Source organism: Oreochromis aureus, linkage group 17 (genome assembly GCF_013358895.1).
Source record: "Oreochromis aureus strain Israel breed Guangdong linkage group 17, ZZ_aureus, whole genome shotgun sequence".
In the NCBI taxonomy this organism is placed as follows: domain Eukaryota; kingdom Metazoa; phylum Chordata; class Actinopteri; order Cichliformes; family Cichlidae; genus Oreochromis; species Oreochromis aureus.
In genome coordinates this window covers 35,734,017-35,806,105 of record NC_052958.1, presented here as the reverse complement: position 1 = coordinate 35,806,105, position 72,089 = coordinate 35,734,017, and the positions used below count along the sequence as shown (strand labels likewise).

The 72,089-nt window shown below is 40.0% G+C and overlaps 1 protein-coding gene across 1 annotated transcript; it reads left to right on the top strand.

Annotated features, from left to right (window-relative positions):
* Positions 1-31,307: 31,307 nt before the first annotated feature.
* Positions 31,308-71,446, top strand: ntf3 (neurotrophin 3). The gene is made up of 2 exons (XM_031753414.2): positions 31,308-31,434; positions 68,270-71,446. The coding sequence occupies exons 1-2, from the start codon at positions 31,417-31,419 to the stop codon at positions 69,131-69,133; spliced, it is 882 nt and encodes a 293-aa protein (XP_031609274.1). The 5' UTR covers positions 31,308-31,416; the 3' UTR covers positions 69,134-71,446.
* Positions 71,447-72,089: the final 643 nt, after the last annotated feature.

Sequence of the window (72,089 nt, the reverse complement as noted above, 5' to 3'; positions counted from 1 at the left end):
AACGTTTTGTCACTCATCCAAGTGACTTCTTCAGTCTCAGCTGACTGCAGGTTTCCCCAATCTTATAAACAGTACATTTGCATAATGACTGAAACCACCCCACTTAAGGAGCAATGGGCTGGGAGGTCAGTTCCTTAATCTTAATTATGCAAATTCTCATGACCATTGATCAACAACCACTGACCAAGAACCCACTGATCAATGGCCATGAGTACCATTCACAGAGTTGGGGAATGGCTGCAATTACATGACGAAAGATGTACCCTTAGGCCCCCTCCTCGATTCAGAGATGGTCTTTCCCTAAAATTCATTATCCTCCTCTCTTTCCTTTTCTCACCTGTTTTTTGTTCTTTTCCTGTTTTAATGATACTCTTTTCTTCTTACGTTACATTACATTTTGACCCCCTCCCCCCATCTCTTATTGTGTTTTTCCTACTTGCATCATCCAAGGTTCTCTAACCAGCTTCTTCCTGTTATCTTCTTTATTCTCTCCTGCACCTCAACTCCTCCTGTCCCATTCAGCTCCAGGCTAAGGATCACTGTCACATACATACACACAGAAGAATGCAGTAACAGGAGAAGAGGGCTGGGGGCAAATAATCTGTAGCGATTTCTACCCTCTGTGGAAATCGTGGCTGCTTCTTGCTACTATTTCTGTGCTTATTGTTTGGAAAGACACACAATACAGCATGTGAGGTAAGTCACAGAACTGGTTGTTCAAAGCGCACCCAGACAGCATGCTACTGAAACCAGCTGATAAGTTTAGCTTTGAATGTTGGGAGCCCACTAAATGGCTTTCAGTAGTTGTTCTAAGTAATACTACTATTACATATTGCTAGCAGACTGTCTCTAACACTTAAGTTTAGACTAAGTAGGCTTTTATTACCTTGTTAAGTGGTGTTGATCATGTGTTTGTCCCATGAGGCATGAGTGTGAACTCAAACGACATTTTAATTAACACATTATGCGGAGTGGCTTCGTCTTCATCTCCCCATCCACCACCGTCAAATTCCACAACAATCCAACAGGCTCAGTCTATCCATCAAATATGGTCTGTTTTAGCTTGTTAACTGGCTACAGATGCTGACTGACACGGAACATCTACCATATCTCTGTAAGTGCAAGATGTTTTCCACAGCACAGGAAGCAAAACACCTACACAAACGTGAAAAATCAGGTTGTGCAGAGCACAAAACTCTGTTCTTGGCTGTTACAGTACAAACACACAAATAGAAACCCATCTGGGCACATGTGACCCAAACATCCAGCCCATAATTACATACAGAAGAAATGTTTGACAAGAGTTAATCTGGATGAAATTCACAACAACTGGGCAATTCCATCACTAAACAAGTAGAATTTATTAGAATGTTATTCACCCTCGCACCATCTTTGCGAATGCTTACTGAATGTTTATTGGACTATACAATTTGTATTTTTTCCCTTTCTCTTATATCAACTGTCAGAGGTATGATCTTTACATTTTCTGCAATGCAGCATGATTCATTAAATATGTTAACATCAACAACCACTGATGACGTCCAGTTCTACAAAAAAGGAAAAGGTAAATGAAGATTTAAATGTTGTCCAGCTACTTCCTCTCAGATGAAATTGAGTTACTTTTAATATCATTATGAAATTTGGTTTATTTTCTCATTGTAGTCAGACAACTTGGTAGCATTCTATAATAATGCCACACTATTGAGCATTGTTAAGGTATTAATAAGGTATTAGCAAGTACTTAATTCATCATTTATATAGCGTTACTCCTCCTTTGTATGCCATTAATAAATACACATATGCTATTATGACTATGATTATTACTGTAATTATGATTATGATTGTTACTTGCCAGTAGCAGTAGTAGCAGTGATAGCTCTACATGGTATAACAGTAACGGATGGATAAACATATCAGTAGTTATAAATGACATATTATATAAAGTGCTACCAAAATATTTATCCAAGGAAAAAATTCCAGTGCACAGACAGCTTGAAACCCAGGAAGAACCATTAACCAAAAACTATTTCGAGGTTGATAAACAGATGTTACTAAGAAGCAAAGTTTGTTTTTTTCCTTTGCAAAGAGTGTCTTAAACGAACTTGTCTGACTGGACAAAAAGAGAGGCAGAGCAAGGAGAAAGATCTTCCCTTTATGTTCATCTTTTGTTGCTTCTGAATTGCAGATTAGCTTCAGCATTCAACATGTCATTTCCTATTGTACAAGGGAAAAAACACTCCTCTCACACTGGTCTGGATCATCTTGTTTATTTGCGTAATTGCAAAGTAACATGAGGGTTTGAAAAAATGACTTTGAACTCAGCTTTTTCCACATCACATAGTCAAAATTTATGAATTTGTGTTTGAGGGTATGTTGATTGTTTATTTTTTATTCACAGTTACAGGCATTCTTCAGGATATGAGGTGTTTCAGTGGGATATAATAAAACATATGTATTTGAACTTCGCAGCCTATATAGATGTTAATTTTTTCAAGATGTTTTTTTTTTTTATTTCACTAACCTGTTAAATTGATCATTTAATTTTTATTTTTAATGGCTGTGGAGATAATATGTTCTCATATAACTGCGAGAAAATTCATTTTAAAACTTTTGATCAGATTGATAGAGTTACTGGCAAAAATTCAAATTCAAGCTAAATACATTGGAGCTGCTTGCTCACTCATTTAGTCTCTGGTTATTCCTGTTGGAGCCTCTCCCAGTATGAACTATAGGTGAAAGGCAGGGGAACACCTTTGGCAAGATTTCAGTTTCCAGAAGGCCATGTTTAATAAGAATCAAGTATGTCAAATGCTTGTATTCAGTTTCACCTGATTCAGCCCACCACAATATATATACAGTTGCATTTTGTCCTTTATAGAGGTTTTCAGGACAAAAGTAGCCTTTCTTTAGATTTCTGGTTCACTCTGTGTGTACTCTATATGTTACATTGCGTGTGTATTTGCATATCTATATTGCATTAAATTAACCTGTATTTACTCAGGGAAAGTTTGTTCAGCACCGATGCCTTTTAGCAACGCCCTATTTTACATTTGTACATACAGGATGACTAGTGTGACCTAACCTAACTCTATATAACTGGAGAAACTTCTATGAAGCATTTATAGTGCCTTGTTCATTTGCAGAGATGTTTTTTTGTATTCATACAATCACAGTGTATTTCACACATTAATAAATATTATAAGTTGTTCATTTTCCAGTTATGAAAGGCCTGATTAAACCAGCTAATAGCACAGTCAGATTCTTACACATTTCTACAAAAGCTTGATGAATCTGTGGCGATGGTGGGGCTGTAGTCAATGAGCAGTTGTAGATAAAAGGTTAACAGCTAACCTCGCATAACTGGGCTTCTTTGTAGAGTGTTTCAACAAACAAACCAATACCCTTTTTTAGCCCACTTGTTGTGCAAAAGTGGGATATGCCAACAAAGTTTATTCAAAAGCAATTTACATACCACATACTCATTGCATTATAGCATTATAACTTTACCAAAGAGTGGTTTAAGTTTTGCATTACATCTGCATTGCATTGAAGTTATGTTTGTTTTAGGTATTTTAGCATGGCTGCTTAAGCAGCTATTTCTACAACAACATCTGTTACTACATAAAACTAAACTTTGGACAATACAATTATTTATTGTTGATGAAGATTTTAATAACAGCATTGCACAACAGAGGATCTGTCCTAATGTTTAATGGTATAACTGTTTAAAATAAAATATGTTAGGAGAAATATAATATACACAGATGAGGACAGAATTATTAGCTCGCTGATAAAATATAACGTTTCGGTCAAAATGATCCTAGGTGCTTTTTTAATGGAGCCAGGGATTTTCAACATTTCTAAACATACTAATTTTTTATTTCTCTTTGCACACAATGACATTTATGACCCCAGGACGAATAGCTGCTGCATTACTGCAGCTAATGGGGATCTTACTAAACTCCAGTGAAAAAATCTGACTTCATAGAAGTAACTATATACATAGTTCTATGTATTGATTACGTATTGATCACTTAAAATATGTAAAAGACCCTGCTGATTTTGTGTAATATTTATTGGCTCCACTGTATATGGCATTGTTTCCTCACATCACTCCTCTACCTTTAACATTCCTTCCTTATGACATTCTTTAAATTTCATTTCAACTGTCATTACAGTCTAACAGCTGTTAGTGACTCAAGCGGAACAAACCAGCTGTCCTTATATGCAAATCTAAGGTAGGGCCTAGGAATGCAAAATAAACCAATGGGATTATTTAAGTATTTTCACAATCATCTATCATTTAGAAGCTGGCATGCGCTGAAAACTAGAAACATTTTAAATACTCCTTAACTTGAATGTAGCTGAGGAAATTTGAAGAGTATCTGGAAAAAAAACATAAAGGAACATATTAGTCAACTTTTTTCTTTTAAATTTAATTTATTAAAGTTAATTTAATAATTTAATTTAAACACATTCAAGCAATACCAATTACATCCAAGTAAGATAAATGAGAATAAAACAACATTAGCTGACTTATCTTAAATCTTAACTCAATAAAAGTTACTTACAAAAATCAATCATCCAGCACGAGGTTGTGGGATAACATATAATGGTTATCTACCATAATCTGAACAAGCTTATAGCCCTCACACAGCAGCGTTCAGGGCTGAAAAGCCAGTATAGAAGGCACCAAGCCCACAGTTGCTCCAGTAGCCATTTGAGGTCAGTGGCCAAAACTAAATAAAGTTAGATTCTCATAGACTCCCATGTTAAAATGTCCAACTGTACCACTATATAGCTGTATGACACGCAGCTCTATCTATCCATGAAGCCAGGTAACACACACCAATTAGTTAAACTGCAGGAATGTCTTAAAGACATAAAGATCTGGATGGCAGCTAACTTTCTGCTTCTTAATTCAGATAAAACTGAGGTTATTGTACTCGGCCCTGAAAATCTTAGAAATATGGTATCTAACCAGATTCTTACTCTGGATGGCATTACCTTGGCGTCCAGTAACACTGTGAGGAACCTTGGAGTCATTTTTGACCAGGACATGTCCTTTAACGCACATATTAAACAAATATGTAAGACTGCTTTCTTCCATTTGCGCAACATCTCTAAAATTAGAAATATCCTGTCTCAGAGTGATGCTGAAAAACTAGTTCATGCCTTCATTACTTCCAGGCTGGACTACTGTAATTCTTTATTATCAGGATGTCCTAAAAACTCCCTGAAAAGTCTTCAGCTAATCCAAAATGCTGCAGCAAGAGTACTGACAGGGACTAGGAAGAGAGAACATATTTCTCCTGTTTTGGCTTCCTTCATTGGCTTCCTGTTAAATCCAGAATTGAATTCAAAATCCTGCTTCTCACATACAAGGTCTTAAATAATCAGGCCCCATCTTATCTTAATGACCTTGTAGTACCATATCACCCTATTAGAGCACTTCGCTCTCGCTCTGCAGGCCTACTTGTTGTTCCTAGAGTATTTAAAAGTAGAATGGGAGGCAGAGCCTTCAGTTTTCAGGCCCCTCTTCTGTGGAACCAGCTTCCAGTTTGGATTCAGGAGACAGACACTATCTCTACTTTCAAGATTAGGCTTAAAACTTTCCTTTTGCCAAGCATATAGTTAGGGCTGGACCAGGTGACCCTGAATCCTCCCTTAGTTATGCTGCAATAGACGTAGGCTGCGGGGATTCCCATGATGCATTGAGTTTTTCCTTTCCAGCCACTCACTATGTGTTAATAGACCTCTCTGCATCGAATCATATCTGTTATTAATTTCTGTCTCTCTTCCACAGCATGTCTTTCATCCTGTTTTCCTTCTTCACCCCAACCGGTCGCAGCAGATGGCCCCGCCCTCCCTGAGCCTGGTTCTGCCGGAGGTTTCTTCCTGTTAAAGGGAGTTTTTCCTTCCCACTGTCGCCAAAGTGCTTGCTCATAGGGGGTCATATGATATGATTGTTGGGGTTTTCTCTGTATTTATTATTGTGCGATCTATTGTACAATATAAAGCGCCTTGAGGCGACTTTTGTTGTGATTTGGCGCTATATAAATAAAATTGAATTGAATTGAATTGAATATATAGTTGTTAACAAAGAAACAAAAATGGTTTGACCTCAATGCACAGATTCCACTTACCTCTGTGGTATCTGAAAGTTCTTTGAAATGTATCCATATACCGTATTTTTTGGGCCATAAGGCGCATTAAGCGAAACAAAACAGTCATATATGTCAAACTTTACTCAACTCATTCTTCTTGCTTCCTCCACTTACGTATTATTGATTCATTAATGTTGAATTCTCTCGCAGCTGCTCGATTCCTGTGTTGTTGCAGTGTATTAATGACCTCGTATTGTAGATGGATTATCTCAGTTGTTCTCCTGACTGAAGTTTGGTCTGTTTACAAGCATTGGGAATCCTCACGTTAACTTTTATCGAGTAGAAACAAGTTAGCATTCATCCTCCAGCTCCACTGTGTTTGTTATGCTAACATAGCTGTGCCGCTAGCGATGATGTAGCACATCATTATTTACCAGCTAACTTCACTAACCCTACAAATGTCACTGCTGTTTAGTTTTTTGTCTTCCTTTATGTTGGAAGTGATGGCAGACCTTTTAATTTTTTTCAGAAATCTCTCTGTCAGAACATGCTATATCATGTTTAGGTGGAAACTAGCGAGCTAACTTCCTGCTAACTTCTAACTCGGTTAAATTTAATAAATTCTGTTTTCATGGATGCCTGGATGTTAAACTTAATTGTTGCACCTGGTAAAGCAGCAACGCTGATAATTTTATTAAAGATGAAATAATTTAGACAGTTTTTAACTCTCAGTGATGCTGCAGTGTTCGTTTGACTTTGGGACCTGAAGCGGATGGAGTTTAGGACCCAGATTACTCTGTGAGGCTCCTGACTAAGGTAGCCGCAATGCTCCGACAAATGCTGATTTGTCCCTGCTGCTTAGCCTTAATCCCCATAGCCAGCTTTTCACTAACAGTTATTATGGTTATAAATTAAGGAGTGGAGTGACAAGATCACAAAGGAAAGATGCAAAGGTGCCCTGGATACAGACATAACAGCAAGATGTAAGATCCAAGCTGGGGCTACATACATTGAAAGGCACATCTAAGTAGCTTTAATGGTGTACAGGAACATATGTGCCACATATGAGCTGTGTCCCAAAACGTCAGCTGCATCCTCCGGAGGCCGCATTTGAAGGCCGATTACGTCACAGCCAGGCGACGAAGGCTGTCCCAATTCGTCGACTCCTTCAAATGCGGCCGACAAATGTGTCCTTCATTTCCCCGAATTTGAAGGATGGGTTGGGTTCGTGGCCCACCATATCCCAGAATTCATAGCGCGGCCCAGCCAAATTTCAGCTGCCAACAATGGCGGCCGCTACTAAGTTTTAAAATTAGTCTTATTAATCTTTCTGGGTCACAAAATAAACTTTTAACATATTTTCAGGTGAGAAAGTAGCTGTGTAAACTTCAAATATCTGCTTGGTTTATCAAGACATCGCATAGTGTGCCGACGTTTTCAGAGATGTCTGTTACCCACCTGCTTGATAGCAAGCCGGGGGGGGTTCAATGGTCACTCCAGCCGGCGAGAGCAGCGGACTCCCGGCTTCATCGTTTTCAGACCCCTGCTCTTTCGCTACTCAGGTTAAACATGATATATAAGTCACTCGGATAACTTAAAAATGTAATTGTTTGCCTATTTTCAGTGTTTTATTTGTTCCGGAGTAAATCGGTTTGGCTGAGATCAAAGTTATTAGATTATTAGATTAAATAAAACTTTATTAATCTATCGGGTGGGTTCCTCTGGGATTTTCACACAGCTGAATAAACGTCAAACAGAAAACTGATTAAACCGAAGTGTGAGATGGTCGATAATTTACGCCAGTGAAACCACCGCCAGTGGTGGTTGAGAAGACAGGGGTAAGGTCCTGTGGGACTCCAAGTTCCAGACAGACAAGCAGGTGCAGGCGAACCAGTGAGACACTGTGGTGGCTGACAAGGAGCAGAACACCACAGTTCTGACAGATGTGGCAATCCCAGTGGACAGAAACATCTGGAAAAAGGAGCAAGAGAAAACTGAGAAGTACCAGGAGCTGAAGGAACAATTGAAGCTGATGTGGGAGGTAAAGTCCAAGGTAGTCCCAGTGGTAACAGGAGCATTAGGAGCTATACCCCAAAAGTAGAAGAGTGACTCCAGCAGATTCCAGGCAGAACATTAGAGGTCTCTTTCCAGAAGAGTGTAGTCTTAAGAACAGCTAAACAGTTCCATTAAGTCTCCAGTCATAAGTCACAAGTGTTTTTCAATCTCCAGCCCATGTTCTTCCTAATGTACAATATGTCAGCCTATTTAAATAGATGTGCCTCCCATATCTCATTTCAGGAAAGCTAGGCTATGTAAGATAGTAGGAATAAATGACCTACATTTAAAGCAGAACAAAGCTTTTATATGGCAACTTTTAGCATTAAAATATATTATCACTGTTGTCTTCTCCTCAGCTTTATTTGCTTTAGTTTTTGTCTGACCTTCTGTCTCTGACCATCCCTTCTTCTTCCTCGGTGTTCACATTCCTCATTCACTTCACTTTGCCTGCTTCTGTCTCTCTCAGAGGAAGATGTTGTGTTCTGCTCTTATTATCATCATCATGGTATTTCTTTAAGAACTAAAAAACTAAAGCTTGCTTTATGAGTTTGGATTTTCAAGTTAAGTCTACAATTACTAAAGATGGATAAAAATGATGGCAGACCATGATGATGTAAAGGTGAATTAATATGAAAGGTAAATTTGTGGTACATATATTTAGATACTTATATATTTTTATGTGTGCTTTTATGGTGCAAGTGTATTTCCCAAGATTTTCTTTTTATATTTCTGTAAAAACAAATGAATATCTTTAAATGCTGTGAGCATTGCAAACTAAATTCCAGTGCCTCTGTCTTGTATTTGGATTAAGGTGGAAATGGCATGAGTGAACAAAAGGCAGGTCTTAGCTCCATGCCCTGCTTTCTGTTCTATTGGCTAACTCCATCAGGTGGTAATCAGTGCCATACAATCACTTCTACCTCCCAGTGCTCTTGATTCCCAAAGGTTTAGTAATCTTCCCAGAAGAATTTAAGAAGTGGTTCATTTGCTGATATCTTTGGGTAGCACAGCAGGACAAACAGAGTTAGCATGTGCTTTCCATGTGTAGAACCTTCTGGCTAAGCTGCATCCTGAGCATGCTGCCAATTATGCTTGTTGTGCTTATTCTACTCATTGGGGAACCTTGTACAGCCTTACTGAATTTCCCATTTGGCTTGCAGCTGTGTGTCATTTGGTGATTGTACAAGTCAATAAATGCAACAGATCTCTTTCAATCTTTCAATGTTAACGCAGCAAACCAAAATCCACATTTCAATACTCTGACAACAAAAAAACACAACTTAACTATATACCCTGAATTCCTCAGCTAACCCCTGCAGGCATGACAAATTGGAATCTCACTAATAACTTTTAATTGCAATTTGCTTGTGAGCAAAGTGCACTACACGCCAACTGCAAGTCGCTTACCCCATCTTCTCTGCCTGTAGCTTTAAACCCCTCCAAAAACTGTGTAATTCTACAGAGGTAATGAGCTTGGACTTGAAATCAACACTATCCCAAAGAACAGTGCTACTGGTCCTCACCTTTAGCTTGATGGAGTAGCAGTTCCTTGTTGTACAAACTGTCTGTAAAGGGACTGAAACCTTTAGCATCTTATCTGCTCTAAACCTTTAAATAAATTCCTTATCAAGGAAACCTTCACTTCCACTCATCTCGGTTTGGCTAAGCAAACATGCCTTGCTCAGTTATTTTGCTGCTTGCTCTTTAAGCTCCAGCGTACCTACTGTCTTTATTTTAAAACCTTAGGCTTCCCAGTCTTTGACTTTTTCCTTTTGGAGCACATCATTCATGTGCTACGAACGCTACGCTTCACACCTAAGAGGTTTTCACCCATCTTGACTCATTTGGTGACGTGTGGGGCCACACTCCAGTGATAGCCTGCCCTTCCCATAATTGTTAATTTAAAAAATGGAAATGATTGTATTTAGAATGGTGTGAAAAAATAAAACTAGTTAAATAAATATTTTCTTGTCCATATTTTCTTTACTACACCAAAGACTTCTGATGTATTGACATAAAGGGTGGCAAATTCAAACCGCTTACTCACTGACATTACAGTCAGTAAACAGCACCATAGTAACTTTAAAAATGAAACTAAAACATGAAGCTGTACCAAGAATGAGGGTGCAGCAAGCCTTAAAGGAAAAGCTTTCTTCTATCTCTGCACAGTTGTGCAACAATCTGAGAAGAGAGGACAGGAGTGCATTTTACAGTAACCTTCATAAAGAAGTCCTGCCATCTGCCATAATAAGTAATGAAGAGTAGTAATGAAGAGGATTCAAATACAGGGAATATACTGGCACTCATAGTCATGTGATCAGTACATTGATATTGATTGTGACACTTTACAATAACTCGTAATTTATGCTATCTAAAGCTCCAACAGTATAAAATTTACCTAAAGCACTTAATTCCATAATCTATGTCAAGTATTAACAAGAGGTTTGTTTAATTTACTTTGTTTTTAAAATTAAAAATTACCCTCATTTGATGTTAGACCAATTAGGTCTGGTTTACCTTTGATGGCAGAAAGCCTAGTTGTGGGTGGCTTCACATGTTTGCCTTAAACACAACCAGCCTCTACTTTGGAAAAGTGTAGAAGAAGGGTATGAGCAATCAAAACTGCTGTTTGCATATCCCCTGCAGGTGAAACTACTGCAGATCGGGTACTGAGGACCGTGCAAAGTCATTTTGATGTGTGCCATCTGACATTTCTGACCCAGATCTAGTCATCTGTACTCTCTTTTTCAACAGCTGGACTTGTCCTTATAGCCATAATGAGACACGGAACCTCCAAACCAAATGACACCACAGTGAGTGTAGTGTATACTGAATAGTACTAATCGCTGTTCTGTCACACAAAAAATGCATTGAAATTGATTCACTGACACCCCCAACCTTGCGATGTTCAAGATCTTTATGGTATGCTCATATAAATTACAGAAAAACTGTTTAATCAGAGGATAGCATTAAATCATTTATCCTTTTAGCATATTGATCTGGTCAGTTATGTATCAGAGGAGGGTTTTAATCAGTTTCTGCTGCTGTGGTGTAAATGAAATTAACAACAGGTGCAGTAGGGGAAGCAGCAATGAGACAACCCCCAAAACAGGAATGGTTTTACAGGTGGAGGATGCTGACTTTTTCCCCTCATCATCTTTTCTGAGTGTTTTCTCACAAGTGTTGCATTCTGCTAGCGTCAGTGTCAATACTGGTAGAGGGTTTGCTGTGTCTCCCAGCACAGTCTCAAGAGCATGGAGTAGACTCCAGGAGACATGCAGTTACTCTAGCAGAGCTGGACAGGGCTGTAGAAGGTCCTTAACTCATCAGCAGGACTGGTACCTGCTGTTTTGTGCGAGGAGGATGGTAAATGGCCTGTATTTGTATAGCGCTTTACTTAGTCCCTATGGACCCCAATCACATCCACCCATTCACACACTGGAGATGGCAAGCTACATTGTAGCAACAGCTGCCCTGGGGTGCACTGACAGAGGCGAGGCTGCCGGACACTGGCGCCACCGAGGCCCTCTGACCACCACCAGTAGGCAACGGGTGAAGTGTCCCAAGGACACAACGACCGAGTCTGTCGGAGCCGGGGCTCGAACCGGCTAACCTTTCGATTACAAAACGAACTGCCAACTCTTGAGCCACGATCAACCCACGATCGAGGAAACAGGATGAGCACTGCCAGAGGTACAAAATTACCTCCAGCAGGTCACTGGTGTGAATGTCTCTGACCAAAAACGAAATAGACTTCATGAGGGTGGCCTGAGGGCTCCAACATCCTCTGGTGGGTCTTGTGCTCACTGCCTTGCACCATGGAGCCTGATTGGCATTTGCTATAGAATATCAGAATTGCCAGGTTCCCTCTGAGCACATGTGACAGACGTGAAAGGGTCTGGAGAAGCAGTGGAGAACGTTGTGCTGCCTTGTTTAGCATGACAGGTTTAATTGTTGGCTCAGGTATGGTTTGAGGAGGCATATCCATTGAGGTACGCGCAGACCTGTACAGTCTAAAAGGCACTCAATCAAAAAACAACAACAACAACAACAAAAAAACAAAAGCAAAACAAGCACAGGTTGTTGTGTACCTTCACTATCTAGCAATCTATTACCTGTCTTCATAAAGACAAACATTAAAGCCACAGCTGGGTCAAATTTGATTCTCTGCTGTTATTTTCCATGAGCGCATACACATATTACCTTTTATAGTCCTTAATAGCATGTATTTTACAGGGAAGAATGGAGGCATGTTCTTTGTAATCTGCACAACCTTACACACTAAACATGCATTATTTTCACTTGTCCCTCAAGACCACAATCAGCAGAGACCTTATGTCAACACAAATACACTCTCTCAGTGTGCAGTCTGTGTTCAAAGTGTTCCACTTTGTCAAAGCCACAGGTTTTATGAAGATTAGTATACACACACATTTAGTGTCGGTAACCTAAAGCCATCACTGTCTTCTTCTGCTGTTTATTTGTCTACATGTCTGGGAAGCTGTAGAACTCAGTATTACAGTAACTCTCTTCACCTTCTCTTCAGTGCTTCTCGCTCCCTTTCCACCTTAGCTCTTCTCTCCATTCTGCGCTCAATTTCCTTGCTGCCTCCTTTCTGTCATTCAGCTTTCTTCCTCCATCCTATCCCAAACTTGTTCCTTACAGTACTTTCAACTCTCCATCCTCATGCGTTTTCATGTTGTGTTTGCCTTGTCCGCCTGCAGACATCTGTCTGTGTTAATTATGTGCATGTTTGTCATCCTATTTTGTTTAAATAGCTTGGATGTGCTGAATTCATCCCTTTCCATAAATGCATTCATCAGCACTGCTGTTTAATTTTCCATGAAACAAAGGGTGGCATGTTACCCAGAAGGCTGCGATGAAACCACTGTCCCATCAATTACCTGCTGTTGATATTTTCAACAGGAGAAGTGTTTGCTTTTGGTGATCAGGACTGTTCGCTGATGCCCTTGCACACTCCAAACAAAAAGAAACGCACTGTGCTTAAGAACAGGCTTTCTTTGAGAAATAACTGTGCAAAAAAACTAATCAAGATCATGTAATTTAGGATATTGCTCGTGATTGTGTCTGGATTTAGCCTGTCAGGAAAGACAGGAAAGGGGCATCCCAAAATGGGATTGTGTTTCACCCTCCAGCTTCACAACTAATATCTGGATTCCAGTCAGGTCAATACAAGTCATATTTATGTATGGGGAGTTTCAAACAATCCTAAGGACAGACAAAACAAAAGCAAAGCAGGGACAGCAAGAAAAGCACCCAGACTCTAATTCCCACCGGAAGTACTGTAAATGTATGCTCCCTAAAGGAATTTCACTGTAAAACAAAACATACATGAGTATGGATTATGTTCTTAGTTTTGTGGATGGAGATAATTTTATGAATTTTAGGAAACAGACCACACCCCAAACAGTCTGCTTTCACACACCCATTTGTTGTCATATGAATGTCCTAGCCTTCCTCCTCCATTTTCTCTGGTTTTCAGCAAGTGTGTTCCATTTCAGGAAGATTCCTGACTGAGAGACATGACCCGGAAGTATCTGTGTGGCAGCCATACTAACAGCTGCTCCAGGGAAAGGAGCTTCAGTGCTTCCTTTAGTATAGGATACACTGGATCATCCTTTTCCTTGACTTTGATGACATTTTTTTTATTGTGGTCAAGGAAAAGAGGTTAGGATTGGGACATAGGAGGTCCTTTTGGACCGCATCCAACCTCTCTCAAAGGCTTCAGGGGATCTGCCAGGCCCAGGAGCTATTGCCAATCCTCAGTGAGGCCTTCCCCAAACCGCAGCCTCTGGCCTAGCTTGTTGCTCCATTATAAACAAGAAGCACTCCAAGAGTGCAAACCTTACACAAGGCCGCTCACTCTGGGGTAGTGTTTACTTTTAAGGGAACAGTATTGTATTTTATATACATTAATTTTGTTTTCTTTTGTAAGGCTGTAAAACAAATTGAAACTGCAAGCTTTTGTTATGTGCTCTGTTCAATCCATTTTAATGTATTTAACATAATTTTTTTCTTTGTATTATTATAGGGTTTTTACCTCACAATAAAAAGCACTTTGAGGCAACCAGTGTTGGCGATTTGGAGCCATATAAATAAAACTGAATTAAACTGAATTGGCAGATGTGAATTGTAAAAGTAAAGTCAGTGGTCCAAAGTAACATGATATTTAGAATCCCCAAATATCATTCCCATATATGCCTATATGTTATCAATACAAACACTGACAGTAACCCACAGCAATGTATAGCCACTAGTTGTAGGTTTGCTCATTGGGAAGAGGTAATTTCTCAGTCACTTATCACTACGGTTCACCTCTCTCTAAAGGGATTTGGTAATGTTAATGTAGCTTTCTCATTGACAAGAAATCGGGAAAACGTTGCTAACCTTCACTTCACTTGCTCTGTTTGCGCATTCCCTAGTCAGGGAGGCATTAGGTAGCATGGACATTGTTTTTCTACTGAAAACATAGCTAGGGAGTGACTTGTAACAGCTGTTCTCCCAAAAAACCAACAAAAATGACCTTTATATAAAAGAAAATGTATTGCATTCCACCCTTTCCTGGCTGAGATGCTGATTCTCATTCCCACTGCTTGACATTTGGCTATGAAATACTCCAGTGCAGGCTATCACCTGGTGAAGCCAACAGAACCACATCATCTGCGAAAAACAGAGACGAAATTCTGAGACCACCCAAGTGGAAGCCTTCTGCCAATTGGATATGCCCAGAAATTCTGTCCATAAAAATTATGGTCAGAATCAGTGAGAAAGGGCAGCCCTGGCCGAATCCAAAACCCACTGGAACAAGTCCGACTTATTGTTGGCAATGCGAAGCAAGCTCTTGCATAAGTTGCAATGGTTGTATAAGAACTAGGCACCCGTTCGGGGTGGCTGTGGCTCAGGTGGTAGAGCAGATCAGCTACTGATTGGAAGGTTGGTGGTTCGATCCTTAGCTTCCCCAGTCTGCATGCCAAATATCCTTGGGCAAGATACTAACACACATTCATACTCTGATGCGTTCATCGGAGTGTGAATGTAGTTTAGTTTGCATTTGTTGCAAACTTGCACGTGTTTAGAAGTGCTTGTATGAATGGGTGAATGAGGCATGTTGTATACAGCGCTTTGAGTACTCCGGGAGAGTAGAAAAGCGCTATATAAGAATCAGTCCATTTACCATTTACCATTTACACCTCGAAGTACCTCTCATAGATACTCCAAGGGACTATGGGCGTTTATCAATATGCGTACTTGTGCGTACTTGCGTTCTCTTGTACTCGTGATACGTCATCAGTCGGAGACCAAGTACTGTTCCAATTGGCACGCATCAAGCGAGAACGCGAAAAAGTCCCGGATGTGTTCTCGATCCGCCCGTTTTATCGAGCATGCATCGGTGTGGACTTGGTACAGCTATATATCCCAGAATGCATTTCGTCCAAAACTTAACAGCGGACTCCCGGCACATCATCTTTCAACCTCCCCGCTCATGGTCTTCTCACTACTCAGGTTAAAGAAACCCCAGCAGCTGTCTATAGTATTGAGTGTCCACTAGAATAGAAATAAAAGCGTTCTAACATCTCACCTGCTTGTTTTTATTAAGGTATGTACACGTATGTACATGTACACTACTTTTATTAATAGAGGTTTCACTACTGAGGTTAAAAATGATATATGAGCCACTTAGATCACTTCTAAATGTTAATGTTTGGTTTATTTCAGTGTTTTATTTCTTCCTGAGTAAACCGGTTTGGCTGTGATTACAGTTAAGCTTCATAACATGTTACTCACAGTTAAATTAGGAGGGGACGGCAGTAAAAACTCCAGACCTGTGACATCATCACGCACGCTGGTGTTCCAATTGTACATATCGCGAGTCCGTGCTCGCGTTCTCGGCGATACGTGCTCCCGTGCGTTCTCGGCGAGTACGTACTCACCGAGAACGCGAGTACGTACTCGCGTACTTGGGCATTGATAAACGGCCAAGGTCTAATGCAGTGGTTCTTAACCCGGGTTCGATCGAACCCTAGGGGCTCGGTGAGCCAGTCTCAGGGGTTTGGCAGAGCCTCCGCCGTGACATGCACGGCTCATTTTGTGCACCAGTAAAAAACATATCTATGTCTTGAATTTGAAAAAAAAATCATATTTTATTTTTCACTAAAGAGGGGTTCAGTGAATGTGCATATGAAACTGGTGGGGTTCGGTACCTCCAACAAGGTTAAGAACCACTGGTCTAATGCCTTCTCCAAGTCCACAAAACACATGCAGACTGGCTGGGCAAACTCCCATGCATGTCCTTGAGTGGGTAAAGAGCTGGTCCGTGTTCCATGACCTGGATGAAACCTATTGTTTCTCCTCCTTGGAACTTGAAACTGATACTGCTACTTAATTGACCCCCAAGTTTAATTGATGCTAAACTTTGATTAAAGAGCGCTCCCTTCATAAAGTGTCTACCTTACAATATGAAGTCCCTTGAAGCAACTGTTGTTGTGATTTGGTGCTGTAAAAATAAAATTGAATTGAAATAAATAAATCAAACTTTTTTGGGAGCAATAATGAAATAATATTACAACATTAATAATAATAATAATAATGATGATGAGCAAATGTGAACTAACATTAACACAGTAGAGAGGATGGAAACATTTCTCTCCTGCTGCAAAAGTGGATAATTTGTGCAGGTCAGATGAAGATCTTTTACGACATCACAGAAAAATGTCCGACAGACATTTCTGAAAATATCTCAAGGTTACTTTTCAGTCTGTGTCTCTTTCATCTGCTTCTCCTCCACTTTCACATAATTCCTCTTCGATAGATTCTTCTTTCACTCAACCCTTTCTTCCTCTCACCTCCTGTCCTCATTCGTGCTTTTCCTCAGCCTCTCTTTTCTCTACTGACTCCTTTTCTACTTCTCTGCCTCTCCATCCACGCCACTCTTCCAAATCACCCAACTTTGTGCATATTTGATGATTTCACTGCCGTCCAGGATAATTATTACACAGTTTTCATGTCACGTGGGGGGCCTGTGGGACCTGCAGGAGATGTGTGTTGCCACCGTTCTGATTAAAAATTTACAGACTTCTTTACAGTGATGATGCTGAACAAAAGGGACTTCTTGTGATGTATGACTAGTGCTTAGTCATACAAAGGAAAAACACATGCACAGTATAGTCATAATTTTGCTACAGCTCTCAGTTGTGTTATAAAATCTTTAATTTTGCTGACATGTAATTGTTTTAACTTAAAATAAGTAGAAATCTCTTGGAAACAATAATGAACAGTGGACAATGCATACATGATATTTCAGTTTTCTTTGACTGGTCAGCTGAAGATTGTGCTGCTGTCATTGACCGCAGTCAGTCCAGAGAACCTAAGTTCATCACTAATGATCCTTGATGACACTGCACAGGTTCCTATACAAATATCTGTCCACTTTATTCATTTTAGACTAAAGATAAGGTGAGCAACGGAAGTGAGGATTTTGCTGCTCTGTTGTCCTGTCATTCATTTCTTCATTTGTTTTTCTCTCTCTTGCTCAGGTTCATTGTTTTCTTGTCTTCCATTTTTCAGATATGTAAAGAACTTCATCTTGCTTTCCTCAGACATCAATTTAAAAAATCAGTTTCCACTAGTGGGCAGTTGGTCCCGAGAAATCAAATATGCCAATTCATTTTTTTCCCTAATATCGTCAATAAAAATGTTGTTGCGTGATTACAAGTGATTTAAAGACGTTATTACATCACCTGTCATAAAAACAAGAGGGCACAAAAATATTAGAAATCTGTCAAAAACGTGCTTAAAACTGACATAGCTATGCATCAGACAAATAACAAAGTGAAGTCATGTTTTATGCACCAGTTTGAGCCGACACACTGGACTAATTTTTCTCTTCAGGAATACAAGTAAATGTGTTTTTACTATTTCTTCTGCTTTCTTTGTGAAGCAGAAAAAAAACATAAAAAATGTTTTTGGTAATCATCAATCCTGTTACAGTAAGTAGAACAGCTGTGACGCAAGCTGAGAATGCATTGTCATCATTTACAAGGTTATCAAATCACAGGTTTTATTAATTATTTTCTGCTTTAATATTAAGTAAAACGATCATCGGTTTTAAAACATATATATGTTGACATCATTATGAAAGTGGTGTGGATATCTAATGCCTATTTAAAAGAAAGATTATACAAATTTAAACTTTAACATATTACAAATTTGCCTGTGTACAAATCAAGGGTCAAACTCCAGGGCTAAAAAATGAAGACACGGTGTAAGTCTGAACATTTGCATTTCCTTAGGTGGACACTAGAGGCTAACTCCACAAATGACTTAATTCCCCAAAAATCTTATGTTAAAACATCCCAATTTATAGCAAAATACACAGGTTTATGAAGCAGTACAAAAATGGTTTTGCTTTTCATCATTTGTGTTTTTTCTCAGCAAAACAACTGTACACATTTTGATGTAACTCAGTCATTCTTAAGCAGCGGTCCCCAACCTTTTTTGCGCCACGGACCGGTTTATGCCCGACAATATTTTCACGGACCGGCAATAAGGTGTCGCGGATGAATACAACAAAATAAAACTAGTGCCGGTACCGAAAAAAAGAAGATTTATTCATAACACACGTGAAAAGACCCAGGAAAACCGAGTTAACGATAAAAACGATAACAAAATAACGTTGAAAACCGATAAAAACCCTGAAAACCATACATTTCACACCTGAGTCTCAACTCTCGCGGCCCGGTACCAAACGACTCACGGACCGGTACCGGTCCGAGGCCCGGGGGTTGGGGACCGCTGTTCTTAAGTCTTAACAAAAGGCCTACTGCTGCTTTGAGTGACAGGTGGATAGACTAGCTGTTTCCTGGAACTGGACCTCTCAATCAGTGGTGCCTTTTGAGCATTTTGATGTAAATATCTAAAAAATTCTAACTAATTCCAACTCTAGAGTTTACACATGGTCTGAAAAAGAGAAAATATTCAATGAGTGGAAGTTGGAAGTGTTTTGTTGATGACAGATCAGGGTCACAGGCAGTGTTGGGTAAGTTACTTTAAATTAGTAACTTAGTTGCATTATTAGTTACTTCCATCAAAAGTAACTCAGTTACTTCAAGTTACTCGTTACTTTAAAAGTAACTAGTTACTAGGGAAAGTAACTTTGGTTTTACTCAGACTTCTCTTGTTAATGTGTTGCTTCCCTAAGTGGATACCCAGCAGGATTGCCAGCCTTCTAGCTTGCTTACTTGCCACAAGTGCACTGTGTCACCTACCAATAGAAAGGAAAAAATAATGTGCATACTTCCACGAGAGAAATCCCACGCCTGGACCATCGTCGACTGCCGCCATGATTCTAGCCTACGTCACAGCGTCATATGTGCTTTTTACTTCCAACACAAAAACTGCAGTCGTGGTGCTTTTGATTGTACTCAGAACTCAGAAATTCTGCCTTCTGAATAGGAAGATGTAGGTAACACCAGACTGCAGATGAGCTGCATACAGGGCTGGACTGGGACAAAAAAATCGACCCGGGCATTTTGACTAGAGACCGGCCCGCCACTATAGGAAAAATCATAAAGCCTTTGAATGAAAACAAACACTGTTGTGACAGTGATGTACACTGTCTTGATGGTATATATGTATCAATCTATCAATCGTTTGTTGTAAGACTCAGATAATTATTTATTAAAAGCTAGACATTTTAAATGAGAATAAGAATGAAAAGTATTTCTTTGTGCCCCCCTTTCCCTGTTAATGCCCTACCTGGCCCCCTGGCATCACTTTGCTAGACCCGCCCCTGCACAGTTACCAGCTGTCAGCTACTTAGAAAAGGATCCTGGTGTTATTTGTCTCTCAGAAACAGTTCATAACTTCCCTTCAACTCATTCATGTCACCTAAAAGGTAAACCTGTTTCTCCATCACCTGTTCAGCTCTGATGATTCAGTAAGGACATCTCCTGGTTTCATCTTCATGTTTCCCTCTCACCACATATCCAAACCATATCATGACCAGCAGCTTTTACAGCTGTGGCTCCAGCAAACAACAGCTGATACTAGAAATTAATATTAAATAAATTCTAACAACAGCTGATCAAGCTTAAACGTGCTGCTGTTGTTTAACGCAACATCCGCTGGTTTCCTCTTTCTGGCGTGAAGTGGGCGATAAACAAACAAGAGAGAAAAGCCGATCAGCTGATCATTGATCAGTTTCATGATTGAAGTAGAAACAGGAGAGGGAGGGGGGAGAATGAGAGAAGAAGAAACAGCTGTGCAGCGTAACGACAGAATAACTCCAGCTTTGTGTCTTTTTCATTGTAGCTGAAGTCCGGGACAAACTGTGTTCCGGACTTCAGCTCAATACGAAAGGCATAATGTTTTCTCTGTATACGAGACGATTCCGTTTTTTAGGGTACGGTTGGCAACTCTAATAATTAATCTTATGAACAAAATAAAGTTCAACATCAGTAACATAGCACCCACCCAGCTGTATAGAAACTCCGTCATGCTAGCTAGTACCCAGTACGAAAAAGTCAGCATAACGAAAATAAACTCCACCTAAACTTGGTTTATATCTGACCCAGATAGACTGCAGGTCATAACTTCCTACCTGAAATTCCATTCACCTGACACTCGGACGGGCGGCCGCTTTGGGTCTCTCCTCTTGCCTCCACTTTCTCTCATCCACCCGCTGGCCTCCACCACTTGCTAATGTTACTGAATCTGTGGAAGCTCCGCGATAGCCACCACACGAAGTAACGAATAATGAGCCTATCTAAATCCCAGTAACGCGTTCCTGATTTTGGCATAACAGACGGCCAGCCGTCTGTGGACTCCGCTTTTTGAGTACTGCTTACTCCTTGCTCTCCTAATTTTACTATGCTCTCCAGACACTACTGCATTAATTACCTACGACCGACAAACTCTTTTAAATCTTCGACCTTTTTACCACCAAAAATTGGACTCACACCGGAATTTAGGATACTTTTCCCATACTCGAACGGACTCCTCCGCCTGTACGTACTATTTGCCGTTCTTTCCATTACACAAAAAACGGCATAGAAAGCGGGGCAGACGGAGTGGTGTTCGCGTTCGAATCAAAGCCCATTTAAAAGCACTTGGAGTGGTTAATTGCCGCTCCATTTCAGAAGCTTCTTGGCTTTCTCAGTATACCCTCAGACAGTGTCGCTATCGATGGATTCACTATGCCGGCCAGATAGCCCCAATGGTACAACCAGCAGAGTTTCCACTCGGTTGGAGTTTGAAGCGGGATACTGGAAGAGGAGTGGATTACACCAATCTCCGCCAGCTGGGACGTGCATCTAGGAGTGACACAATCGACGTTCTTCGGATGGCACTGCTGAATACTAGGTCACTGGCGAACAAGTCCTTTATTGTTAATGACTTTTTCCTAGCCTCAAGGCTGGACGTTTTGTTTTTAACGGAGACCTGGATCCGCCCCGGTGAGTCCTCTCCCTTTTCGGAACTTCTCCCTCTAGACTGCGCCTTCTTTAACACTCCTAGGACTGTGGGCAGGGGTGGAGGAGTAGCCTCGGTTTTTCGAACTAAACTCAGAGTGCGACTATTGCCCTCTGCCTCATATTCCACCTTCGAGGTACAACTTCTGGAGCTGCTTGGTTCCTCTCGGATTCTCTGTGTGGTAGTGTACCGCCCTCCAAAATGTATTAAGGATTTTATCAGTGAATTCGCTGACCTTCTAGGATCTATCCTCATGCTTAATGATCGTGTTCTTATTTGTGGTGATTTTAATATTCATTTATGTTGTGAGGCTGACCACCTCGCCAAGGATTTTTTATCCCTCATTGACTCATTTAATATTACTCAGTGGGTTAAACAACCAACTCACACTAAAGGGCATATGCTGGATTTGGTTCTGTCGTACGGCCTGGATATTTCCATCACTGACATTAAAGATGCTGGGATTTCGGACCATTTCCCAGTTATGTTTAACGTCCAGTCATGTAACCTGGATCTGAACTTTGAGGGCCCACAGTGCCTAACACGCCTGATTAATTCGGAGTCTGTTGCCCTCTTTTCCGAGGCTTTTACTAACACAGTTTGCTATGATGACTTTAGTAATGCTTCCCTCTCGGTTGATGGTTTAGTTAACTTTATTACCTCTACATGCTCCTCCATCTTGGACACTGTAGCTCCAGTAAAGACCAAATGCCGTAAAATCTCGTGTCAACCCTGGTTAAATGAATCTACCATTGCCCTCAGAGGTGATTGTCGCCGAGCCGAGAGGAAATGGAAGAAAGATCAACTCCAGGTGTCTTTAGACATCCTGTACATGAGCCGGTCCAAATATCAGAAGGCCGCTAAAATGGCTAAAACGTCTTTCTTGTCACACATTATTGCAACTAACAGTCATAACCCTCGAGTTCTATTTAAAATCTTCAACTCAGTGGTTAATCCCTGCCCTGACGTCTTGATGGATGCCTCCCCGGCCCTTTGTGAGAAATTCTTGAACTATTTTGTAGATAAAATTTCACTGCTAAGGGCTTCACACCCCCTGATTGTAAATCATGCCCCAATCTCAGTATGTTCAGCTGCCTTCCATCAGTTTGAACTGGCATCACTCACGACGTTAAAAGAATTAATTAACACCCAGAAAAACTCTAACTCTTTGCTTGACACCATCCCTTCACAAGATAATTAAGGAGGCGTTCGATACCATCGGGCCCTGTATCCTACTTTTAATGAACTTATCATTGTCATCTGGCTGTGTTCCGACTGCCTTTAAACACGCAGTCGTGCAACCAGTTATAAAGAAAGCTAGCCTTGATCATAATACGCTAGCGAATTACAGACCGATTTCTAAACTTCCTTTTTTGTCAAAAATCCTAGAGAAAATAGTGCTTCAACAACTTCAGGCTTATTTAGAGAGAAATGGTCTATATGAAAAATTTCAGTCTGGATTTAGACAGCGTCATAGTACTGAAACTGCATTATTAAGGGTTTTTAATGACCTGCTCCTAATTACTGACACGGGGTGTCCCGCAATCTTAGTCTTACTGGATCTGACGTCAGCATTTGATGCTGTTGACCATGATATTCTTTTGACAAGGCTTGAACAAGTAGTTGGCCTAAAAGGAACTGTCCTTACATGGTTTAAATCCTATTTCTCTAATAGGTCATTCTCAGTAATGATAGGTAAATATTTTTCCACACCTGCTCTCCTTCGTTATGGTGTCCCCCAGGGCTCGGTGTTGGGCCCTGTGTTGTTTTCCTTGTATTTGTTGCCATTGAGTTCAATATTTGCTAAACATAATGTCTCTTTCCATTGTTATGCGGACGACATTCAAATTTATCTCCATCTGACAGGACTTGCGTCCTCCCCATTACATCTTCTGCTTGATTGTTTAAGGGATGTTAAGGAATGGCTATCACAAAATTTTCTTACATTAAATGAGAAGAAGACAGAAATTATCGTCTTTGACAGAGATACTTCTTCAGGACGGCTGAATGACATATTTGGTCCTGCTGCTAGCCATCTTACTGATGCCGTTAGGAACCTTGGAGTCATTATGGATAGCTCATTTAAACTAGATAAACAGGTATCTAGTGTGGTTAAATCCAGCTTTCATCAATTACGTCTAATTTCCAAGGCTAAATCTTATATTCCCTACAAGGATTTGGAGAAACTTATTCATGCCTTCATTACTACAAGGCTAGATTACTGCAACTCCTTGTATATGGGCCTACAACTCTCCCTTCTTCAACGACTGCAGCTAGTTCAAAATGCCGCAGCTCGCCTTTTGACTGGCTCAAGAAAGTACGACTCTATTACCCCTGTCTTGGCAAACTTACACTGGCTTCCCATTAAATTTAGAATTGATTTTAAAGTTTTACTGTTTACTTACAAAATTTTAAATAACATGGCACCTGATTATCTAGCTGATCTTCTCTGCCCGTATAGCCCCATAAGAGCACTAAGATCATCAGACCAACTGCTCTTAGTGCAACCCAGGTCTCGCTTGAAAACCAGAGGTGATCGTGCCTTTGCCGTTGCAGCACCTAGGTTATGGAATACACTTCCTTTCCATATACGCGCATCGGATTCTATTCAGTCTTTTAAATCACGTTTAAAAACATACATGTTCGACATTGTATTTAAGGTCAATTAGGGCAAACTGCATCCGGATTGCATTGGATTATGTAACTATTTTATCATATTTTCATATTTATAATTTTATTATATTTTGATTTTATCTGTACTATGATCTTATGGAAAGCACTTTGGTGTACTTCGGTCTTTGAAATGTGCTATATAAATAAACTTTGATTTGATTTGATTTGATAATAACTAGTTACCGAGCTCGTTACCACAATAATAACGTAGTTACTGTAACACGTTACTTAATAACGCGTTAGTCCCAACACTGGTCACAGGTAGGCTGAAACCTATCCCAGCTGTCGCAAGTCAAGAGATGCTCTCTGTACTCTCTGTACAGCTCAGCAGGGCTAACACAATGATAACCACTAAAACACACATTCACACCAATAATCCTAACCCAATGCATGTCTTTGGATGGTGGAAGAAAGTTGGAGTACCCAGAGAGAACATGTAAGCTACAGAAAGTCCTCAGACTGGATTGAAAACCATGGACCTTTTTGCTATGACGTGGCAATGCCACCACGACTAAACCCACATAGCCAAATTCGTATGGCCCGGATCAGGACCACACAATGTGCTTACATATGGCCCACATACCGCAAAGAATGATGACCCTCTGGTGGCCCAGACCTGGTTTGCCAGAGGTGGTCCACACATGGGCCAGCACAAGGCCAGCTGCATACACGCTGGTGGTCCTGTGCTGGCCCATGTGTGGATTACCTCTGGCAAACCTGATCTGGGCCACCAGAGGGCCATCATTCTTTGCGGTATGTGGGCCATCTGTAAGTGGTGTGCAGCCACGGGCCAGTTGTAGACACACTGCTGGCCCTGTGCTGGCCCAGAACAGTTTCAGCTCTGGCCCCAGATGTCAGCCTAATGTGTACCTTAATCAAGCCAAGTAATTGCAACATGTGCCGGAACATAATAGTGTAAAAGTAACATGACAAAACTCTGTTCAGAAAGTGAATGGACTGAGTCTAATATAGCACTTTTCTAGTCTTCCAGATTACTCAAAGTGCTCTATACAACATGCCACAATTACCCAATCACACACACTTTATCTTAACTGAGTGCTTCCTAATTACATTCATACGCTTGACATGTAGACTGGAGGAGCCAGGGATCGAACCACTAACCTTCTGATCAGTAGGTGACTTGCTCTACTTCTGGAGCTACAGCCACCCACTGGCAAAGATGAGTAAACCGTTACTAGGTTTTGGATAAAGTGTACACTCACAAACCTTTCAAACCTGCATTTGAAACGTTGGCTACCATAGCAGTATAGTATTGCAACATGGCATTTGGGTCTTCTAACTAAAATAGGAAAATAGGAACATAAATAGTGCCATCATTGCCAGACCTGGCCCACATGTGGTTGACATATACCCTGCCATGACACCAGTCAGTCAGAAGTGGCAGCTTGATGCCGGACCCAGGGAAGACCTGTTTTCTATGAGCCTGGGCCACATAAACCAAACCACAATTGAGCCAGATATAGCATGCCATCGCATAAACAGTGGCATCATTGACAGACCTGGCCCATATCTGGTTGACATACACTCTGCCATGACACCAGTCAGTCAGAAGTGCCAGCTTGGTGCCAGATCTGTTTTCTGTGGGCCTGGGCCACATAAACCAAACCACAATCGAGCCAGATATGGCATGTCATCACATAGACAGTGCCATCTATGCCAGGCCTGGCCCATATCTGGATGACATACGTCTTATCATGCCAGAAGTCAGCCAGCAGTGCCGGCTTGATACCAGATCCGGGCCAGACCTGCTTGCTGTGTGGGAATATGCTGTAATGTATTTCTATTCATTCATTTCTATTCACCTCCTAGTTTTTTTAAAAAAAAAAGCATTATTATTATTTTCTAAACAACCCGATGTTATTGGTCTGGTCCCTTAGGATGTGGATGATGTACACAAACTCCTTGAAGACAAAATTAAGCTTAGTTAGCTTGCTGGCTAAAGCTGAAGATAATTTACCTGTTCTGTGGTTAAAATAATCTTGAGCGATATTATCCTTCTCTACCAAAATGGAGAGCACAACAGGTGTAGCACCAGTTACTGGGTGGGGCAGTGCATTGTGAATGGTTGGTTGAATTAAATTACAAAGTAATAGTGTAGTCTACAGCCTATTTGGTTACAGTCAAACATCCACTGAGATCCTTTGGTGTCATTGTTGGCAATGCAGAATAGCATCTTGTCGAATGAGGTAGAATCTATGCAGATGCAAGTTTGATTAACTTTGTAGTAGACTGGCGGACACAGAAACTACAACAAGCCTTTAAGTAGAATGCCTTATCCTACAACGACTGAAGCTAGGAGGTAGCCAAGGCCTAATCCAACTCTGAGTTGTATTATTTTCCTCATTTAAGAATTATTTTTTATTTACATTATGCTGATCGCTACAAATGCATAGCAAAAATGCTGAAAGTTATCACATTATACTGATTAAGAAAAACGTGTTCGCTCAAAGTAAACATGACAAGTAGATAACAATAATATGTGCAGTATATGAACAAAACTACTGGGCCACCAACACATCACACCTACAGCAGCTGTTCTGCAGTGGAAACCCATCAATGAAGCTCCCGGCACACAGTTTTTTGAATTGATGTTTGGCAGTTTGGAACTCTGGAGTTTTTGACTTTTATACACAGTGTGCTACAGCACTCTGTGTAACTTGGTGGTGTTCTGTCACTTCACTGGTGAGCTCCTGTGGTTCCAAAAGGTTCCACTTTGAAATAATAGCACTTACAGTTGATCATTCTATATCTATGAGAGAAGAAATTTTGTAAACTGACTTGCTGTAGAGCTGGCATACTATTGTTGTACCACGCTCAAATTCAGTGAACTCTGTAGAACAGACAATTTGTTTCTTTAGAAATGTTTGTAAAGGCAGACTGCATGGCTAGGTGTTTGGTGATTTATTTATTTTTTTTTAGATTTAGTTTTAGGGTTTTTGCCTTTTTTTGATAGGTCAGCAGTGGAGAAAAGTACGGTGGCCCCTAGAGACAAAGCACGTACAAACTCCAAAACACATGCAAACTCCAAAACACTTGCAAACTCCAAAACACTTGCAAAATCCAAAACACTTGCAAACTCCAAAACACTTGCAAACTCCAAAACACTTGCAAAATCCAAAACACTTGCAAAATCCAAAACACTTGCAAACTCCAAAACACTTGCAAAATCCAAAACACTTGCAAACTCCAAAACACTTGCAAACTCCAAAACACTTGCAAAATCCAAAACACTTGCAAAATCCAAAACACATGCAAACTCCAAAACACATGCAATCTCCAAATCACAACGGAAGTGCTCCAGGACGCTAGGGGCAGTGTTGAGCTCAATTTGCAAAATAAACGGCAAGTTTGTCTGTATGGGACGGTCTAGTCTCCGTCGCGCTTCCCAGGTTGCCTAGCAACCATGATACTAACCGCTGGAAACGTGTCATACAACTTTGTTTGACAGAAATGAAGGAGAACATATTTTGTTCATTTGTTTGTTTGTTTCTACAAGAGCTTTGTGTGATTTGATAAGTATCTGAGGCTGAGACCACAGGACTGTAAAACATGATTTTTGGGCTTCATTTCTGTAATGAACAGTCATTTAAGATTAGTTAGTAAATAACAATTAGCTAATGTTGTTCATGAGACTAAAGTAATATCACTTTGGTAATGTAAATATAATATGGCCAATATTATAGTTATTATATTAATCATTATTAGCTATTACAGCAGTGAACATGAACTCTGTGTCAAATACTGAGCCTCAGTACAGATTCAAGTTGCAGTTATCTATATGTCTTATCACCTTAAATCTTCACTCAAAGAGAAGTATCTTTGACAGTGCATATATAGGTGTATCATATATAAGAGACAAATGTTGTTCCTTCAGTATGTTGGCATTGCTAAATTTGGCTCATTGCTTACATATATTTATAAAAAGAAAATGTACAAACTGTGATAACTGTTTCTGATAAAATGAAGAGTAGACTGATATATTAAATATTCCTTTATTGGGTGAGAAAATCAGACCATGTCATAACTGCTTTAAGTCATACAGAATAGATATCAGAGCCTTAAACAGGCTGACTTCTGCTAAATGGGTCAAACTGGGCAGAAAGTACACAAACACATAACATCCTTATAGAATATGATGTAACACTATAGATCAACTTACCTCAGAATATATAAAGCATATAAACAATTACAGCAATATGATGCAACAAACACAGCAGTGCTACTAATCCAAAATACTCAAAGCTTCATAGAACTGAAACAAACATGTATTTTTAGCTCCATTCTGCTGCTGATACATACTTTAGGTTTCTGAATATTAAACTTGTTGCTGCCTTTCATAGTGTGTAACTTGAAGGCCCTGAGTACTTTCTCCCACACTGAAAACACTGGGATGATAACATTATTTGAACATTACCTAATAAGACTGATTCAGGACAGACAATTAGTTATGTTAAACTTTCCTAGCAGTCCTTCACAAACAGGGAACAGTCTGTCTATTCTCTCCATCTGTCAGCTGCTGCTGGCTCTTCCTCCTCCTCTTCCTCACACACTGCTGAGTTTGTCCTGGTGGATCATCAGGGGTGCAAAGCCTCACAGATGATGTGCAGCAGTGGGTCCCTCAGTCTGTCCTCACTCTGGACACTTGCAGTTGTCACACATGGAAATCAAATGTGTGATAAGCTGCAGGATTCAAACACAAGTGTAACTTATAAATACATGTTCATACTTTTATTCCACAATCAGAGAGAAAGAAACAGAGAGAGAGTGCAGGACAGACAGACAGGTGACAGTCTCAGGTGTACACACTGCTACAAAACAGCACAAGAGAAGGAGGATTTAGTGTTTGTGTTATTACGAGTGCTAAACAAGAAGAGTTCCCAGATGGTCCAGTGGACACATGTGTGACTCCTGTGATTAAAGCATCTTTCTTTCAGCTTAACGAGTGAACCGTCAGCTCGTTCAAACACACGTTAAAGTCCGTTTGGCTCGACACCACCGAACAGAGGCAGCAATATAACATAGCTAACATTAACAGTGCAGTGAATCCTGCTTGTGCCGTCATATTCAGGACTGCAAACCGAGCAGCATCACTGACTTTCAGCTTGTTGTGTTTGTGGATATATGACTGACTTTAATTATCCATAAAATCATCACATTCTCTGTAAGATTAAAGTCAACTATTGAACGGCATATATTTTGAAGTAAAGGCTTTAAAACCAAGTTAGTACAAACATCGCTAATGTCACTTAACTTTGCTGACATGTGGCCAACAGTAATGTTTTAATGTTCTTCATTATAAAAACATTTGCGCATAAATAAGTGACATAATATTCAGTACTTACTTTTGAAAGTTTACTGTTTGGCGGCTCCGCTTCCGCCGTTTTTTTCGGCAAAATTATCCACACCACGGCGCTATGAAATCTGGGATATGTTGGGCCATGAAGGCTACACCGACCCATCCTTAAAATTCAGGAAATTAAGGACGCATTTGAGGGCCGCATTTCGAGCAGCCTTTGAATTGGGACAGCCTTCGTCGTGTCGCTGTGACATAATCGTCCTTAAAATGTGGCCTTTAAGGCTGCAGACCCTGAATTGGGATAGAGCCCAAATCCGTCATTGGTACTTCTTGGCTTGTGTAGTTACTAGGTAACAAAAGCTCAACACTGCCCCTAGCGTCCTGGAGCACTTCCGTTGTGTTTTGGAATTTGCAAGTGTTTTGGAGTTTGCATGTGTTTTGGGTTTGCAAGTGTTTTGGATTTTGCAAGTGTTTTGGGTTTGCATGTGTTTTGGGTTTGCAAGTGTTTTGGATTTTGCAAGTGTTTTGGAGTTTGCAAGTGTTTTGGAGTTTGCAAGTGTTTTGGAGTTTGCATGTGTTTTGGAGTTTGCAAGTGTTTTGGATTTTGCAAGTGTTTTGGAGTTTGCATGTGTTTTGGAGTTTGCATGTGCTTTGGAGTTTGTACGTGCTTTGTCTCTAGGGGCCACCGTAGAAAAGAGCAGGAGAACACATGGCGAAGGCCCACAGGTCAACTTCAAACTGCATTTTAGCCACAGGACATATGAGTGCCTGCTAAGCCAGTAAGCAAAACTTGCAGCCCTGGTGATTTATTTCATAAATCTGTGGCACTGGTACTGAAAACACTTGGATTTAAAGATTAAGCGTCATGTCCCAATACTTTTATTCATGGTGTCAGGAGCCTATCCCAGCTGCCACAGGATGAGAAGCGGGGTACACCTTGGACAGGTGGCCAGCAGGGCTTCTCTGTGAGAGAGCCCCCCACCTCCAAAAAATTACATCCCAATAATTCTCCTGTGAGGACTGACAGTGCCACCTTGGACTTTGTCCTCTTTAGCAGAGTCTGTTGTGTTTTAGAATTAAATAAAGTGCTTGAATTGCCCTCAAAGAAACTGACTATTACAAAAAGCTCAGTCAGATTTTTGTAGGAACATGCAAATAAAGGTTTGACACACTAATTTTGCCCAAATTACAATGATTTTACTAGTTTGTACAGAATATAAAACAATCTGAATGAAATTTTCTGTCTAAACTTTGTGCTGTTTGTCAGACTGCAGTTTAGTCTTAGTTTTAGGCTTTTAAGAATTTGACAAATAAAAGCCGGGACTACATACAGACAAACTGAAAGAGAGCATTAATCACGCGCGCGCGGCACGCACACACATGCACTCACACGCTCCTAATTCTGTGTCCTAATTCATGTCAGCAGGCTTGCTTCGCTGACAGACAGTGGCCGCATGCATGCATGCAGGTCTTTGCTCTTTGCTGCTGCATGCGCCAAGAGCCATCTGTCCTGTAACAGAAAGAGCGGCGTAGATTATGTTGTCCAAAGAGAGAGAGAGAGAGAGAGAGAGAGAGAGAGAGAGAGAGCGAGAGAGAGAGAGAGAGAGAGCGAGAGAGAGAGCATTACGCACACCCTGATCTAGTCCACACAGAACTAGTGTGGCGCACAGACAAGCGGCAGCCCTCACAAAGTGGGAAGTTTTCGTCGAAGGATTCAGTGTAAAAATTAATCACCTTCATGTCGACTCTGTTGGATACTAACCCGCCGATGCTATGGTTACCTTTATTACGGTAGGAACAATTGATTTCATTTAACTGGGTGCTTAGTGGAGTATTTTTGTCGCTGCAAAACTCTTTGGTTCTCTGACACCAGGTATAAGCCAAAGTGTGCGACTTGCTCAACATAATTTAAACGATGGTAACAGACTCAGATGGTTTCTTATGAAGAAACCATCTGACGGCTCTAGAGCTGCTGGAAATTACAACTTGCACAAATGGCTCAAAAAGTTTCAGAAATTCTGAATTTTCGTAGAGAATCGTAGAGAAAATAAGATGTCATATTTAGTTATTTAAAAGAAACAAAAACAAAGTGTGTTATTTTGTGTTCACCGACCATTTCACCTTCTAACTTTAAGCTTTGGTCAGTAAAACCAAGTAAAAAGGGAAACCACCCAGAATGGACAAAGTAACTTATGTTGCACGTTTCCCTCGGAGTTTGTAACAGGTAGACTTGAAGGTTGGCTATTTCCAAAGTTGGTTTACGCATACAAATGTTTGGGACTCCTGTTGTTCAGTCACACGCGGGAGTTTTACCTGTCGGAGGCAGCGGATCTGGCCGAATGCGCACGAGAACGATGTGCCTCTGGATTACCCACGCGCTAATTGCTCCTCAGCTCGCGGTTAGTGGCTGTGAAAGTTGATGTGTCAGGGATGACTCCTAAAACAAAGGTGGCCTGTGCGCACTGCTCTCCTTCTTTGCTTGTTCCTCGTTCCGTTTGTGTGCGTGCACGTTGTTTGTATACGCATGCAGACTAAAACCTGTTAGACCTAAAAAAAAAAAAAAAAAAAAAAAAGTGAGAGCTCTCCGGGCGCAAAGATACCCTCTCCAGAATCTTCTTACGTACTGAACTTGAGTATTGTAAACGAGTATTTTGTTACAAATGCGCATGCAAGAAACATTCCCAACCCATTCAAAATGAGTGTGAAAACATACCTAAAATATTTGATCTGGGGTTGGAGTAGGTGCACGTGGGTACATTGTATAACCTTGTTCCCTTCCATCAAACCACCTCAGACTTCAGATTTCACTGTTGGCAGGTGTTAAATGAGTCAAATAATCCTCCCAGAAATACCAATGCTGCTAGCGGGTGCGTGGACTAACATGATGGCCTGATGAGGCGTGTGTATTGTAGGATCTGTGGTCTGGGCAGCTTTGTGTAATGGCGCGCATCAGTGGGCGTATTCAGCCTTTTTGGTGGATGCGTCCCTGCTGCTGCTTCTCCTACACTTTTCTGAGTACGTGCGTGCGTCGAAGTGTGTGTGCACGCCAAGAGGCCGCCGGAGCAGCTGTTGCGGTGGCGGATTTGAGCCTTTCCTGACATGCAGACACACAGCAGGACGAGGAAATTAGGACGCATGGAAGGAGGCGAGAGACAGAGACACCGGCTCAATTCCGTAACTTTATGGGCACTTGAGTCAATTATGGCCTCCCAGGCATCCTGAGAGAAGCTGCTGCTCCAGCTGTGAGCTGTTGCGTGCGGGCATGCCATGCAGCTCTTAGCGCAGCTGCAGTTTAACAGCGTTCATTTTGTGCTTTACTGCAGGAGGACTGGAGAAAAAATAAGGAGTTGGGGTTGTGAACAGCGTAGGGGCGGTGCTCAGTGTAAGAACATGAAGTACAGTAGATGGTTAAAAACACAATAATTTTACTGTGGACAGTCCAACTTTTTTCTCTTGTTTATGCATCTCATCTCATAACTTTCTTGCATAGTTTTTGTTCTACTTTAATTTCTTGTGGCAGTTTTTCTTTTAAATTAACTTGGTTTAAATTCCAAGAGGAACTTGAGAAAACATGTCGGGAAACTATGAATGCGCAGCTATCAAAGGACTACCGCCAAAAACACAAGAACCAAAGATCAAAATCAGAGCGAGCTTATTTCAACAGACACAAACGTAATGAGGCATAAAATCAACTTTAACGAATGTGCAGGTGAAAATGGCAGAGGTCGTACCAAGAAGCTTGGAGGTGTAAAAATGTGCGACTGTAACCTTATACAACACCAAGAAGTGTGCTTAGTACATTTTCCCTGACCAGATAGAAACTTAAATAAAGAAACAGATGCAATCACTCGTTCTGTTTAATTGGTCTCTTGTTGACCGATGGAGTTGGATCGCGTCATCCAGGAAAAAACAGTCTGGGTGGGTCACCAGTGTTAACCCATCACAGATGTTTTGTGACACTTCCAGAGGGACTGACTAGAAGCAGTAGTGTCCTCGAACCCCCTTCCTCTTCTGGAAATCTGTTCCCCTCAACATGTGATGTTTTTTCACCTCTCCTCGTGCTGTATAATTCACTTTACAGCTGACATTTTTCCACATATCCAGAAACTGTACAATTAAATCTTTCCAAAAATGGCAAATTAGTTTGATTAGATCACAGAAAACAAGGCAATCCAACAGATGAATGAGGGAAGAATAAAGCAAAAATGTATATCAAAAAGTGCTACATCGGTTTAACAACTTTTACCATGAAAAAGAAAATAGTACATCATCTTTTAAACACAAGCAGGCTTTCTACAGAATCAGTGTTGGGATTTTTTTTTTAGGGGGACAAACCCAGAGAATCAATCTTGGATCCCAATCTCAGCTTTTTGTGGCTGTAACGAATTTGAAATTCATTTAGAGTTATGCAGAAATAACTACAGAAAAGTCCTGTGCTATTAACATACTTTGGCTAAAAAACAAACTATTTAAAAACATGTATAGTGTGCTCATTTGGTATATTTTCCTGAAAAAAATTGTTTTAATTCAGTTATTATTAACTAACACTGATGAGGGCATTCTTCCAGGATAGGCCTACTGCTCGTACTCAGCTTAAGGTCCATGCAAAATCCACAAAGGGTGATGGTCAGCAGGGAAAAAGTAATCATTATATTCATCATGTTTCTTTTCAGTACTGTATTCGATCACATGTGAGCTGAGTGCTCTTGCTGAGAGCACAGAAGCCGAAATGTCTTGATGTTCAAATATTCTTGTTGTGAAGTTAGTTAGTTTAAAGCAGTGGTTTTAAAACTGTGGGTCCCACTAGTGGGACATAGAGGCATGCTAGACATGGACCAAAAAGGAATATCAACAGGTATCTGCTTCTGTGGATACTTGGATATGCCACTTTTCTGATATCTAGCGTTGGAAAATGTGCTAATTACCAATATATTCACAAAGGCATTTGTGTGTGCAGTACAACCTCCCACACCGAGGGGGAAAAACAATTAAATAATTAAATCATGAGGGTACAAAGCCTGTAATATGCGATGATGCCTGTGGAAAAACTAGCAAAAGTCGGCTAGCTTATCTAGCATGGGACAGCTTCCTATCTTAGAACTTTGTGGGATAATGGGAAAGGAGATTTCTACACTAGCGCTTTGTTCTCCAGTACTCAACTTCGACCACACAATAGGAGGCCTTTACGACATAGGCTTCGTCAGTGTCTGTGTACAACTAAAAACTCTTGCTCGGCACAGCAAATAGGAAAATGGCACCACCTTATGGTGCTGTTCACCAACTGCATTTTACAAGTTAATTATTAATTGAGATAAATTCCAAATAAGGCAGACCACTAAATTTGATAAATGAAACAACAAATAAAGTCACAAAAAATCATGCAAAGTCATCGCTCAGGTTTCTGACTGTTTTTTTCAGTTTCTGGTTCTGTACTAAAAGAACATCTGAACACGTTCTGCTTGGTCTGTTTGAGCCTGTTTCTGTTTGTAAATTAAACCATCGAAGATGGAGAAGATGCAACAAAAAACTGCAAACTAAAACAAATGAAAAACATTCAGAAACGATGAATTATATTTGTCATTTTCATTACATTGTGTTTTGTAATCATCTTTTCTACATTTTTGGTCAGCCATAGAAACTTTAATGCAGTATTATGGGTTTAGATTAAACAGAAAGTAGGCAGAACATGTTCAGTCTAGCATTACTATTCCATAAAATAGTCGGAGAAGTGAAAGTGAAGAAATGTCACCTTCACAAGGACCAGTAGTAACTTTTCTGGTCCCAGAGGTCCATCTATAATGCCGACATCTCCAAAAGCCCTCGACTATGTTTCTGCTTTTTGAGATGCTTTGTGAGTGTTTTGCAATTAAAGTCAAGTACTTGAGACATCAAGCACTTTTCTTAAAAAAAAAAAAAAAAGATTTCTGGTCAGCGAAGACCCATCTAGATGGAGTTAAAGCCTTAATGTCAAGCAAATGAATGAAGAGCAATCTTCATACCAAAAGAGTGAGGAAAGCAAAATATTAGTGGGTTTAGCATGATCTTTAATTTTTCTCCTGTCATCCCTTTCTCTTTGGTGTGGACCAAGCTGATTCTTTCATCCTATGGTCACAGATTCTCAGCTTCGCCTGCTCTGACATGGTTTACACATTTAGCAGAGTGTTTACGCTGCACATTCTTATGACTAGTTAGAGCAAAACATACTGTAAGGATGGGGATTAGGCAGCTCTGCTCTGTAGAACAGAAACGACACAAAGCAAGGGAGTTGATTGCAGACGCATGTACGTATACATACTCCACAATTCATTTAAGACATTCATTACTTTGACCTGTAACCTTGACTCTTGCTGTGATATAAAAGGCTCTAAATGGAAATCCTCATTAGCACAGTTCTGTTTGCTTGTCTATTTTTTTTCTTCGTTTTCTTTAACGGTAATTCCCATAATTCCCAGAGAGTTAGAGTAGATAGAGATCATGAGGTTTCAAGGTGAGGCTTGGCCTTCCTGGCAGTGCAGTCATATGACAGTCCAGCTGTCCTCTTTCTGTTCATTTTGAGCCGGTAATCTGCTCCCTGTCTCAACGATTTTCTTTATCTCTCTCACTTCCACTGTCTAGATCTTTATGTCCTTCATTCTTCACTCTTTACGTCTCCGTCCCAGACATTTTTCTTTCCACTCACACTATTCCAAATTAAGAGGGAAACACTGTGATGAATTCCCATAAAAAGCTTTTTAAGTGGTTATTTAAGTATATACATAAAACCTGCCTGGCTAAACATAAGAGAGCTAGTATTCCACTATGCTGTCTTATGACCTTTCAAAATGTCAGTTTCTCCAGAACAAATTAATATCTGTTTAATGGAGTTAAAATAGTAGTAGAAGTACCTAAATACCTCACTTTTTTGTCACTAAATTTAGAGATTGTGGCTGACTGAAAGCACTAAATGAAATCCTTTCAAACATCTCCTAATGGTCCTAATCTGACCTTGCACACAGAACATTTATGGGAAGTAGGTAACTAATCACAATGACTGCTTCCTGTTGGATTTCCAGGACTAATTATTTGACTTGTACATTTATTTCGGGCTATGTAAATTTAAGACATAAATCTGAAACACAATCTTAGCCAATATAGCTTAGCTCCTCTCTGGAGGTCAATGCCAGCACCAGGGTGACTAAATCCCAAAAAAACAAATGTGGGCCGAAGACTATGTTTCTGTGGGACAATGTGGGACCTGTTACTAATGCTGGGAGGTAGTCTGAAATGTTCTTATCTAACTTAGAAATAAAAATAGAACTAAACTGTGCAGGTGCACATCATGCAGAGCCAGTCAAAATGTGGGACATTGACTCAGTTTGTAGGACAGGGGGAAAAGACCATATAGTCCCACATAAAGAGGGACATCAGGTCACCCTAGTCAGCACTGAGGGGTAACATTTGCATCCATATTTTTTTAATTGTTTTTTTTAATCCTTATTAAACAGAATAGAGTATTAGCTTTTCAAGTAAAAATTCATATCATGTGGAGATATGCTTCGCTGAATATCTTAAATTTACCAGGAGTAGTAAAAGTACTCAATAGTGGATGCAGGGGTTGGATTGAGGGGCAACCACAGACAGGCCTGGCTACAAAACACAACCATTAGTTAGCACACAGTTCTATGCACAAAGTCATAGAACTAGAGTTATGTCTAGTAACCACCAGTGACTTTTTTTAATGCCAGATTGTTTTATGAAACCGTTTGTCTGTGTTGTTTTTCTCACTGGGTCAAAATAAATAAGTAAAACTAAATAAAATAAACTAAAATAAAATAACAATTCTATGCTATATATCTATATACATCTATCTATCTATCTATCTATCTATCTATCTATCTATCTATCTATCTATCTATCTATCTATCTATCTATATAGTTCTTTACTGTACTCTATTAGTTTCCACTATCTTTTGTATTTAGCTACTCGACTATTCCCTTCGTCAAAAAGAGTCTGATGGTCAGATGGTGTCTAAAAAGATTATGTACACATTTTCATTATTTTTGGTCACACTAATCCAATTTGCAACCTGATTTCATTTAGTTGTTATATCAGATTAAGATTTGGGGTCTTTCACCATTAAAATGATTATGGTTTCCCCGCTAAAACTATAAAACTGCAGGCAAAGTCAGGTCACATTCTCTTCCAATCTGTCAGTTTCAGCAGATATTTATAGCACCCAAGTGGCCCATGCGTAATCTGTAGTGCTTCTCACATCTGCTAAATTAACAGTCATTATTTGATTTGCCAAGTCATGACATGGAGGTGCTGCTTTTACTACAGATTATGTTGTCTTTCATTTCTTAACGTCACTTCCATGAAAAATGACTCCCTTGTTGTTAAAGGAGGAGGGGTTTTGTGTTTTTCTCTACTGTTTAGCAGCAGTGGGATCCCTTTTGGATAGCAGTCAACTTTAGTGCTTCATTGAAAAAAAGGAAAAAAAGCACACATGTCCAATGTGTCTAAGATGATGCGCAATCTTCTTTTTCTCTGTAGAGAACGAAATGCCTATAGGTGACGTCTGTGGGGACTGATGTGGCCACCTTTGATATTTGAGCTGGCAGTTGTTCAGATGGCCTCGGAGAGAAACCTGCTGCCTGGTGTTTTTAACACAGTCTCATAGTCATTGCACACAAACTGAAATCCCTATACATGTCCCCTCATATGGTTTAACTCTAAACCAAACATAATACTAATCCCGACCAGTGTTGGTCAAGTTACTTGAAAAAAGTAATCAGTAACTAATTACTGATTACTTCCCCAAAAAAGTAATCCCGTTACTTTACTGATTACTTATTTTCAAAAGTAATTAATTACTTAGTTACTTAGTTACTTTTTAAAAACACGATTTACAACCTGAATAGATAAAGCAATAGATCTTTCAGCCCAATTCTACTTTTTCTGCATAATCCATCATACAAAATGTAATCAAATGGAAACGTCTCTTTTTAAAACTTTAAACTTTAAATCTTTTAACTTTATGCATCAAGCAAAAATTTAATTATATGCAACATTCTCTGACTGGAAGAAATTTGTTTAACATTTAAACCTATTTTCTGCACATTCCAGCACATAAAATAAAATATTTTTTTTGTGTTTACACTCACTCTTTCAAATAGATGCAAGTAAAACACAGCAGAAAATAAATTAAATCAAAGACTCAGCGGTCCTGTTGCTCTATTTTCACCTGTAAAGCAGGAGTGGGTTAGGCGGAGGTTTGCCCTGGTGCAGGTGTGCCGCAGCGGTCAGTGGAAGAATCCGCGAGTTTCTCTGTGAATTTCACATTACGTCGTAGCGCACTCGGTGCTTGCTTAGAAGTTTATGGGGTTTTTTCGCTGTAAAAAGAAGTTTTCTTCCCACGCACAATGGACACTAATGTTTTTGTCACTTTTTATGGAATCAAACGCAAAATAAGGTCAGTACTTCCACGCTTTAAACGCTGCATGCTCATACTCTCTCCCGCACTCGATATATTATCCATTGTTGATCTGCACACAGCTGTTGTCACGAACGTCGCACTCGCTTACATCACTGTCATGAGACATTCACGGTTTTAGTAACGCAGTAACGCAGCGTTCCTACGTGAAAGTAACGGTAATCTAATTACCGTTTTTGCAATAGTAATCCCTTACATTACTCGTTACTTGAAAAAAGTAATCAGATTACAGTAACGCGTTACAAGTAACCCGTTACTGCCCATCTCTGATCCCAACTAATGCTTATCCCAAAGCCCAAAACCCCCAAATTTGGGGTAATCATCAAATAAATGTTTCCAGTGGCGTGAAACATATTGGCCATACTAACATGGTTTGCCATCTTTCTTTCTTTCTTTTTCTTTTTTTTTTAAATTCTAGGTAGCCATCGTTAGTGTATGACATAATATGAGTTTTGTCACATTTAAGCTAAAACTAAGTTACAGACTAACGAAAATGTAGAAATTAAGTCTGCAAAATTTATGCACAGAATTCTGGGGTGGTCTATACCAAACAGTAAGCCATAATGTTAGTCAAATAATCCATTAAAATGCTCCTGAAGGTACCAACACTACGTACAATCAGTGAAGAAGTCTAATTCAATGTTTTAGGCCTAGCAGACGTTGGCCTGGGTTCCAGCTGCCTGTGACAGGACTCCTGTAATCAGTTTGGCCACACCTCTAACTCAATAATCCAGGTGGATGACTTACAAACATCCAACTACCTCAGAGTTAAAGTGAAGCTGTCAATGGAGGCTAAAAATGAATACTGTCACAAGTGGCTCAAGAGGAACTAGAGTTTTTACTACTTCCACGGTGGCTTCATTTTTCAGCATTCTTCAGCTGTCCCTGGATACTGTTGTTGGCCTATCCATGCTTTTATCACTCAGGAATAGAGGACTGATTTTACTGATCTCTCTATTGCATTAGTGACATTGGTTGGGGGCAAACACACCCTGTGGATACATTTCTGGCTGTATGCTGAATTATCAATTCAAGTTCCTGTTTACAGGGTACTCCTGAATGTACAGGCAACTATGATTTGATTACTTGATAGGGAAGAAAAAACAAAAGCATAATCATTCTCAGCCAAGTACTGAATTATGTTTTGTTTCGTGATTTTCAAGTTTAGTGCATTTTCAATGTGAACTATAACTCACACTGAATGCGATGTGTTTCCTATCTGTGTGTCAAGATTTGACTGAGTTATGCTGAATGAGCAAGAAGACGAAGCTTGGATTTATGACTTGGGTTTACCACACACAATATGTTTGACTTCCCAGTATAACTGGTCAGTAGGTTCATATGTGTGTAGCATTAAATCCATCATTCAAACATCTCAGTGAAGTAACAATAATCAAAGCACACTATAAGTGAAAGGAGACTTGTATAAATGTGGGGTGGTAATGCACTGGAAAGGCTGTTTGAATGATGTGTTTATGTGGCAGCTGGAAACATGAGAGCGATGCATGCTAACCCTATCACCAGACAAGAACGCTACTATTGGACTATTTTTCAAAAATTTGCATTACATATTTATGAAATATATGGAGCTTGGAACTATGGTGCAGTGTGTATTGAATCAGAATGAAACCAGTCTCCATACCCTTGTCTTCCACCATATTACTTCCACTGATGGCTGGCCTCTTATGGTCCAATGTAGTCATAATTCTAGTACTAGATGCACAAGCTTTGCGTGCTATGAAGGTGACTTACTCTTCGTCTGTGCTTTCCCTGGTGGTTTGCCTGACAGTAAGTTTATTTCCTGAGAGTCCTGTGTTCCTTTTCAAGACTGACTGGATGCTTAATCTGTAATCTGCACTATATCTGCTGCAAGTATTTGAGGCCTTTAATCTCACTTGTATTTCTATTCCAAGACCATTTAGTGATTTTACAAGCTACTTCACTTTTCAGTTTTTTCAGTTTAAGATCTGAAACACAACATGACCTGAACTGATTCTGCAATACTATTCCTTTTTTTCACATTTAAACATGAACAGTCTGAGGTATGTCTGGATAATGAACGATAAACACACTAAAGGAGTTGCACTTACTCATCTCAGGCTTTGGGTTTTGTAAAACCAAAGGGAAAGACAGCCCTGCTGTTATACCGTATATCATTTGGTATCTAATATCATGACTTCTTGCTGCAAGCATGTGGAAGGACAATAGTGGTTAATTTGCCTGCATCTTATAAGCATTGCAAAACTAATGATAAAAGAGAGGTTAGGCAATGCCTAACTTCCTCGAGAAACATGTTGCAAGTGATGTGGTGTGCTGCAACCCAACAGTCAATAGATGTGTGAAGGATAATTAAAGCTTCATGGGATATTCAAATGACTCAAATCTTTCAAATGATAAAAAACAGTCATTTGTCATAGTGTTTTTCCTGAGTGTAAAGGTCTTTATATGACTCTCAAACTCTTTTTCTTAATGTCATTAACTTGTACAATTAGTGGCACTATGCTTTTTGCAAGCCAGGTGTGACCATATTTGACAGGAGTTATCATTTAAACACCATTGTTGGGTGTAACACGTTACAAAGTAACACATTACTGTAAAAAACGGTGGCGGGTTCTACAGCTGAGATATAGACATTGCATTTATTTTTATTACACATTAGGTTAGGAGTAGATGGCAAATGCAAAGTGTGTCCAGGAAAGAAACAGCCTCATTATACCGCTAACGCAACTTCAACTCTTTGCTGAGATCTGTACAGACAGGATGCTAATGCCAATCTAGCCCAAAGACAAGAGTGAGTCTTAAACTGAAGAGGTAACAAAGGCAGTGATCAGCGGTCAGGCTTGCAGACTCTGTTTGGGCTGGTTTTCATCTTTGCTTTGTGTCGTCGAGTTCTTGTTCATATGTAAAAACTAAAAGAAAGATCATACGTGTGTCCTTATTAGGATAGGGATTAGTGTTGGTTTGTGGGATTGTAGCCCCAGGGTTATATTGTTAACTGGTTATTATGAGATACTGCGTTTTGGGTCAATGTACGGAACAACAAGAAAATAGTGTAACGAATAGTGTAACCAATTATTTTTTCTGGAGAGTAATTAACTAATGTGCCTCATTACTAATGTGTAATACAGTACTTTTTTTGAACAACGATCCCAACACTGATTAACACAAGCCAAGCCTGGTTTTTGCAAGCTCCATCCATAAACATCATGGGTGAAATGCACGCACACACACACAAATACCAGGCGGTAAACGTGCTTTCTAACACTGCTAAGCTGAGAATTAATGCAAATAATTGGTGAGTAACTCACTTTTGAAACCAGGTTCCCGTAATCTCTGAAGGAAATGCAGCTTGTTTGATTTTTTTGGCACTTCTACACTGGCTTCATCTTTCTGCCCCAGTGGTTTCCTCTTGCAAGAATCACACCAAAAATCAGTTGGCAGCAGCAGTTTTTTCCCCCTGGTACAGTATTACCATTGTGCTTACAAAAATGTAGTTTATCTCAGTTATTTGCATTTGGAACGTGATAACTAATGTGACAGAACCACAAGGTAGAATGTGTCAGACTTGGCAGCATGCAAAATTCAATCAGCTCAGACCAAGAGAGAAGAGAAAAATGAGTAAGGCTTACTCTTATTGTAGATGAATCTGATACTTTTAAAAAATATATATATATATAGTGTTTGAAATGTTTTGTGTTGAAACAATTAACTGGAACAAGCAAAAGATGAAATTTTCCACTCTAACATTTCTGAAAATAAGTTATTACTGTTGTTGTCAATGAATTTTCCTACCGAGCTGAATATTTCAATGGGTAGTCTGAGTATGTGTTATATATCCAGAGCATCAAACACTATCATTGTATCTAATGCCATTGGCACAAGGTGTTGTTTGGTGTTCTGGTCATGTCGTAATTGGACACCAACGGATAATGATTCTGTTTTAAAGAATGATAAATCCACATTCACAGCAAAGTAATACTTCATTGTCAGAAGTTTGTTTTTTACACATTCATTTTTCTGTTTTGCTTTACTTCACCTTTTCTGTTGCTCTTGGTTAGGTTTCTGAATTAAATTATGTGGTTTAATTTATGTAAAAATACATTTCAGTTACACATCCTCAGTAAGCACTGATAACAGTCCCGAAACGGTAATGGCACCAAGAGAGTACTTTTGACTGCTAAAGGCATCTGTTTCAAATGTTTAACTACTCCTATTGGTGCTATCAGAATACCGAAAAATGATCCTAACAGGGTACGAAGTGTGTTGCAATGTGACACCCAGGAATCCTGAAGAAGCATACATATTTGGTGACTTGGGAATACAAACAGGTTAAGGAGACCAAGGTTAGAATTTTTTTCACATTCACCAAAAACCACATGGTTTGCAGAATACATTTACATTGCATGGAAATGTGACTTTTATTTTTCTAAACCACATTTAAGCAACTGCTTTGCCATTCTTGGTGGTGTTCAGATTGTGTGTCAGGTTTCAGCTCATCAGCACTTTTCATTCAGCACAATGTTTTTTAGCAGAATGAAAGAATTCAAAAATAAAGAAAGACAGAAAATAACGTGATGAGCAATTAGAAATTCTACAGTCCGTGTAATTTGCCAAACCAGTGAAAATACCAAATCCACAGCCAAAATACTGACAGGAGGTAGTTAATCATTCAGTATGTGGTGGTTTCTGCTGTCCAAGAACAACAGCAGTCTTATTTGGGCAAGAAGAATTAGGCGTGTGTCTTTAACATTTCAAATCCTTTGAGCTAATATTACTTTGTTGGAAACTGTAACCTTTTAGAATACTAATAAAATGATTTTTTCTTTTTTTGTAAAAGGGTTCCAAGTGCCTGACAGCAGAATAAGCACCAGCACCCAGGGTGGAACAAACACATGATAAATGACTATGCTTACCATGACCTCTAATGACAGCATTCAAACCCTTAACTTTACATTTACCAAAGTTTAATCAGAACTCTGTAATCTGTACACAAAACTAGTGAGTCTGAGAGAAATGTGTCATCTGTGTCATTTATTTGGTCAGAAGTTACATAGCCTTGGATCACGTCTAACAAATCAATAAACACATTCACACAAGCCTGTATTGGTCTTTCAAAGAAATAGGGCAAAAAGTAATGACTGTAAAACACAGTTATCAATTTAGTTATCAGTCTGGCTTTAACTCCTGCCAATTTTCCTTTAACCACGGGACACACAGCCAGCAAAATACTCCTATTTGGATCTCAAGTCAGATGACAAATAGTGCCTGCGAGAACAAAACTGCAAAGCAGGTTCTATTGTGTATAAACTCATCATGGCTTTTGTCAGTTTGTTGTTGATTTTGCTGGCATGCTTGCAGAAATTTAGAACAGCTCACCAAGAGTAAGGCTGATCATGTGCGCCGAATGTGACACACTGCGTTAATGACTTATCTGATTGTCGTCCGTCCAATCTATCATCTATCATGGTTTGAGAGCTACTTAATGATAATTACCCAAAAGGAAGAGAAGTATAGATGCAAATCGTAATCTGACTTGGCAACACTAATCTGACTCACATGGTGAAAAGGAGGAAAAAAGGTGATGATTTTAAACCTGTGATGTCACTTAAAGTTAAAGGTCAATAGTTGTACCTTCTACATCTTTGAAACAAGCTGACAAAAAGATGGCGATTAGAAAATCACAGATTGTGTGAAAGAGAGAAGTTGGAGTCATCAAGCTCAATCGACAGCCATATGTAAAAATCAGAAAACAGCAGACATACATTAAGGAGCAAAAGCGGGAATGCACTTGCATTTGGCATCTCAAAACACTTAACTATCATCCAAGATTGAACAGGAAGCCTTGGCCCAAATATTGTCTGTTGGAGGGCCCTAAATAACAATAATGATAACTTCCCATCATCTTCAGTGTCTAGCAGGTTATAAATCACAAACTAACACAAAAGTGCCAATTACACCTGTAACTGTCCCAGACCAATTTAGGGCAAAGAAGAGGACACGTCTGCTTTTGATTAGGGTTCAAACTGGCATGTCAGATGAGTCTGCGTGCTTGAGCAGGCTGAGACATCCTGTAGTGCAACGATGCCAAAACTCCAATTGCCCATCTTACACGAACTGAAGAAAAACCATAGAGGCGTCACAAAACTTGCACTTTTGCAGATCAGGACAAGTCCTTTTGTTTGAGGAATTCTAAGATGACGTGATATGTGCCAAAGTGCTTGACACACGAGACAGCTTTTCAGATACAATTGCAGACATATAAAAAAGGCAGAGACATGGAGGCCACTGAAGACACAGTTGGCCAAAGAGACAAGTGTAATCCAATCACACTGAGAGAAGTCCACAGTGGACGTTCACAGCAGGCACACTAGAAGCAAAGGTTACTATTTTTCTTGGATTACTCTATCCTTGACATGAATTATCATGACATTTGCTCAGTACAGAGGGGGAATGAATCAAATATGTTGATTGTGTTGGTAGTCTGGATTATGCTCTAAGTAAAGCTTTAGTGCTATAAATCCTTAAAAGCCTCATGTTAGGGGAAATCATGCAGTTGTTTTTTCATATTGGTGACCAGTGAAGTGAAACTTATGGCTCTGTCACGCCTTTCATATAGATGTTCTTACTCTGACCCAGAGACATTAAAAAGGTGAGACTTGCTTCCAGTTAGACTCGGATAAGATGCAAGAAATCAGGAAATCAGAGTGATGTTAAAAAATGGAGATTAGGAAATTGCACACTGTGCGGTCACAAGAGATAGAGAGGAGAGAGGTCGAACTCATCAATCTCAATCAGCAGCCAGTCGACAGACTTCTTGATCTAACCAAGATAATCTTGCGACCATTACAGCTTGTTGGCAGTCAGCTGTGCAATCTGTGCACTCTTATGTCTAAATGACAACAAACATTAACAAAAATAGCTTGTGGATTGGGTATAAACTGTATACTGAAAAATGGACAAAGCTTTCAGTTTCTAGTTTACACACCAGACTCGTAAAATTTGTACAAATATTTAGTGCGTTAGAGATCTATCTTAATGCAGGGGTTTACAGCGACCACATAATTTTGGAGCATTTATATTTTTGGATCAAGATTTTTCGCAAATGCAAATAAACAGATCTGACCACTGAGTTTGGCAACAATTGCGCTTGTAGCTCAAAACATACACTGGTTCTGAATAATGATATGAAAATAGTAAAATAATTGTATTTTATATCAGACACACAGCTAGACGCTGCTCAGGCTCACTTGGCTGGGATACAGCTTCAACTCCTGGATCAAACCATGAAATTCTCCCTGCTGCTGCCTTCTTGCGACAACTGGAAGAACTCAGGATCTCAGTTTCTCCCTTTTCTTGTTTACAAATATCAGGACCACCTCATCATCAGTTGCTGTCGACAATAATACCCAAGCCGCTAGAGTTTGATTGTGTCGATTCTTCGGTTTCTCAGTCTGAACCGCCCTCTTGCTTGTTACGTTTGTTTAAAAAAAAAAAAAAAAAACTATAATGGGAACACCCAAAATACTCAGCTTGAAGCTCTGAGATGGTACTTCACTAACCTGAGGGTGATGTCACAGCGGCCATGTCTTTTATACACAGGTTTGATCAACAAAACAACTCATCTGTCACTCATATGATTCGCTTGTCGTTGTTAGGAACCGTATGCATACAGCTGCACATTTAACCTGTTTTGCTGGTAGTCTCTCTCGCCAACCATTAATCCAGGGAATACTTCCATTATACACTGACACATGCACTCTCACGCACACAAAGAAGCCAGGTCTAAGCCACCGTTGAGCCGTTCAGTCTATTCCTGTGTGATTCTATTAGGCTTGACACTGGATTAGCTCCCTTGATCTCTACATCTGATTTGGATTGGTAAACTATTACTGCTCTCGCTCTCTTACTATTCTCTCACTCTGCGGTTTCCTGACAATCAATCTACCGCATACACATACAGTATCTTTCTCAGTGAACAGATCACACAGTTCTCAGCTGTCAGGTTACTCCTGTGCTCGGTCTTTGTTCACTCTTCTCCTGCGGCTTGATGCCAGGCCTGCGGAGAAGCTGCGGATTTAGGTAAGTGTTGGATATGAAATCTACTTAAATGTAACTCTCGAGTCCTTTCAACAAACAAATGTGTCACAAAGTGCACAGGAGGCAAAAGAAAAAAAAAGCAGGAAATTGATTTTTTAAAAATAGGTCAGGTAGAAGAGACCAGAAACACTGCTCAGTCCATGAGTGCATTTGGCTGTGTGTAATTCCAGCCAAAGTGGACTTTGTCAGATGCAGGACACAATTAAAAACCACATCAAGGTAGAAGAGGATTTTTTTCCCCTTTACTCTTTGGGTAAACCACAGAAATCCAACTCTGACCATCCCTGTTGTGTCTGCATGGCCTGCTGTGTAAAAAAGAGATGGCTAGAGGCTCTCTCGTTCCATTTGTTCCTCTCTCTTTCACACAAGGACTAAACTGGCGTGTGTCAACACTGCAGCACTCGTTTATTCAATGGGGTAGGGAGGGGCAAACGTACCACTGAGGGTGAGGAGTTTGCAGGTTTGCTTTGCCACCCAAACACTTCAACAGCTGCTTTCAATCTTTATTTTTAAGTGTGAAAGCTCTGATAAACCAACGCATACTTCAGTTACACAGCACTGTGTAATGGTGATACTCTCATTCTGGGAGTGCATGGTAACCTTCTGTTTCAGTGCTCCACTCGCATTTATCTGACATTTAATGCAGTCTTAATGCTTCACTTGGCAGGGCTCTAACAGGACATCATCAATTTTACAGGTTTACCTATTTAGGCTCGCTGTTACAAATTAGACAGGGTTTAAAAGATCTGTAGGTTCACCTGATGGGCATATAAAAGATAACAGGGATTTGCATTTTGGGAATTGTGGGATCTCGCCACACTTAGGACTAAATAGCAGGTCATCTAAGTGCCTACATTTTCACATTAATGTCCTACAAGCCTTGCAACTTTCTGGAAGTGCAATAATAAATCAGTGCTGAACAATCAAGGTAAATCACAAATAAGATGTGCAGCTGAAGAAGTAGTCACAGGAGCACTTTTAAAGTTTAAAGTTTAAAACTTTCAATACATCCATCCATTTTCTAACACTTATCTGGGTTTAGTTTGTGGCCGGCACATCTGCCTACCTCTTCCAGCTCATCTGGGGGGACACCAAGTCGTTGCCAAGTCAGCCAACATATATAATCTTTCCAGTGAGTCCTGGATCTCTGCCTGGACCTCCTTCCATACCCCCACAAAAAAACTTACCTAGGAGGTGTCCAACCACCAAGCAAAACCTCAACTGGCTCCTTTTGTTGTGGAGGAACAGTGGCTCTACTCTGAGCACCTCTTAAATGCCCAAGCTCCTCACCCTATCTCTAAGGACGAGCCCAGCCACCTTTTGAAGGAACTCATGTCTGTCATTGCATCCATGACCTCATTCTTTCGGTCACTACCCGGACCTCATGGCCATAGGTGAGGATGAGAAATGCTGATTGACCAGTAAACTGACACCTTCACTTCTCTGCTCCGCTCTCTCTTAGGCTACGTCCACACTAATGCGTTTTTAAATGAAAACGCATCGTTTTCTCTCCGTTTTGGCCTTCCGTCCACACTGACATGGCATTTTCCTCAAGGAAAAACGCAGCGCTTTGGAAACACTCTCAAAAACATATACATTTCAAAACAGAGCTGTCCCGTCGTAGTGTGGACACTCGAAAACGCAGACTTTCTAAAACGATGACGCATTTTAGTCATGTGATGCAGTCATGTGACCAATTAAACAAAGATAGCAGAGTGCATTATACAGCAGTTGTTTTGATTGCTCTCAATTTTGACAGCCCTAAAAAAGATTAATATCAGTTTGTACATGCTCCAGATAGCTTTTCTTCAAATTCTTTAATTCTCACTTGCTTTTGCGCATGCGCAGGACTGGAACGTAAGCGTTTTCGATCGTTTCAGTGTGGACGCAGAACTCTGTGAAAACGACTGAAAACGCTAGTGTGGACGCGGAGCGTTTTCAGACGAAAACGCCGTTTTCAAATCTATCCGGGCTAGTGTGGACGTAGCCTTAACCACAACAGATAGATTCAGCTAACCACTTTCATTTGTGTCATTTTCTCTATGTTCAGCAGTGAAACTCATGTGTACTCTCTGATTTTTTTTAGTTGTTTCTTGGGTGATTTTCTGTTTTTTTATTTGTAAGCAGGTCACTCTGGCACTTATGTGCTCATCCAGGGGAACAATCTGTCAACAGTTTGAATACTTTATTGCAGATTTCAGCCAATGGATTGACTTGATGACAGACAGAGCCCAGCAATGATGGGCTTTCCAGCATGTCTGCTGTTCATCCAGCATTTCAAACAAGAGAATTTAAAAAACAATGAAAGTATAATTTACACATTAAATTACATTTATAGCTCAGCTGTGAAAAAAATCTAAGACCTAAGACTAGTAGGGTTTCCTTGCCCCACAGCCTCCATGCAGTCCTCTATTTCTGTAGAGTCACAGCCAATCTTTTTTCGGCTTTTATTGCTATTAACATCAAATCATGACAATTTCAGAAACAGTTCTAGCTGTTTTCTTCTTGACCCTTTTTGAACAGAAAGTGGGAAAAAAAATATAGCCAAAATAAAAAAAGACACAAACTGTTTAGATATATTTACATTTCAGGAAATACATTTCTGCTTAGATATGTCCAGACCAGAGATCCCACAGCAACTTTGACCCGCCTTTCTGTTTTCTACGTCAAATGGCTGAGATCTTGTTTTGTGAGTCGTTCTTGAATACAACTAAAACCCTATTCCCATGCATCATGCATGCAAATTGTATATATCACAGCTGCAGCACGATTGTCCTCTGAGCTATGGTGTATTCTTTGGCACACTCAGAAAGTCAAGCTTTGAAAAATAAGGTTAATATTCATCGACCTAAACCACAATCTCTTTTACAAACCTGCCCAAACAATGGAAAAAGAGCAGGAGAAGTTAAAGGAAATACTGTTTGCCCTTATTTTCTGTTATATATAACACACAGTTACAATAGTGGATGCTCATATTAAATACGACAAAAGTTTTAAATAAGACTTTCAGTCTAAGTCTGAGTAATCCCCAGAAAAGCTCAGGATCAGTTTTTTCTACTCTTCACTCTGTATGCCGGTGAAAGCTGATATCCATCATATGGCCCTTTCTCCTCTCCTTTAGTTTGCTTAAGGAGAGGAGAGTGTGCTGTTTCAGACAGGCAGTTAACTGAGGAGTTGCACCAAGTCTTAGTGTAAGATAAGCAAGCTATTCAAGACCCAAAGGTCTCTTTTAAGCCTAAAAATTAATGTAAAGAAAATTAAAAGTATTTTTTCTAAACATGTTGCAGTACTACCTACCTCGGCCACTATCTCTTAACATCAAGGTTATGCTTGACGGTCAGGACTGTGATGTCGTAACAGACCTGTAACCATTTACACTGGCATTTGAGGTGCATTCGTGCACTCCTAGGCAACGAGTGATTTAGCTCAGACGTAAACATCACTGCGGTGCTGAAATTGAAATGTCAGCACTGCGAGAAATCATAACAGAAAAAGAAAACACTAGCGGGGTTTTATGTGGAAAATCTTATCTCTTTCAAGTGTAACAGCAGCCTCCCTCTGTGCCGCACGGGAATCTCATGTTTGCAAACACTGACCCGTTCGCACACTCGTGCCTGCAGCCTGGCCATGCTGCAGCAGGTTACCGAAATTGGAAGGTGCACAACAAGCGGAAAGAACACCAGAGCACATGCTCGCAAAGCATGTGCTCCAGCAGCTGTCATGTCATTTTTGGCCCCCAAGGCAAGCTGCAAGCACTGAAACAACTCTGTTTTGTACCTTTATTGTATGAATAAGTGCAAAATCCACAACAAACAGTTTACTACATTGCTGTGTGGTTAGAAAATCACGAGCAATAGTCCGTCTTTCTCCTGTCTGTGGTTTATTTTCTCAAGGTGTGTGTTCAAGCTTGTTTTTTCCTCTGAAAGGTAAAGGAATGCCTACCTGTAGGTATGTACATGTGTACGTACATGTACTCTGAGTTAGAATTCACACCCGACCTGTGTGTGCGCAGACAGCAGACTTTCCTAAACACACAACACTTTGACCTCAAAATGCTTTGAAGCTTTCCACTCCCTCTCTTTCACACAGAGCTTTTATAACCACACACACACACGCACACACACACACACACTGACATCACTTTCCCTCTCTTGAACACACACAAATACACGCTACAGCGGAGCCATGGACTCTACAGCGGCCGCGTCGCTTGCTTTTGCATCCACGCACGGGCACAAACTAGTATTCTTAAGAGATAATCATTGTGAATGTGGATGACTCACCTGGCTCATGGCAACAAAACATTCAGAAGGTAATTCGCTGTTATGATTGGAATTCTGCCCTTCCCTGCACTTACCATAACACCCCAGAGGCTTGAAAGAGAGCGAGGTGGGAGGTGGCAGAACGTAAAGGCGCGACCTTAACACATCTTTCTGTTTTCTACATCAAATGGCTGAGTTGGAAATCTATTTTTCAAGATCTTGTTTTACAATTAGTTTTGAAATATAACAAAAACCCCAAGCCTTGATGATCACAGGCTTGTACCACAGCTTTTAGTGTGTCACGGGTAATGCTTGAAAATTGTGGGACATTTCAGGTATTCTCTTATCAGTACTCCACTTGCTAACCCTCTCTGGCTGTTTATCATTTTCCTTACTTTTGCCATGCTAGCAGGCCAGATGGTAGGGAATATGAGTTTTTAAAATAAAAGTATATTAGTTGGAACAGTCTACCAAACATTCCACACGTTACCCGTGTTTTATTTAAACTTTTTATGCTTAGGCTTTCGGAGCTCCAGATTACTCTTTGAGCCTTTTGTCATAAATAGCTCAGTGATTACACAGAGCTTTTCACACAGCATATCTCCAACTATGTAACAAATGGGAATGGGATTTTCTCATCCCCCTCCATGTCCACACTTTACATTTTGTTAAGTTTCTCTGTGCTGATGAGGACAGAGATGAATAAACACTTGAATGGAAGTTGAGCGACAGACTGGACTGGAAGTCTCTGTCACTCTGTGTGTGTGTGTGTGTGTGTGTGTGTGTGTGTGTGTGTGTGTGTGTGTGTGTGTGTGTGTGTGTGTGTGTGTGTGTGTCCTGCAACATCTGGAGTCAATTGGACAGCATTAGGGCTCAGACATTGCTGGGTGAAAATCTCTCTAGAGGATTTGCTGGTTTGGCACACTGCTCCACTAAGCCCCATCAATAAGTGTCCCTGACTGCAACATCACTGGGGTCTCCACGGTTACTGCAGGTTTCTAACTGGTTCTGATTGGAGCCCCAAAGGTGAAAAAGTTCTACTAAATGCATTAAGGGTGTTTATTTTAGCTAACAGTTTGCGATGATAATCAAAATGGACTTGGGACAAAACAGCACTAATATGGAAAAATGATAGTTGACTCATTTCATTTTTCTGCATAAAGAAGCTGAAGCTGTTTACATCAAAGTTCCAAGAAGCTAAAGTTGAATTCAGACAACTTCAGGTGGTGATGTTTGCATTACTGTCAGAACCTATTTTTAGACAAGTAGGCAGGAATAACTGGTTGGCCTAAGATTAGGCTTATTTCTGTTTTTATTTTACTAACTTTTGTCCTTGGACTTCTGCAGCTTTCTCATATCTCATTTCTCATAACTGTCTTATTTGAACAGCATCTATTTTGCAGCTAGTTCAGGTGTGTTCATATCAAGTGTAACTGCACCAAGAAAATTACTTGGCGATGCAAATGGACTGCTCATGTCTTGCTTTCCCATCCTCCCAACTATTGGCTCGCTCAGTACCTGTGTGTAGTGGAAGAATGATGTTCCTTGTATTTTATTAGCTCTGCGGTCTACCTCTGTATTTCTCCTATTGAGCTGTTTAGAAAAAAACAAGTGTAAATCCAACAAATCCTACTGCTGCTTTTGTTCTGTTGGTCGAATGGCTTTTTTGCTTTCCTCACTATCATGCAGGGCCTTAACTTATCAGTGGCTCAATAAGATATTTTTAGAATGTCTACAATTGTGCTCCTTTAGTCCGTCTGACTGTCTTTTTGGATTTACACACTAATGCAGTGAACTGTTTTGCTCATTTCCAGCACCGTAGTTTCTATTCTTGGACTTCACTAGAGTAACATTGTCACAGTTCAAAATAATCTTTCTCTAATACTGGGCTTCAGTGCTGCCCCTTACAGTGGTTCATCCACTATCTCAAATAAGCTGTTTTCCTTCCTTTTTCTTTGTCTTGCAGCCAGCTTTATTTTGATTGGCTGCCACTTGTAAACAATAGGTTTGAACAGCAGGTGGGTGGGACTTCTGTGCTCGCAGCGCTGTGTGCTTTAGATTGCCAGACTCCATTCTCACTGACATTACACAGAGCAAAGAGAATATCTGAATATGGGACTTTTTGTCACGGTTTGCGGGTGCAAGCCGTGTGGGAATTAATTTGGACCAGGCAGCGGCAGCTCAAGTGCAGGTGACAATTTATTAACAGAAAGGCAAATAAACAGAAATGGCGAGTGACACTAACAGGTAAACCTAAACTGGGAAAACTAACAAAGCAAACCAGAAACGAAGATGCAGGGAGGTCCGAGGAAACACACATGGAGAGACGCAGGGAGATCGAGGGGAAACAACACAGACGAACCAGCAACGAGGACGAGTGAACACACACAATAAATACACACCAGTAATCAGGGGGATGGGAAACAGGAGGGAACACACCTAGGAGACATAACAGCTGACGAGGTGGGGGAACGTAAACAGGACACACTGACATAAGACACAGACCGTCACAATAAAACAGGAACTACACATACAAGGACACACACGGGCCGAACAGAAAAAACACTAAACAGAAGAAGAACAGAACAAAAGTCACACTAAATAGAAAGACACAAAACGCTGGGTCAAACGGACCCAGGATCATGACACTTTTGGCTCAGAGGGGTACATACAGTTCTCATTCTCGTGATTTGTTATTATATGCTTAATTTGATAATCCACAGTATATCTGCAAAAGTATATCCATCCATCCTTATTCATTCCCCTTATCAGGGTCACGGGAAGTAAAAGTTTAGACAGAAAATATGTTAAAATATAAGAGGTCCAATTTAATAGAACGTTTATACCTTTAACAAATCATTTATGTCTAGCATCCAATACTTAGTGTCATGATAGGTAATTCTACTTTCCACTAAATTTTGCAAAAATAATGTGTCCGTTTGTGAACTGTTTGTTGTTGCAAGCAGCTGGCTGTAAGCACCTTCATACAGAAAAAAAATTAATATAAGAAAAATGTACCATCATGTTGGAGCACCATAATTAGTTCCCTTACAATATTCATAAGAACAAACCACACACAACAAAACAGTAACACAACAGAAATGGCAGACGTTGGCTGAGCCGCTGTGCAATGCATATAGCTCTACTTCACTTATAACACAGTTGTAGCTCCTTTTAGTAATCTAGTTGCTTTGTTGGCAGCATCTGTTGTGTAACGGAATCTAAAGAACAACTGAGCACATGGAGACATTGCATCCACCTGAAAATGTAGTGAGAAAGGACATCAAATATAATCTAGCATTAAGTAGGTGTGAGTATACTAAACACTATGCTGGTTTTATGTACGACACAGGTGCAAAAACCCTGACTGGAGGTTCTTGTCAGGACATTGGTGTTTCCCCAGGTCCTCGTTTTACTCTACGACTCTGAGTAAAGAGCTTTTCTTTGCTACTCTGTTGCTGCTCCACAAACAGCAGTTAATCACTAATTAGTTTAAAGCTGACGTCCTTACATTTTTAACCTGGCAGCCAAAGCACAAGTTTAATCACTTGAGTGGATCAGTCGATGGATCTATAGCAAGATAGTCAAGTCTATACAGGCAAAAGTATTCAAACGACCAATTAAATCAAGCTTCACAAGAGGCTGAAACTACAGTGCATGACTGATATTTTCTCTTGTATTCAATTCTGCTGGAGAAAAAACGTTTCAGTGTTAAATGCTTGAAAGTTGACTGAAAGTGGAAAATAAAACCATAAGAAAGTAAATTAGTGTCAGGAAAATATCTGCTGTTATGCCTCAAAATATGCATGTGAAATGCATTTGGTCTTTGTTGTGTGAGAAGTTAAATTTGACCCAATATGCAAATCTTTATGGGTTTATGATTTCCTGTTCTCTGGTAGCATTTTAAAACAGTACAGGCATTCCTTCTTAAGCATCAGTGCCAGCAGTTACCCTTCAGTTCGGAGGTTACACAGTGGAGTGCCTCTCAGTGTCCCTTTCACCACATCTTCTCAAAAATCCTTAATCTTCTCCCACAACTCCTGCCTTAGCCTCCTATCACTGCTCAGCCATAATCATTTTTCAGTCGCTCCCCTTGCTGCTCCTGCTCCCAGTTTGTATTGAAAATGACAATATGTGGCAATTCTTTGAGCTCTTTGCTGTCATTTTGAAGTCAGTCTTTGCGCTCTACTTTCCTTTTCTGTCCTATTTTCTGGAATCCTGGGACACGGGACAGATAGACAGATTGTCTTGTGCTTTTTTGTGGGCACATAAGCACACATCCACATACATACACTATTTAGAAAAATGAAGGGAACGTGTGATCTTCACAGTATAACGGAAATTCAAACTCCAGGCATCCCAGTCTGTCTAATTTGGAAGCATTTGGACTGTGAATCTGTTTCTCCTGCTTTGTTGCCAATGAAAGTGGCAACAGGTGAACTGGAAAGGTAGTGACCTCAGACCACCACTCTCTTCTCATCCATTCAGATTGATTTTTGCTAGTGTCCTTAGCTAGTGTTAGTATTGGTTCCTCCGGCATGGCATATCAATATATGCTATGTGTCTGAGCACAGCCTCAAGACTGTGGAAGAGATACCAGGACACTGGACAGTACCTGGGCATGGACGTCATCCCATCAGCAGGACTGGTAGCTGCTCCCTTGTGAATCACACATACTGTCATTTTTAATACAAACTGGGAACAGATGTCACAAGGGGAGTATCTCCTCCTGGTAGCTTCTCCACAGAAGGAGCACTGCCCTGCAAAATGACCTTCAGCAGGCAACTCATGTGTATGTTTGTGACCAAACTGTCAGAAACAGTTCCTGGAAGCCACAGGTGGGACCTGTGCTCACAGGAATGAATGTGAAGCAGTGGAAATGAAAAGAAAGGCCTCTTGTATACAAGACCTCTGGTTGTCTTAAAACCCTGTATCAGAATTTGTTAAAGATTGTGTCAGATTTTACTGATGTTGTTGCATTTTGATGCTCTAATTTTTAGGTTAGCTTAAATTATTTGCTTTTAATTTATTTGCTTGGTTTCTATTGTTGGAAAACAAGGCACATTCGAGTGAAGTTTGTGGGCTGGGAAACCAAAACAGCATGCTAAAAGAGGCTAAATTGCATCTTTAATTTTTCTGTCTCTCTCTTTGCTCATCCTTAAGTCCAACATTGTAGCATCTGGTTGGTTGGGCCACTTCTAGCTTTATTTTTGTGTGAATTAGACATATTGCAATCTCTGCAACCGTGGCATCAATAGCTTAGGTGAAGATAACTGTATTATATTTAGTTTGTAGTGTTTTCAGACCTCATGTCACAATAAGTGCAATAAATGTTCAGGGATGTGGTTTATATGTGTAAATACTTTTCAAAGCCTGTCTTTGATTACAAAATATTAGTTTTCAGTCTTTTCCTTTAAGCAGTGAGGTTAGTTTTGTGTTTCATTAAATAAATTTGCAGTTCTTCACGGTCCATGTCCATCATGAACTTCTATGTAACCACACACACACGAAACACCAATGAACACATACTGGAGATCATGCAGAAGACGCACACACTGACAGTTTTGTGTTGGAAGATCGTGTACACACACGCAGTGTATTTATGTCTGTGGTTAACTTGGCACAATTACTGGCAAACAGTAGACTTGGATAGAGGAGGTGCACATAAACAGGCTTCACTGTCATTTGCCAGTGAGCAACAAAGATGTGCATGGACACTTCAGCTGCATGTATTAAGATAAATGGTGATGCTTTTTGAATGTTGTACCTGTTTTGCAAAAACCTTAATTAGAAAATCAAAATGAAAAAAAGAAAAATCTGAAAACTGAAAACAAGCTGATAAAAACTCTTCAAATTCAATATTAGAAGTGAGAGAGAAGCACTGCAGCTTTATCTTCGCTCTTCACTGCATGTGTTAGAATGCCTTTCTGTTGTTTCCACACTCAAAAACAAAAGCTGAACAGACCACCTTGTATGCACAATCACAGTCCGCTTCTGTGTACACTAAATTCATCCAGCCCTCAGATTTTTGTCCAGGCCAAAAAGGAAGTGCTACCATATTTCACAGTCAGTGGTGAGTTGAGCAAAATTCAGTAGCAGATAAAAATGTTGGTGAACATTAAGTTACAGGACATGTAAGTGAATGTGACACGTGAGACAATCTAAACAGAGAATGTAACATTTCATTAACAAGGGGATGATGAAATGAACATAATAGATATAAAAAATTTTGATTCATAATAAAATCTTTTTTTAAGACATGTAGACAAATGGCTGTGTGTGTGATGTTTTTGCAATGTTTTATTCAGGTTGGCCCACTTATTAAGGAGACGATAGGGTATGATTTTGCATTAAACTAGGCAAATATTCAAAATTTCTGTTTTGCCCGGTGTTTATCGTCTCACTGAAACTATGCTACTGTTCTTCTCTGATGGCAAGTTATCTGATTCATTAAGTATCTGCAACAACACAAAGCATCAGGCAAGAATTACCATTGCCTGATTCAACAAAACGCCACATTTATGAGAGTCTATTACCTATCACAACTATTGTGACACAGTCACACATCAACACAGCAAACCTGTGTGTGGTCTTACTAAGATGCAGCCAGCCTGAGGGTGTCTGAATCAAAGGTGCGACAATTTCAAAAGCCACGGGCTTTTGCCTTTGCACTGTCAGACTGTCTGCAATCATGCATCTTTTGCAATATCTTATGTACCTGCAAGATTTCTAAAGTTTGTGCATGAACATATAAGTATGCTTTTCTGTGTGCAGCATCTTCCTGTTTCAACACAGGCTTGTTCCAGATTAACAGCTTCAGTGAGCGTGAAGAGCAGGAGAAACAAAGATCTTGACAATTTCCCCCGCTGTGTTTTCTACGGGAATGATTAGCTTAGGTATTTCAGTATAGATCATTTACAATATTTCTTGCTCATCTAAAATTCCTTGCTAAAGTGAGTGTTCGTCACTTGGCTATATTTGCTAAAAAAAACCTTTTCCTTACCATAGAAACAGTTCTGTGATCATCTGCTGCTGTTTTCTTCCTTGAATGCTGACTCTTTTTAATATTGCCAGGCTAAGCAGCATGTTTCTGTTTTGTCACAATGTACTAAATCATTCTATGATTAATTTATTTTGTTTTTATAATCCAAGGATGTTTTTCACTTGCACTAAGGTTTCCTTTAACCATGAAGTGCTTAAAATTTACCTACTCCGGGTTTATTAAGATAAACCGAATTTTCTAATTTTCTCTACATTTTGACATGAAGTCCCAACAGACGTCTTGTATAATTGTTAAGATTTTTTTCTTGAAAAGTTTCTGAATTATCTGTTTGTATAAGTCTTGTGATATAAGTGATGTCTTGTGATTTCTGTGTGTGTACATTCTTCTATTATTGTTTATTGTCTATTAAAGTTATAAAAAATGACCTCTATAAAGAGGGAAAATAAGGTTTATTGAGAGAAGACATAGGTATTTAGATAGCAAACAGAAACCTCATACAACATGGTAGGAAGTGACATCAATCACACAATCCTGGTGCTAAGCTTACAGTTGCTCTAAAAGCTACTTTTAACAGCTCATTTGTTGCAAGGTAGCTCCCCCTGTTTTATTTCACATCAGAAACCCTTCCTGATGCAACCCCAGGGAATTTGTTTCTGAATGCAAAGGGTAAGTTGCTCCTTCAGGTGAAAGAGTTCAAGATTTGCTTGAACTGATGTAGCATCTGAAATGATGCCCCTTTATCTAGCCTGTTTAGGTGGATAAAGTGGCATCATTTCTGTTAAGAAGGACTGTAGTATAATAGGGGGTCTTAAGGCTAATCTAACAATTTACTGCTCAGGCCCTCAGTTATGGTCATGAGCTCTGTAACTAAGAGGATGACACAGCAATTAAACAGGCTGAAAAATAGGCCGAAGTTCTTCACAGGGTGTCTAACATATACTCTTTCTGAAACAATGTCAATAGAAAATGTTTTGAATTCCTTCTGTAAAAATCCTTAAATGTGAGATCTTACCTTCTATAGACCAGCAAACTTTCTCTGGTATGTTGTCTTTTTGTCTGTGGTGTTCATTTTTAACCTTGAATTACACATGTCTGCTGTTAATGTCAGGTCTGCTAGCTACTTTTGCATATAGGGATACTGTATGTACTGCATATAAAATCACAAATCTCCATGATGACTAAACAATTCTTGAGCTGTTAGACGTCTACTGTATACTTCATCACAAGCCTCAATGGTGGTTTGTTTCATTTCTTCTCATTTGTTACACCCTTTCTTACTTCACAGCCTAGAGGTTATGACAACGAAATACAAAACAAGCAGATAATCATTTGTTAATTTACTCAGAACAAACTCAGATATTTAAACCAAACTTGATCAACATCCGTTCAGTAACTGTGACATCAGCCTCATGAGTTTACCATGCCTCAATTCAGACCCCGCTGACTTGGTATACTGTGATAATAAAAGCTTTAAAAGGACACTTGGAAAGAACTACTGCACAGACTGGCCAAACGACTATGAGCACTTCCTCTGTCCATCTTTAGAAAGAGGAACCAATCGAAATAAAGCCAGCTGTATCGTGTTTGTTGGATTCGGACACTGTCTGCAAATCGATGAGTTTAATGCCTTTTATAATATATTTTGATCATGAACTTTGTGACAAAATAATCGAGCACCTAAAGCAATATCCCGTTTTTCCATTTTGTTTGTGTCTAAAGCAGTTGTTTTTTAAAACACATTAGTTTATTTTATGGTCCCATTTATCACTGAGACTGATTTTTGGCTCAAACCTTATCCTAGAATACTTATTTAGGATAAGTGGACTGGTTCACAGACAACAGAACATTTAGCCAATATTCATTTTAAATTAATGTGAATCACATGGGGTTTTGTGGTTGTGCAGGGCAACAAGGCCCCAAAATCCTGCATTCCTGTTTTACCCAGTTCTCTGACTATATTCAGGGCACAGTACCATCTGAATGTCACATGAAAAATGTATTTTCGTTGAGCAATTATCCATTTGAGTGTGAAGTACAGTGCTCAAAGGCACGCGGTGAATTTCTTGTAAACATGCTACGTAGAAGCAATTCTTGTTTGAGGGGTGAAGGTTGGGCTAAGAAAAACTGCAAGTTTACAAAAAGATCCTCATGATAACCTCACCCTAAAACAGACTGGTAATGAGTGATAGCTTTGTCACAGTGACACAGAAGCTCTGGTGACATGTAGATGAATGTGAGGGTTCCTCAGAAACTCCCCCGAGGGCTTAGCTATTTCTTCTTGTCCCAACATGCTTCTTTAATAATTTAGAGCATGTACACAGTGCATTAACTTGGTGGTAACCAGCTCACAGTGAGTCAGAGTCAATAGTTTGGCGATTATGCCCGCCAACTGAATGATTGCATCCCTGGGTTCTCACCTTCTTAGCGACTCGGGCAAAAAATTTAATTCACAAGAAAACTTTCAGTTTGGTCAAACTGCAATATATGAGCAGTACTGCTTTGATACAATAAAGGAAAACTGAGTGGAAATTGAGACTCCTGTATTAACCCATTCTCAAAACTCTATGGGACAATTTGTCATCACGTCACACGTAGGCTATTCTAAACTAGTAACCAAAATAGGTAGCCTATTTGGGTTTTTCATTCACTCATTAACTCGCTCATCATTCCGGTCACTACATCGGTCCTATATCACATACCAACATATATCAACTTCCTGTCCTCTGTGAAAACAGACAGGCACCAATGTTTTCGGTAATCTATATGAGGACGTGAAAGTACCGTGAAAATTCAAATGGACTGAAACCTAAGAAAATACCAGCTAAGAAAAAACAGTGCACAAAACACAACGTTGAGTTGTGAGGGAGAAAAAGATGCAAATAAGCGTCATATAATACTTTTTAGGGTTAGCTTGTCACTTCTGCAGCTCGTCCTGTATGTTACTGTTTCCCCCAAAACACTTCCATTGTGTCTTATAAGGTTTTCTTTGTGAGATTTTTGTTTTACATTTCCATTGTTATTCAACTCTTAGCAGCATTTTTCTATTTGCTGGTCTTTTCTTAAGTTGCAGTTTGTTTGATCTCTCAGGGCCACCGTATAATAGGGATGTTATTCCCATTTATTAGTGATACACCACCATTGTTTCCACAGTTGCCTACATGGTATCAGATAGATGTCTGTTCTGTCCAAGAAAAGAGCACCTTGCCTGTGAATAGGGCTTTGGCGTCTCAGACGTTCTTTTATAACCTATGAAAAGTGTAATTGTTCTGAACACAAGAGGCCAGAACAACTGAACACAACAGTGTCAAACAGAACTGCACTGGGTTGTACCATGATTACCACTAATAATTAAAAAAAAATGTATAATTAGTGAAATAGACACCCACCACATAGTAAGTCTGGGTAATCCGGGTGCATTCATTCTGCTATTGAAGCATGCCGTCAGGGGGTTCTAAGATAGCGTGAGTGAGAAGTTCAGTAGGTAAGGGAGGGAGACATTCTTGCCAATTTACTCACCTTTCAAAGGTTTCAAACACTGTTAGACAATCCAACAAGCAGTTTATTGAAAGCAAACTGACTCCCTGACTCTAGAAGTCTTTTGAGGTGGTGCAATAAGAGCAGTTAGTTAGCGAGCAGCAGCAGCTCTCTCCACAGTTTGAGTCCTGGTTCTGTTTTTGGTGGCTTGTGCCGGACTTAGGTCCCATTACACATGGACTATAGTGGGGGGTTTTAAAGGGTCTAACCTTGCCTGAATACACTGGTGGATTAATTAAATGTGAATTAATCAGAATCAGTGGTTAATCAGATCTGTGAGTCGCATTGACAGTAAAACACAGAATGGTGAGTTAGATAATAAATGATAGAACCTGAGTCAATGCAAACACAAAACTTGCATTTCACCAAAAACAGGGAAAAGGACCTCAGAATTCATATGTGGAGTAAAAGACAATAAAACAGACAGGATTGTTATTCATTATCAGAGTTTGTCAACAGAGTCACAGATGGACTTGCATCTGCACAATCTGTGGCTGCACACCAATAGATATTATTGGATTTTATTTTGGGGGAGCATTAACATTTGTCAGCCTGGTTCTATTTACTGACTTAAGCTTCTGTGACCAGAGCCACTATGTAACAATACATATAACCCTCACCATACCCAAGTACTCAACTAACGGTACAATCTTGTAGCTGTGAGGACAGGCAAAGTTTTCACATAACAATTTTCTATATTCATTTGTTCTTATGCTATGCAAAAAGATATAGAGGAGCACAGAGCAGACACACAGTCTCCATATCACTCCAGTAGCTGAAAAAGTGGTCACTCACTGACAGCACCTCATTAAGGCAGCCTCATTTACTAGCGTCAGGGCTTCTATGGTAGTCATTATGAGAGCAGGGGTAAAATTATTTCTCACACTCATTTTTTGTTTTGTTTTTATGCACAAGTGTTTACAGGCCAATCACACAGAGTTTTGGTCTAATGAAAAGTGGAAGGAAAACTCAAAGGTTAAGTGAATGTCATTTTAAGGAAGTGATGTCAAATACCAAATTGCTGCGGTTTTGACTTGTATAAACAGTTCCATTTTAAAAATAGGAGGCCAGCAAATATTACTGTATAGAGTATCCAGATGTGTTATTAAATGGTGTTATCTTGGAAAAAAAGTCTTTGCAAGCTCTGGATCTGCAAACCACTATACAACCCACATCAACCCCAGCTCCTCCTTTTCATGCTGCTGTAAAAAGGAGCCGTACCACTAACATAAATTACTACAGATGGAAATAATAATCTACTTGTAATGATAGTGGTTTTAGCTGTTTCAGTTTGCTACAGCATTAAGAAGTGGGAGACTGATGGGAAAAGGCTGAACAGCTTCCTAGAAATATACATGTTCTATTCTGAAGCCATAGCTCAAGGCTGTGCAAAAGCTAAAGGTTTCTTTGAATAAACACTCCACTTAAGTCATTAATGAGCATTTCAGATATGTTCTGGGGACACAGGAATATTGTGATGGAGCTCTAATGAAAAGTGTTTGCTGTTAAAATCAAATATGATCATCTTTGTCCCCACATGACTGTCATCTGTGTGTGAGTTTGCAGCAGCATTGCAGCGATACTTTTGAATGGGCCTGCAAACAACTGTGATGTAGTAAGAACAAAGAAATGTGTGTGTCAGTCCACATGCTTGTCTTTTCTGAGCCAGTGATTACAAGGTGACATTGCTGTGCCTCTTCCTCCCCACCTTCCCCCATCCAACAGCTACATGAACTGGGCAAAATACTGAGCTAATTACTCTCTATTTTTTCCTTCTCCTCTTCTCCTCTCCCTCTAAGACATTGCAATAGTGGCTTAGTGAACATGCTTGTGTCCTTTCAGCAGCACTTGCATATATAAAGAAATATCTAGACATGTCCTTCAAAGTTTTGCTTAATCTTAAAGATATTAATCACATTCTCACAAACACACTGTAGCTGATGAGCATGCAGCAAATTAGTTTAACTGCTCTTTCTTCAGCCACTCACTACACACAACTTTGGTATTTATGGTCATTTCAAAATATGACTTTTTGGAAAATGTTAAATTTTAAATTCTCTCTTTAAAAGTTGTTTTTTTGTTTTGTTTGTTTGTTGTTGGGTTTTTTTTTTTAAGTTTGATGGATCCATGACTTAACAAAGCAGAGCTGGGGAAATGAAAAGCTGTAACATATTAGCTAAAATTTTGCCCTACTGCTAACGACTGTGGCTGTAGTAGAGCGCTGTTCATATGAGGAACTTCATGACTACGTGTAAGGGTCTTTCAGCTTTGTTTGTAGGGAAAGTCATGTGGTGATGAAAAATCTGCTTTTTGTGCAAATGCATAAATTTACATATGAATTTTAAAAATATATAGTCCACAGTCGTAGTTAATAAAGAAAGACTCCAAGAGATGACAGAAAACAGAGTTCTGTCTTTTTATGATTTGACAATGAAAGGCAACATCATGACTAAGTTCACTTATTTCTTACAGCCAAGCCCTCTGTCACGTGGTAGGCCTAACCCATAATTAAGTATAATGCTAAACAATTTGACCTTCAGGATCTCTGTAATTCGTCATCAATATTAGTATATGACAGTGATGCAAGACTGTTTAATAAGCAGCAGGGTGTTCTCCTGCTAAAAAGTTAACCATCCAATAACAAAACTGTCTCTCCACCAAATAACATCTAAACTAAATTTTATTCTACATTTATGCAAAGCAACTGATAGTTCCGTGTTTTTTTTACATGATCGTTATCATTAGTTTAATGTGTTTATAAAGGGGCAAAGAACCTTTTTAGGGACACAACCATGAATGCATGTGTGAGAGTGAGGTTTTTACTATGCAAATGAATGTCCCAGGCATTTTTTATGTCAAAGGAAAATTATGGGTCTTCTAAAAAAAATATGTTATACATGCCGCGGCGCATTATTTCCCGTAATGTGCTCTGTCAGAGGCATGTACACACATGCACGCTGGCTGTTATTTACACTGTTAAAATGTTCAAGTTCTCACAAACATTTTTAACTAGTTAAGGTTAGTCTGAAGTCCTAACATCCCCCCAAAGAAAACTACTCACCCTTTCCCTTGGTGCATGTTGTACATGGAGACTTTTATAACCCCTGTCTATTTGGAGCCAGGAATAGCCCCCAGTAGTGGTTTTTAAAGATTTTGTCCTGCTGTTTTTTTTTTTTTTGTTTTTGTTTTTTTTGTCTGTCCCATTTGGTTCTTTAGCCGTCAGAATTGTTGTCTGAAGACCAACAAGGATACCAAATGGATTTATTTTGCCAAATGGATCACCATGGCATTGCCGTATTGGTCCATTTGATCAAGCTTTGGTGTTATTATTTATTTTATTTTCAGTTGTTACAGATGGGACAGACATGACTGGGGGATAGGAAAGGGAGAAAGAAAGAGAGGAAGGAAAAGAAAAACAGAAGGGAAAAGAGACAGTGAGAAAGGGCACTTACAACGACAAAGAGAAAGAAAAAAAAAATCTCCTGGATCACCTGTTGAGAGAAAAAGAAGAGAAGACAAGCAAAAAAACCAAACAAAGACAAAGCAACATACTAAACACAACACCATCACGTTAATCTAGCTAAGTGTGAACAGCAGTAAATACTAAATATTGAAAGTTGTTGTGCAGCACGCAGGACAGACAGCGCACAATGTGCTTTGAAGTAGCAGCTAAGAAAGGTGTAGTTTATGTCTCACGAACAGTGAACACCCGTGTGCACACCTGTGTGGATCAACGCTTGTATACAAAAGGTTTCCCCATGTAACGATCTGCTAGAGGGTGTGGAGGCCCATAGCCCCGTCCCCAGGGCATGAAGCAGGCATGGAGGAGATCCAGGCTCCAGACATCCAGAGGCCCCAGAGTGCGAGAGCCCAAGGAGTACCACCGGAGGGGCATCCGTGCCACCCTCCTGGGAAGGGCTGAGGAGATCCCCAGACGAGGGGTCACCCAGTAGCCACAGAGCAGAAGCCAGAGGGGCTGCACTGGCGTGCCCGCCGGCTCTGCCGGCAGCCAGCTGTGCCAGAGTGAACCGAGTTGCAGGCCCGGGCCGGAGGCCCGAGGGCCCCTTTGCCCCGGAAGAGGCCTGACCGAGCGATAGGCACCAGGCCCCGCCAAGTAGCCACCGGGAGTGAGCTGGTGCATACCTGAGCGCCCAGCCCGGACACCAAGAACCACCAATGCACCAACCCCTGAGGGCATCAGTTACCAGCAGGGAGTGTGGTGAGGGGAGATAGGCCTCCACACTTGGAGGGCCTGGGAGTACCCAGGGAGGTGGAGTCTAAGACCCGACCTGACATATAGACACAGACAAACAGGCACACACAGACATAAACATGCTTTCCCACCCTCATGCACACATATACAAACACTCTGCACTCACCCAACGTAAGGATAGACATACATAGACATGTACACACAATCATACTCCCCAAACATACTCTATGCCCCGGGTCCAGGTACCCTCACCCCCAGAGGGGGAAACGGCACCCAGACCCAAGAGATGTGACCCTTTCCCCCGGGGTGGAGGCAAGCAGACCGCCCCAGGCTCCGCAGCAGCAGGGAGGCCAATCGGACAGCCAACACCTCCTCCCAGCCCCCCGCCCCAATGGCTAGTAGAGAACGGAAGATTTTGTCCTGCTGTTAATGGCTGTGGTTTAGGATCCTTCAGTGCTTGACTGCTCCAGTCTACATGCCAAAGTATCTTTGGACAACATACTGAAACCTTATTGCCAATGTGTTCACAATAATGTGAATTTTAAAAAGAAGAGCTCAGATTTGGAAAAAAGTGTATGGGTTAAGGTGACATCGTTGAAAGCACCGTGAGTGCTTGAGTAGAAAAGCATTATATAAGAACCAGTCAATTTGCCAGTGTTACATAGTATTCAGGTCTTAAACCTGTCAAAGTGTGAATTGGTTTTCAAAAGGCATCATGGCAAAACTGGCTCTGTATAAATAGGAAAGAGGTTGTTGTTAGCTGTAGGGTATAACTTGACAAGCTTTGTGGAAAAGCTTTTATTATGATTTCTAAGCCAATTTTTCAATGTAGGTAGACATCAGTGATAAGCCACATAGCAGACAGGTCTGGCCCGGATTTGGTGTCAAGCTGGCACTGCTGGTTGACTTCTGGCATGGTAAGTGGTATGTCAACCAGATGTGGGCCAGGCCTGGAGTAGATGGCACTGTCTATGTGATGGCATGCCACATCTTGCCGGATTGTGGTTTGGTTTATGTGGCCCAGGCTCATAGAAAACAGGTCTGGCCTGTATCCGGCATCAACCTGGCACTTGTGACTGACTGGTGTCATGGCAGGATGTATGTCAAACAGATGTGGGCCAGGTCTGGCAATGATGGCAATATTTATCTTCATATTTTCCTATTTTAGTTAAAAAACCCAAATGCCATGTTGCAATACTATACTGCTATGATAGACAAGGTTTCAAATGCAGGTTTGAAAGGTTTGTGAGTGTACACTTTATCCAAAACCTAGTAACGGTTTACTCATAGTTACCACTGGGTTGCTGTAGCTCAGGAGGTAGAGCAGGTTACCTACTGATCTGAAGGTTAGTGGTTCGATCCCTGGTTCCTCCACTCTGCATGAAAGTGTATAAATGTAGTTGGGAAGCACTCAGTTTAGAGAATGTGGCATGTTGTATAGAGAACTTTGAGTAATCTGTGAGAATAGAAAAGTGCTATATTAGACTCAGTCCATTCACTCTCTGAGCTTTGTCATATTACTTTTGCACTATTATGTTCTAGCACATGTTGTTATTACATGGCTTGATTAAGGTAAACATTAGGCTGACATCTGGGGCCAGAGCTGACACTGCTCTGGGCCAGCACAGGGCCAGCAGTATGTCTGCAACTGGCCCGTGGCTGCACACAACTTACTCATGGCCCACATACCACAAAGAATGATGGCCCTTTGGTGGCCCAGATCTGGTTTGCCAGAGGTAATCCACACATGGGCCAGCACAGGACCACCAGTGTGTCTGCAACTGGCTTTGTGCTGGCCCATGTCTGGGCCACCTCTGGCAAACCAGATCTGGGTCACCAAAGGGCTGTCATTGTTTGTGGTATGTGGGCCATGTGTAAGCAGATTGTCTGGGCCAGATCCGGGCCACACCAATTTTGCTATGTGGGATATATTTCTGTTTGACTAGCTTTTCACCCTGAAAAGGAATTCAACTTTAAATCAATTTTTTTAGAAGGACAGAACTTTCATTTATAGCGTCTTCTTCTTCTTTTTCTGTCATTGCAGATCTTACAGGTGAATCTAGTGATGTCCATCCTGCTGTATGTGATGGTCCTCGTGTACCTCTATGGTATTCAGGCAACCAACATGGGTAGCAGTCAACAGCAGCAGCAGCCAAGTCCAGACCCTTTAAACTCTCTCATAATCCAGCTGCTTCAGGCTGACCTAACAAGGGGGAAGACCAGAGGGAACCAGAGCGAGCAGGGGAAAAGCAGAGACACTGAGCCGCGGGATACTCTGCTTCCTGTCAAGATTGAAAACTTTCCTTTAGAGGACCAAGGAGATGCAGAGGAGTGGCTAGAAACGCGTCACAGTGATGATTTTCTGATGGACCAGCCGGTGATGCTGTTGAACTCGGACATCCTCAGGCAACACAAGCGGTATAACTCGCCGCGAGTGCTACTGAGCGACCGGCCTCCACTGCAGCCACCGCCATTGTACCTTTCTGATAATTTTGTGAGCAGTGTACCAGTCTTAGGGGCAGCAGGAAACAAGACACGAAAGAAGCGTCACACTGAGCACAAGAGCTACCGGGGGGAATATTCTGTTTGTGACAGTGTGAGCGACTGGGTGATGAATAAAACGTTAGCATACGACATCAAGGGACAGCGCGTGACTGTTCTGGCCAAGTTTAAAACCAGTGCCACAAAAGACATCAGACAGTTCTTTTATGAGACACACTGTCGGACCTCCAAGCCTGTCAAGGATGGCTGCAGGGGCATTGACGACAAGAACTGGAACTCACAGTGCAAGACGGCACAGTCGTATGTTCGAGCACTGACACAGTTTCAAGATCAAGTGAGCTGGAGGTGGATACGCATAAACACTTCCTGTGTCTGTGCATTGTCAAAGAAACGTCGCAGGACGTAAGGGAGTTGGTGGGAAAACTACTTCCTGTGTAGGATTTTAGTTCCTGTTCACAGTGCTTCCCATCACAGGATTATGTGTCATGTCGGTGACCAGCAACAATCTGCTATAAAGTGATGCTTCTACTGAAGAATCTTAGGTCCATTTAAATGATATTTCAACATTAATGTGCTGCTCTAAATCCAAACGCTGGTGCAGCACTGAGGAACTCACTTAAGGGGGTGGGTGGGGGTGTGGGGAGGGAGGCAATAAGTGTGTGAGAGAGAACTGTATATATAAATTATTTAAATTATAAGAAATGCATGTAGTTTATACATGTTTATCTATCTATATATGACCTATGACTATATTTGTGTTATTTATTGAAAGAAGTCTTCTTCAAAAGGATAAAATGTTTATAAAAAGGAACAAAACAATCTAGGAACTCATTCGGAGACTGTAATACTGAGATGGGCTGCAAAGGTGCTTCACAGTAAGACTTTATGTGTGCCTTGACCAGTGTAGCTCCAGAGCTGAGCAATAGGACGTGGTAACTTACAGACAGCATTTGCTGCAAATGGTTTGGTGAGTGAACCTAAAAAAAATGACAGAACGGCAGGGACTTGTCCTGTCCTACTGACCAATATGGAGCCCAAATTCTGACCGATTTGAGATCATAGACATGTACACTGCATTCACAATTGACACTACTTTTATGATGTAACACACAGCGAGCCCATTCTTTCATATGGGAGGCAATTTTGACCAATAAAAAAAATCTTCTTGTGGAACCTGCTGGCAGTGACTGGAGATTCAAGATTCACAGACCACCTTGGCTTTGTTCACCAATTTTTATTCTCAACTGGTATCTTGAGCTGTTTTTGTTTCTTCCTTTTAATAAAAATGTATATTTCTTAAAGTTGGAACATTTTCATTATTTAAATGCTAATATGAAACGGTTCCAGTTTTCCTGACCTATACCATTATTTACCTCTTTATAACAAATGCAGCCAATTCCAAACTGTTAGTTGTAAACCAACAGACCTAATAATAGTCTATAAACATTCCCACAATAAACATTCCCTTAAGTACTTCAATTTTGGGGGGAAATTGAGTTTAGTTATTAGCATTTATCCATTATATGAAATGTCTCTAAATTTTGATAAAAATAAAAAGATTCAATGTTATAGTAATTCAGTTCACCCTCTTAAGAAGAGAAGCCAGAAAAGAAACAAAAAAGTGGCAAAAGTCTGTATTTTGTCATCTTTTACATTTACATCAGAGTCAGAAAATTATCAACTGAAGTTCAGACTAAAGAGACTGTTATGTTTATTCACTAATGATCGAAGATAGTGCGAGTGATAATTTGCATTTTTCACATTTTAATAAAAAGTTTTTGTTACAAAGCCAAAACCAACAATGGATTGATTCCAGTAAAAGGAAATGTCTGAGTTGCCAAACCTGTTATAGCTCCCCTGGGTCTTTATCAGATTGTTACATTGAGTAAGATTGTTGGTTACAGTTGAAACTATAGTGAACCATTGTTACAGGCAATTATTAAGCCTTTTTTTTTTTTAAATTACAACATATGTTTAGGACACATTTTAAGGATGATTGTCTTAAGTTAGCTATTGAGTGTCACAAACTGGAACCTAAAACACATGTATGGTTAGCTTTTGTATCGTCTTAATAAAAACAAGCATATAGATTTTTACTATCCTTGTCTTTATATCAGAGCTATTTTGCAAATTTTCCAATTCAATGGATATTTTACTCTACTACAGTAGCTTGGAATGACTTGAATTTCAAAACAATCAGCAGTTTTTAATATATAAATGTAAATTAAATTGGTGCAGTTCATCAATTGTATGAAAAAGAACAAAAAAATAATTATTTTATCCAAAAACAGTCTGATCTTTTTTTTAGTCCTAACCTAACTAACCTCAAGTAAGTTGTTTTTAATGCCAGATTCTAACCAAGTTATTGGTAATGCCTAAACGTTTTGTTGTTGTTGTTGTTGTTTTTTAAGCATTTGATTAAAAATGATACAAAGGATATGTTAAAATGATCTGACATGTATGACTCAAATTTTGGTATCTGTGTCTCTGAACTGCAAAAGGACTAACCAATTCCTCCAAAATGTAAAATATACATTTTGTGTATTCGGACACAAATCAGTGCACACTAGACAGACTAATGTCGAGAGAGGGAGAAAGAAAGAGGTTAATAAAGGTTTAATCAATGGTTATTGCTTTCACAAATGACATGTTTTACATTTCTTTTGCAGCAGAGAGAGAGAGAACAAAGGTATCAAAGCTTCATCTGGTGGGGTCAATGTTCAGATTTTGACAATATGGAAATTAAAAGTTAAAAAAAAATGTATCTGTTTACTTTAAGCTGTTTTACTCAAATTGCAGAACAAGATTTATAAGGTAGTTGAAATTATTTGTTAAGGAACTGAAACAAAGAAAGATGCAGGTCCAAATATCTAAAGAATCAACTAAAGTGTCCCAATGCATGAAATGGTAATGATAAATGACAAATGCAGGATGAAATTCTCTGATACTTATCACCATATGATATCATCTATAGTATTCAGAGGCTGGAAAAACACAAAGTCATTGCAGAGGCTGTATTAAGGGGCAAAAACTTAAGATCAAAATATTTTAAGTCATTGTTTCCTTAGACTAAACATAGGGTAATTATAGGAACAGTTGATACAAACAATCTGCAGCCTTGATGCTGAAAATAATAAACAGAAGATCAGTACAGACAGAATGGCACCAAAACAAAGGCATGAAAAAATCGAATTAAGCAAGGCTACAGAAACAGACCGGAACCAATGTGATTGTCAAAAATGTGACTCAATCATTATCAAATTCTTGAGCGGTCACTGCAGACAGGAACGTGTATACTAAGGCTAAAAGTATGTTGTGTATCATAATGTGAAATCATAATGATTCAGATGATAAGAAAGAGA